The 54,636-nt window shown below is 34.0% G+C and overlaps 1 protein-coding gene across 8 annotated transcripts; it reads right to left on the bottom strand.

The window, feature by feature from the left end:
* Positions 1-8,857: 8,857 nt before the first annotated feature.
* LOC128222014 (coronin-2B-like) lies at positions 8,858-51,367 on the bottom strand. Of its 8 annotated transcripts, XM_052930749.1 has the most exons (20): positions 51,313-51,367; positions 49,964-50,004; positions 41,094-41,288; positions 39,599-39,715; positions 38,569-38,718; positions 37,575-37,739; positions 36,009-36,131; positions 33,187-33,291; positions 32,678-32,774; positions 32,130-32,242; positions 28,953-29,066; positions 28,477-28,495; positions 27,505-27,533; positions 25,920-26,116; positions 25,212-25,315; positions 24,251-24,369; positions 23,365-23,616; positions 21,336-21,425; positions 19,103-19,123; positions 8,858-16,234 (listed from the first exon to the last, which is right to left on the bottom strand). In XM_052930749.1, the coding sequence occupies exons 2-20, from the start codon at positions 49,976-49,978 to the stop codon at positions 16,088-16,090; spliced, it is 2,172 nt and encodes a 723-aa protein (XP_052786709.1). In that variant the 5' UTR covers positions 49,979-50,004; positions 51,313-51,367; the 3' UTR covers positions 8,858-16,087. The 8 variants fall into 8 exon arrangements, with proteins under 8 accessions (XP_052786709.1, XP_052786708.1, XP_052786711.1 ...); XM_052930748.1 differs by lacking the exon at positions 28,477-28,495 and having other exon boundaries at positions 27,505-27,561; XM_052930751.1 differs by lacking the exons at positions 19,103-19,123; positions 28,477-28,495 and having other exon boundaries at positions 27,505-27,561.
* Positions 51,368-54,636: the final 3,269 nt, after the last annotated feature.

Genomic DNA, 54,636 nt, shown 5'->3' with positions numbered 1-54,636 from the left:
GGAGCAGGAAACATTGGTCAAGGGGCAGGAAACCTTGGCCAAAGTGTGGGGAACTTTCGTGCAATCCAAATAGGACAAAGGACGGGGTTACGTCAAGGAGCTGGATTTGGCCAAGGCGCTGGAATTACCCAATCAACGTTAGAACAGCTAGAGCAGCCGCTTGCTGGGATTGGAAACCAGGTACACGATTTTGAAATTAAAAAAATACCAAAAAAATAAATAAAAAAATAATAAAATAAATAAATAATAATAATAATAATAAAAAAATCATGGTGATAATAATAATAATAATAATAATAATAATAATAATAATAATAATAATAATAATTATTATTATTTTTATTATTATTATTATTATTATTATTATTATGATAATAATGATAATAATAATAATGATAATAATAATAAAATAATAATAATAATAATAATAATAATAATAATAATAATAATAATAATAATCATAATAATAATCATAATAATAATAATAATGATGATGATGATGATGATGATGATGATGATATTATGATGATGATGATGATGATGATGATGATGATGATGATGATGATGGTGATTATGATGATGATGATGATGGTAATAATAATACGTTTGTTTTCAAATTACTTAATAAATGAGTTGAATCTTGAATCTTATAATTCTAATGCTAAGCGTTTTATTGTTTTCTTGTTTCTTTCGCATTGCAATGAGATACAAGTAAAAAAAACCCACACATTTAATAAATATTTGCCAATAAAATGCATATCACAATATCTTTAATTTTAATATGACTAGTACTTTACTTTACAGAATATATTAGATCACAATTCATGATACCTATTTCGTTGTGGGTTTTTTTCAGGTCCCTCTACCAACGTCACAGCCGCTTGTTCAAATAGTCCGCGCAGAGAGAGCTCGAAGATTAATGCGGCACGGTAGACTCACATTTGATCCACGTACGGGCAGATTAAGACGCGTTATGCCAGCCGGGAACCAGCAAAACATGCGTGCACAGGAAATCAATGTAGCGGGTGAAGTTCAAGGTCAGGTCATTGGCGGGAGAAATACACATCCGCCATTGATGCGAACGTGTGAGAGACCTAGAACTGTTAGATGTTTTACATGGCCTGCCAATAGACCCACAAGAGAAGCTTACAGGTCAGTGAAAAATGAACAATTGTTTGAATATTCAAATATCATATTCACTATCAATCTATAAATACATTTACAAAAAAAGTATTTGTTTAAACTTAAATATTTTACAAAGATTGTGAAACAAATTATTACAGCATTATATTAATCACTCTCGTTGGCAAAATGTTACGCGAGATTGAGGTCTTGTGCTGTGGGGAGAACCGGTGTTACCAGAGGAAACCCACTTGACCGGCTTGATGACCACAAACCACCAAACTCGCATGCGCCCAGGCCGGGTGACGAACCCGGGTCGCCTAGGTGATAAGCGAGTGCGCTAACCACTGCGCTAACAGGACAACCAAATAATTATTGTTCTACATGGTTTTAGGTGCACGGGTCAGTGTCCTACAGGAAATTGTGTCTTACCATGCCAGTGCTCGTGCGTGGATCCACGACTTCTTCCTCGTCTGTTGCAAGCTGGGAGAATCATACTTCCGGAACTTCGACCTGCTGACCAGCGACTAGTGCAGACCGTTGGTACCACAAATAACCGGGGACGTGGTACAGGATCAAATCTCGCGAGAGAGGGCACCTTGGGAGGTTCACGTGTGAACGACGTAAGATCTGCTGGCAGACAATTTTTACAAAACGGTACAGCGTCGAATTTAAATTTTGGACTTGCGGATGACGTTTTAGCGACACTAATTGCTCAGCCAGATTTGAATTTATTGGTTGGTCCACAGGGTATAAATGACATACTCGCCGGAGAGCCACCAATTCTACTACCCCCAGAAACTGGTCCCTTACTGCAACCCCAAACTTCACTACCACAACAACAAAGGCAAACAGGCGGGACTACTGCCCGTCGTATCAATAGAGATGGTGGGGGTATTCCAGTGCCTATGATTCTATTTGGACCAGACCCCGCAATAGGTGGTGACCCCAGTATTTCTAGTCTTCTATCAACTGCCGAACGTTTAGCCTCCAATACCCAACCCTCGAGAATGCAAGGATTAGGTAGGGTGTAATCTTTGATATAGTGTAGCTTGATTAAATTCGGACCACATTTAACATGAAAACAATTGAGCACTGTGGGCAAACACGATTTTTTTCAACTTCTTAAAAGTTAATTAAATCTAACACAATTTTTTAAATTAAGTTATATTGTTAAGATTGGGATCAGCGGTATTGAAAAGCATCGTCTCAAATTCATGTATTTGTAGATGACTTCCGGGAAATACAAAGGGAATTCGGACCAGTTCGAAGTGAAGCGAGGAACGTTGTTCCAGTGATACTTGACAGGCGGTTGTCTGCCTTGGATGTTCTAACGGAAAGTTTTCCAAGACCTGAGGGAGTTGTAACACGTCGCGTTTGAGAGTTTATAGAAAGCAGTACTGTGCTAATTGGTGTTCTTGGACAAGAAAAAAAACCTGCCTTAGTAGGACATACTCATTAAATGCATACCCTAAATAATGTTATACGGGTAGATTCCATCCATCAGAAGAACATACAAACTCGTGTGCATACGTAGATGTTTTGAGTGTGTTTTCTGGTAATGCGTTGTTTCTTATCAGCTTGTTAATTCGTTTTTATATGTTATGCAATTTTTGGAGTATGAAGTTCAAGTTAAAGAGACAGATGTTTCAAAAATCGGCAAATGCAGTGTTTCCTCAAATCAAGCCTAGTATTGTCAATGCGAACTAGTAGGAGGCCGATAATACATCATTGTACATGCATAAACGAATAAACGCATCAATCATGTTGCGGTATCATCTGATTTCAGAAAAAATACCGCATAATGGTTTCCTGGTTTAAATCATATCTGTTTATGGGTACAGATAAAAATACCGATGCTATTTTCAGACTCACTGGGAGTTACGTGGTAGACAACCCCAGTAAATTTCGAATTGAAACAAATGCGCAAAAACTCCGAAATACATAAAAGATATAGGGATAATAATAGAGTATACCTTTTCGGGTTGTTATAGCATGCAGAAACCAGATAAATTGTGTTATGTCGGATTAAACGAAATAGTACAAACAACACATTCGGTATATTACATGAAGGTTCCATAAATCTTCCTTGATTTATTCGAGTTACTTCCCTTTTTAAAATTATTTTGACTAAACTTTTGTGACTTTTATTATCATACGTGTTATTTTCACCATTTAATGTAGAATACGCTAATAACCTCATATACCTTGAAAAGTGTTGTTCCTTAAAAATGCACTCTTACTCCCAATTAAGAATTACCGCAATTGATACAATTCTTTTGATATACTGATAAGGATGAAAATATGTCGAAAACAATGGTTTTATGAAGGATACCGAGTTTAATTTAAAAGGGATGTGCAGAAAACATTGAATTTCTACCTTATGAGAATATAGTAGATCACAGGAAATCTTTTAGCACTCATCGAACATTTAAAAACAGATTGCGTTTTCAGCTATTAAATACACGGTTACAATCTTGTTATATGTAATTATAATTTCCCATAAATGCATTATTAAGTATGTAGTTAAGGTGTATCACTCAAAAATTATGTTTGTTATACATGAATATGTTTTGATTTTGAATAAGAGTGTCACATTAAATGGTATAAAAAATGGGTCTGTTTTGCCTAAAGGAGTACTTCGTTCTCTTTACGGACGAGTTCATATAGGTATCAATCAGAAAGCATAATGAAACAACTGACGGCTTTGTTGACAACTTTATCATGTGTTTATTCAACGTTCCCTCCACCTGTCAAGCAAATGGTTAATCACGCATGCATAGATGTATGCACATCCATTTTAATGTTTTAACATTTCCATGTTTCCTTATGTGTACCATTTTCTCTGCCTTTATATGGTTTGGATATTAAACGTGTAATTTTAAAAACATTTTTCCTAGAATACTGTCATACTAAATAATCTCAGTTACACACCTGCCATCGATTAAATAAGACTTGTTAATTCATTGGTTTGCTCACAGATAGTAAAAATGTTTATTTATTGGTCAATATACTTTTCCAATAATAACTCTTGCCCAATCAAATGTCTTACATATGAAAAAGACAACCTTTCTAATAACTTATCCAGCTTTATACAAAGTCAACACACACACACACACACACACACACACACACACACACACACCATAAAAAAATATGCATTATTATGTACTTGTGAAGAAAATATTGATGATATATTTTAGATGTTTAATCTGCATTCTATTTTGACATGTTTTGTACGTGTCTTGGAATGAGCCAATAATTGAGTAAAAGTATGGAACCAATGACATCAGACTGCTGACAAAAATATCAGATCGCAGTTTTAATATTTACGTTCAAAACTGATGTTTTATGACTAAATGTTTCACTAACGCTTTAAGAAAAATAGTTTTTCGGCAGTTGTCCAAATAATTTAGATCTGTTCTATTGTGAGTTATCTTACAGGGCTGAATTGAAGGCATTGATGCCAAACTAAGCAGATTCTGAGACAAACAAATAAAAGAACAGTCAAAACTGTCAATCTGTGAGAGTGGTGCTTTAAAATGTGTTTGCTGTTTATATATGTTTTAAGTGATTTATGTATTAAGATTAGGGCATATTCATTAATTTGTCACATGTATTTTATCATGCATTAGCAAGAGTTGTATTTAAATATTTCATTTTATCATTTTTGTGACTATACACACTGTCTTCCATTCCCTGTGTGATCAGTTATATAATAATACTGTTTTAATTATCCATGTTGTTGTTTTCTTGCTTTTGGTCACGCTTAACAAATATCCGATTGTGTCAATTTGAATTTGATTTTTTTATCATTCCCTAAGCATGAATCATGCAAAAACTAACCTTAATAGATAATAATTGAATAACCATTGAACAAGAAGTATTATGAATTATGCCATTCGTGGGAGAAATACGCATCCGCCATTGATGCATACGTGTGAGAGGCCTATTCGGAACACCTCGTCCATTTTCTATCGAAAACAAACTCGGATGTATATGGACTGTTTACAAAGTCAGAATTCTTTCATCTAACTACACTGCATGAAGATCGCGAAGTGTGAACATCAAAAAAATGAATGGATTACAATAGTTTTGCCCTAACCCATCCCCTGTTGATGACGACCGTTAAGGTTGGTTCTAATTCCACGATCCCACAGGATATCGCAGGGGTCAGCTGCATCCGTATAGCATTCAAAATTTTGACGATCCCGCATGGTGCCTTTTAAAGTTTTCTCAACTCGAATCGCGAGGCGTCCATGTACCGCACATGAATGAACACATCTTACATGAATGAACGTGATTTTACTGCATTTACTCCAATGTCCGCAATGAACCATTCGATAATCTAGTTTTTACGAGTGATTTTTTCTTCTGTTTCTTTTCCGAAATGCACAACCATTTGGTATATCAAATTTTCTTGGCATTAACGTTTTAAATAATTTAATTATTGCATAACTAGTCATATTTTTTGCGCGGTTTATATCATTAATGTCCTAAATAGGTTCATAAAGAGAAAAATAAGAATCACAAAGTTGATTGAAACAACTAGTCGGTGTTCCGTTTTGCAAAATTGCAAAAAAAACAGCAACAACATTTCGATGAAACCGCACAAGTATACCCATTGACAAAGCAAATATAGCTCGACCAGAACAAAAAAAATAAATCAAAACGCCTACAGTGCTGGAAGGATAGTAATATACGGCGAGGGAGGTTATCATACTTTTTTTTCTAAATGTTCAAAAGTAGCTTTTGGTTCCTTCGTTATAAGATTTAAATCCCAAAAACATGTTGATTTCTTATTAATTTCAACCTGTAATAGGCGGAAATAACGATTTTTTAACTTCGTTCGGCAAATTTATATTGTATTGAACAGTTTATTTTGTTTCATTCCTCTAAATTAAATAGCATAACACGCTTTAAATGAAGTACATTGGCGTATTGACTTATTTATTAATACCATTAATGCTAAGTAAATGTACCATACGATCTGTAACGAGTCTAGTCATATAATACATAGTTAGGGAATAGGTAAGTCAGGCAGCCTTTGTTATACACGAAAGAATTTAATACAAAATATACATCCTATCGTTTTAGTTCGTTTAATAAGTAAAATGACTATTTAAATGATATCCCGTAAGAATTTCAACATAAAAACTATATTTTATTTAGCTATTTTTTTTGTTGAATTAAAACGTCAAGGCCGGTTGGATGACGTTTTAAATTGTAATATGTTCGCGACGCCATTTCCTGTTTAAATACTGAAATTCAGAGTTTCTAATTTCTTTTATGTTTTGCATGAAATAAAAAAAATATATGACAGTTTTTCCTCTACGATTTAAATGGAAAAATAACTACGTGATTTAAAATAAATCTTAATCATAAAAACAAATAAGAATGTATTTATGAAATGCTGGAATATTTCTTATTTATGTAAGAAACACTTTCAAATTAATCTGTTTACAAACATGTGTAGTGATATATTTTCTGACCAATAGAAATCAATGTTATATAACACATGTGCTACACCAAAAATACGTGACCGTCATAATAAACCGAAAATGGTATAGCATGTGATACAATCTGAATCTAGCGTAATAGTTAAAGCTGCACCCTCAAAGATTTACCATTTTACAACTGTTTATTTTTTTGTCTTGGAAAGAGCAGATTTTTGCATAAATATCTGCAAACTAATGATATAAGATTGCTGACAAAAAATCAGATCGTAGATTTTCATATTTTCGTTCGAAAAACAATGTTTAGTGGCGTACTAACGGTTTAAGAAAAATGCATGAAACATCATTTTTTGAACTTAAATATAAAAATCTGCGTTCTAATTTTTTGTCAGCAGTCTTATATATATTTTCCATGGATTTTCGCAGAAATTGGGTTCCAAGACAAACAAGAGCTGTCACAGAGACAGCGCGCTCGACTATTCCGCCGCTTTTCAGTGTAAGGATTGAAAAGTTTTGGCGAAACATGCATGGATCACTGTAAGATTAGATTTCAATGCAATACATAATGTGCTGAGATATTAAAATAAATGTGGTTACATGCAAAATTTTAACCAGAATTTTTAAGTCTAATAATAAAGGGTCATTATTTGCAAAATACAGGTTTTGCAAAATACAGGTATCTTACTTGGTTATTCAATTAGATTGGGTGGTTGAATACCATTGTATAAAGTCTCAATGCAATACATCAAGTAGTTGCTGAGATATTATCCTATGTGTGCCAACATGCAAGACCTTAACCAGAATTTCTAAGTAACATGATAAAGGGGCAAAAATTATATAATATGAAAGATAGAGTTATCTTACTTGATTAAATAAGGTTAAATGGTTGGGAGCCTGTGTGTAAAGTTTCAATGCAATACATGATGTATTCGCTGAGGTATTGACTTAAAAGTAGTTACATGCAAAACCTTAACCAGAATTTTTATGTCGAATAAAAAAGGGGCCATTATTTGAATTTAATGCAAACTAGAGTTATCTTACTTGGTTATTTAAGTAGATTGGATGGTTGAGTAAAGTCTAAAGTCTCAATACAATACATAAAGTAGTTGCTGCGATATTAACCTATGTGTGCCAACATGCAAAACCTTAACCAGAATTTCTAAGTCAAATATTAAAGGCCCATAATTTGCATTATATTCAAAAAAATGTTATCTTACTTCATTTATTTAGTAGATTAGATAGTTGGGAATACATATCTAAAGTTTCAATGCAATACATGATATATTTGCTGAGATATTGACTTAAATGTGGTTACATGCAAAACCTTTACCAGAATATCTAAGTGGAATAATAAAGGACAATTGTTTTGCATTAAATGCAAACTAGAGTTATCTATCTTGGTTAATTAAGTAGGTTGGATGGTTAAGTACCATTGTATCAAGTCTCAATGCAATACCTCAAGTAGTTGCTGAGATATTAACCTATGTGTGCTTACACGCAAAACCTTAACCAGAATTTCTAAGTCAAATAATAAAGGGCAATTATTTGCATTAAATGCAAACTAGAGTTATCTTACTTGATTAATTAAGTAGGTTGGATGGTTGAGTACCATTGTATAAAGTCTCACTGCAATACCTCGAGTAGTTGCTGAGATATTAACCAATGTGTGCTTGCACGCAAAACCTTAACCAGGATTTCTAAGTAACATAATAAAGGGCAATAATTTGCATTAAATGCAAACTAGAATTATCTTACTTGGTTAATTAAGTAGGTTGGATGGTTGAGTACCATTGTATAAAGTCTCAATGCAATACCTCAAGTAGTTGCTGAGATATTAACCTATGTGTGCTTGCACACAAAACCTTAACCAGAATTTCTAAGTCTATTAATAAAGGCCTATTATTTGCATTAAATGCAAACTAACTAGAGTTATCTAACTTAGTTAATTAGGTAGGTTGAATGGTTGAGTACCATTGTATAAAGTCTCAATGCAATACCTCAAGTAGTTGCTGAGATATAAACCTATGTGTGCTTACACGCAAAACCTTAACCAAGGTGTGACGCCGACGCCGACGCTTGGGTGAGTAGTATAGCTCTCCTTATTCTTTGAATAGTCGAGCTAAAAATGAAAAAGTTGTCAAAATGTTCAATCTGTGAGAGTGCAGCTTTAAGATCCAATTATCCGCCAGAAAATCTTTAGGGCCAACGATCTTTTTATTCACATAAAAAATGGGTAATATTGCATTTTGAATCTTAACACAAACGCATTTTGAAACGATTCTACATTTATTTGTGACATTCAGTTCAGGTTAAGAATAATAAACATCTTAAAATTACAACAATACATTTTTTTTACAATGTTTGAAGATCAGAAATTAGAACACAGATAACATGAATATAAATAACGTTAGTCATAGAAGAGCACTGGTTTTGTCAGCTATAAAAGTATTGCAAATGTGACCTTTCAAAGAACGCCATGACAAGCATGATTAATGCTGAAACAACAGGTATCTTGTTTTGTAAAAAATAGCCATTCGTAAGATTTTTTGCTGAAGCTATTGTATATTCATGTTTATAAACCAAACATTTGTAACAAATCAAGTAATTCAAATATAAAAATACCTTTTGAAAAAAAGTATTCTTATCAGCAAATTGCTTAACTGTTTAATTAAAATTTATAATGGTTAAAAAGAGGGCATTGCTAAACTATTCAGGCAAGTCCCAACAGGTCTTACTTAAAACGGTCAAATCCAATTACAACAGTGTTGCAATTAATAAATGTTCAGTTGCTTCAAAAACGATAATGTTACATAAATATACACCTTGTGAAACTCTAAAATGCTATAAGCGTATAAATCTATAAAAAAGGATCTAATCAATCCTGATTACAATCAATTGAAACTAATCAAAACTACATACATATGCTGATATAGACTTTGGGGGGGGGGCACTTTAGGCTCCCAATGCGGGCCAGGCTCCCAATGCGGGCCAAAGGAGTGAAGCACACTGCTTAAGAAGCACTGGCTTTTTAGAAGCACTTTTGATGGCTCTCCTGACTTGAACCGAATCAAATTTGAACCGAACTGGAGTGTCATTATGAACATTAAACAAAAGCAACCATTTTTAGATATACATCTTTCGGTTCCTGGTGCCATAAGATCCGCAGAAATACGCCGACAATCTCATTTTACGTCAATTCCCTTATTTGCTGGTCTTTAATACAAGAACGCCGCGGAGCGAACATCTATGGTCGTCTGGATTTTTTTCAGTTTCACGAGGGGCATAACTTGATAATTATTGAAGTCAGATTTATGGGCCTTGATATACGAGTGAAACAAATTTACCAAGTTGCATGAGTACACCATGAACGTTTTTTTTGAGTTAAGGTTGAATGTTTTTAACTATGACGCGGCCGACGACACCAATGCTAAGAAATGCCATATATTTTTTTTTAAATTGAAAAGCTGATTTAAAAAGAAGTTTGCTGCAGATGTAACGCCGTTTAGATATCCATTATTTACTGTTTGAGATATCATTCATTTACTTTCTCGAACTGTGAGGTTTACAAGTTTCTCAAGCACGTTCACTTTATGAAGTAGCGTGAATGCCTTTGTTACAAATAGGTATTTAAACTGAATGTATGTAAACATAATATGTGAATAAAAGCAACGTATGGATTTCTTTGAAACAAAAAATATGAGAAAATAATGCAGTAGAAATAAAGATAAAAAGTATGGTAACATAATATTTAATATTATGTATTCATGATAAAACGAAATCTAAATAAAATCAATACAACCAAATAAGATCACAGTTTAGAGAAGGTGAATTAAAGAGAAAAAATGTTCAAGTATAACATAGATCACACAATGATATAACAACAAATTACCATCTAATTATCTAAACCCTGATATAAAACAAATATTATTTAATGTTTAACACAGGACAACATACATGTAATTATCAACTAAGTAGTAATGCAGTATACACAGTAAGAGGGAAAACAAAACTAGCACAGTGATTGCAAATTTCATTGCATATAGAGCATAAGTGTGCTGTATAATCACCTTTGATAGAACACCTGGGACCAGTTTCAATAAAATATTTTAATCGTAACTTTGAAAATTTAAAATCTGTATTAGCATCATAGATGGCATAAAGTCTTTTTTTTCGTTTCTTTCTGTTTTGTTTTTATCTTTAATACAGGCTAGAGTTTATTTAATATCAAAATCGGTGCCCAATAATGAAAATATGACACAAAGGAAATTAATTCCACTTAGCGAGAATTTATTTCATATTAAAGTTTTGCCAAATAATGAAAATATGACACAAAGATAATCATTCCACTTAACGACTAAGATATCTTTATTGAAACAGGCCCCTTAGCATGATAACACAGGCAATGCCAAATGAATACCAATTAAGCTATTAATTTTACATTGCACCCCAATTTACTGGTGTCACTTGGTATAAGTACACATTTTACTAACTAAATGATTGAAGGTTCGATTTACATTTCAGATCTTCACATAAGGGACGGACCTTTCCTGCATCAAATTGCTTAATGTAAACAATTTTAAATTAAAAACGAAAATTAATATAAGCATATTTGGTGTGATTACTTTATAACAATACAAATAATGCAATAATGGTATAGGCGTAAGTGATCAAAGCTACTATTTAAAGCTCAAAAAGATATCATGAAACCAAAAAGAAACACTGAAGCAACCCTGAAACACTAGCTATACAGTAACATTGAAACACTGTAAAAAGTGTACGTTCCGATGCCAATTTCTTCTATTATAAAAATGTACCTCATCTGACTTTGCCTTTATAAAATTCAATATTCTAGTCATCATTAGGTATTCTGTAATGAATCATGTGCTTATTACAGTCTAAACATTAATTTGTTACTTTCTCAAGCGCCTGAGCAGAATAGGCGTTTGTAAAATATAGTTAAAGTAGACTCTTAGCGCTTTAGTATACTCTAAGCGTTTCGCAGACGTAATCAGTATAAACAATATTTTTACGGTATAATAAATCGCTTAAAACCTTAATTGATAATAACTTTAAAATTATATGTAACCACCTCTATGATATTTAATATTTATATGACAACAAAATCATTCAACCAAATTAATAAAAAATGTGCAATAACTGTGACTGTGACCTCGACCTCCCAAACCAAAAGGGTCAACGATTGACGATACAAATTACATGCAAAATCTTGTGAAGTAAAACATTGTCTTATTAACTGTTGCTTTAAAAATTGATAAGGACCATCTATCAGTGTTTAGATTACATGCTCCAAGGTCATATTGTCATATTATGAAATTTTTCCTCAGACATTTCTTTAAAAAGTACCTGTGACCATGACCTTTGACCCCGATTCAAAACTCTAGCTAAAACAATTCATACTATCTAAAATAAGAAAGGTATTTTTAATCAGTATAAGGAAATAAAGAGGCCTGAATTTTAGAAATACACAACAATTATAAAATTGAGAATACTCTTGGAAGACAACAACAACAACAACAACAACAGAAACATGAACATAGGCACTGACTTTCTCCGTGTCTACACTGGCATGAAATATTGCATATAATAAATACACTTATCTTAATCAGTAATAAATACAAACCTTACAATAACATGCAGACACATAACAATATTTAGGTATTTCCAAACAACACAACTGCAGCTGATGCTACTTAACCAAGGTTAAAATAATTTATGTTTGTTTCATTTAATTTGTTTTGTCAAGACTGTATCACACTAAAAACCGTTGCAATTTTGTTTGTTTCAAATTTCATTTCCCCATTTGTTTTAGTACAAAGATAAAAGATAAAACTATATTGTCTGACTGAAATAAAGTATTTGGGTTAAGTGCAAAGGAATAGGGTTGGTCCGGAAACCGAAAAAAACTTTTTTTTTCTTCACATGCCTAAGACAAAGAAACAAACGTGAGGAACATGCATCGATACTTTATAAAGAAGCACTTAATTAATTACTAATGATCTTAGAATGATTGTAAATAATATTTTTTTAATGGATTAAGACTTAATGGCATCAGGTACATCTCATTCAAAGACGTAATGAAAAAAAACCAACAAAAATAAGTCTACATTACAATGAATTGCACTTATTATTTGATATATTTCCATTCGGCAAGACATTTAAAGACAACATAAGCTCTAATGACATTTTAACTCTAATGAGCTTTTAATTAACTAACTATAAGAGACAACATAAGCTCTAATGACATTTTAACTCTAATGAGCTTTTAATTAACTAACTATAAGACATTTTAAAGACAACAAAAACTCAAATGACATTTTAAATCTAATGAGCTTTTAATTAACTAACTATCATTTTTAAACGCTAAAACGTGACCATACAACTGCCCTTTTTACGAATCAAATATTGCAAATACTGATGAAAACAAGCTCCCCCCAAAATAACGATATGAACTATTTTTCCACATTTGCACTCAACAAAAATTGGTTACTTATTCAATTCTCAATATTAATATAAAACAACTGAATTTTGTTATAAGCCTCCTTACCAATATTCTACACAGTTATCTCCCTTGACAAGCACAAAAGCTACCCGCAAACAAGGAAAAATAGCTCGATTTCAGCTTAAAACATTTTTAAAGAAATAATTTCATTTAAATTCATTGTTGGATTGTTTTGTTAACATCTTAAGACTAAGTATGTTTCGTATTTGAAATTCAAAAAATAAATTTTAAGATTTTGAATGAGGTCATGTGATTCGGTTAAAAATATCCTGATATGCGTGATAGCAGTGATATTCGTACAGCAAAGGGAAGTAACCGCTGTGTGGAGTTTGCCTAATATGCATAACAAGTTTAAGGAGGAGAGGACCTAAAGATAGATGTGATTGTTTTGATGAAATCTGATTGTGAAAAGTCATTAGAGGTCAAAAGTGTTCCTTAAGGTACCAATCCATGTGAACGTTTTAATGAAATCTGATTGTAAAAAGTCATTAGAGGTCAAAAGTGTACCTTAAGGTACTAGTGCATGTGAACGTTTTAATGAAATCTGATTGTGAAAACAATTATTCGCCTTTGTAGATTTTGCTTAGTGTACATCAAATGAGGGTTTTCAGAGTCACATTAAGCAACAGTCAATGACTTTCAAACTAAATTCTGTAAGGCAAACACCCATAACCAGCACTTGTAAGCAGTGGGTCAAGCTTAATATCAACAGCGATAAAATATTAGCATCAGTTCGGTAATCCCAAACACAAGCCATTACCTTAAAATGGCATAATTATTCAAATTACACCCATTAAATTGCACAAAGAGATAACAGCATACTCACTACTATTCACACTAATCTTATTTGTTGTTCGTTTTACTTTCATAAGATGATACTGGTGATTGTACATTGTAAAATCCAGTCGAAAGTGAAACTATAATTTAAGGTATATCATACAATATGAAAAAAAAATCATATACTCATGAATTATGTTTAAACAGAATGTGTACATGGTCAAATTAATCTAATAGATCTATTATGAAATGCTTTTGTTAGAAATATTCTTCTACAAGATCAATTATGGAATGCCTTTGTAAGAAAGGATACTTCTATTAAATCAATTATGGAATGCCTTTGTTAGAATGTATGTTCCTACTAAATCAATCATGGAATGTCTTTGTTAGAATGTATACTCCAAATAAATTAATTATGGACTGCCTCTGTTAGAATGTATAATCCTACAAGAACAATTGTAGAATGCCTTTGTTAGATTGTATACTCGTACTTAATCAATCATGGAATGCCTTTGTTAGATTGTATACTCATACTTAATCAATCATGGAATGCCTTTGTTTGAATGTATACTCGTACTAAATTAATCATGGAATGCCTTTGTTTGAATGTATACTCGTACTAAATTAATCATGGAATGCCTTTGTTTGAATGTATACTCGTACTAAATTAATCATGGAATGCCTTTGTTTGAATGTATACTCGTACTAAATTAATCATGGAATGCCTTTGTTTGAATGTATACTCGTACTAAATTAATCATGGAATGCCTTTGTTTGAAGGTATATTCGTACTACATTAATCATGGAATGCCTTTGTTTGAAGGTATATTCGTACTACATTAATCATGGAATGCCTTTGTTAGAATGTATACTTCTTCTAGACCAATTTTGGAATGCCTTTGCTAGAATTTTCTATACTTAATACAATAGATATATTTGCTAGTTATAAAAATCTCTCAGAGGAATGTCCATGAAAACACGGTATTAATACAATTGCTTATCTTAAATTAATGGAATGTATGTTAATCTTACGAACAAAATAAAAACATCTTTAACTCATCATTTCAATAAACATAAAAAATGTATAACAAACAGCGTGGTAAAATTGGAGGGCACTGACCGAAAAAACATAATGGTCTTGTAATATAGCTGAATAAATATGGATAACATTAGAACGAGGTACACATAACTTAGAACAAGGGACACATCACTAAGAACAAGGTACACATAACTTAGAACAAAGTCCACATCGCTTAGGACAGGAAACACATAACTTAGATCAAGGTACACTTAACTTAGATAAAGGTACATGTAACTTAAAACAAGGTACACATAACTTAGAACAAGGTACACATCACTAAGAACAAGGTACACATAACTTAGAACAAAGTACACATCGCTTAGGACAAGGTACACATAACTTAGATCAAAGTACATGTAACTTAGAACAAGGTACACATAACTTAGATCAAGGTACACATAACTTACACATAACTTAGATCAAGGTACACATAACTTAGATCAAGGTACATGTAACTTAGAACAATGTACACGTAACTTAGAACAAGGTACTCGTCAATTATTTTCATTTTTGCAGTTTTATATAACTAACAATATACAAACAACAACAATTCCATTAAAAACTTCACAAGAAGTTGTTCAAAATGGGGCTTTTCTTAGAACTTATTAAAGCCAAAGCCACAGACCTAGCTGTTCATGCGTGTTTTGTCTCTGGCAAAATGTGCGCCATGTTTTATTAATCCGAATATCTCAAACAATTTTTTGAGTAATGACAGAGGTTTAAACATGACAACTACAACATTAAGGTTTTGACCATACATAGAACATATACCTAGACATAAACATGCTTGCTAAAACAGACCAGGCAAAAATCGTCCAAAATTGCTGAAAATAAATTGGAATTAAAATTTCTAGCATTCAACTTTTCGCAAATGTGTAACATTTTTCAGAATCATAAATGTCATGTTTTAATACTGGAAGTTTTTTTTAATATTGTCAAGATTTGTACATTCCATGTTTATTTTGCATATTAAAATTGCTTAACATCGTCAGGAATAGCACATTCCATGTTTCTTTGTCATGTTAGTTTTAACCTTATCAAGCTATCACTATCCAGCAAGCTGAATTGTAATATTTTACAGAAAAGGCAAAAATCATCTAAAATTACCTAAAACAAAATAAATTTCTACTCCTAGCATTCGCTTTCCCCATTTTGGTGACTCCCGCTGCGTAACTTGGTGACCTCGTCCTCAAGCTGCCGGATTCTCTTGTCTTTCAAAGCTAGTTGTTCCTTTAAAGCCTTGATCTCTTTCACTTGTTGAAAATACGCCTTCCTCAACTGAAATGGGAACAAGTAAAACTTTTAAGTACTGAGATAGGCGTACAATCAGATCTATTAAATGTTTGCTCTATCATAGAATGGTTTAACGAAGAGACAGGGTCTTTTCAGTAAAGATTAGGAAGATGTCTGGCATATTCATTTTTGTTGTAAATTTGAATGCAAACACTTCAAAATGGGAAAATTTAACAATTTTATGTTCATTGAATCTTTATATATAACTTTATATTAAACTTTATATAAGATTGACAAACAATTAGAAAACAAACTCAAGTATTCAAGCATTAGTACATAGAACGATCTCATGGTTAAACTCCCCTTCCCAAAAAAAACATTTTTTTTCGTAATAAATTTTGGAAAATAAGACAGTGTCTATAAATTGGAAAAACACAACAATTTCTTATCAATTAGGAAGTAGCCGTATTTGGCTGCTGCTAAAGAGGTTGAAAAGGCGCAGAGAGAAGGAATCTTATACAGTAAATGATCACATAAAAGCTTAATTATTAAATCATAGAAGAAAATTGAAGAAGCTCTGATTACTTAATCATTCTTGTGTTCATTCCTTAATAGACATTTTATAATATATTTATTTCATTGTTCTTTGACTACCTACAAAAGTGATAAATGTTCACATACAAGTATTACATTTTTTTCTTCACTTTTAAAGACATAATATGGTTTATTCTTTTCTACTCAGCCATGCCAGGTCTTAAATATTTCAAATTACTGTACTACAGAACACTATCTAGCAAATCTAGTCTAGTAAATGGCAATAAATGGGATTATCAATATACAAGTACATAAACATATATAACTTTTGTCTCTAATTAACTAATTATGGATAAAATAAGTAACGGTAGATTTGGTCTACAACACAGTCTGTGATTGTTTTCTAAATATGTTTCTATAATTAACAAAATATAAGAAATAGCTCTAAAATAAGTCACATACTGGTGCATACTTTGTTTATTTATAAACTAAAAATGTGTGACATTGTCTAGGAAAGTAAATGCTTTGATCATTTACGTATTTTAATAATTGTGTAACATTGTCCAGGATAATGCATGCTGTGATTATTTGGAAAGTTAAAGATGCACTTTTACTCCCAAATAAGATTTACCACAATTTATACAATTGTTTTAATTTGCTAAAAAAAGATGAAAAAATGTCGAAAACAATGGCTCTTATGAAATATACCGAGCTTAGTTTGAATGAAAGGTGCAGAAAACACAGTATTTCTACCTTAAGAGACGATTGTAAAACACAGTAAAATTTTAGCACTCACCAATCATTTAATATTTTTGGGTTTTCAGCTGTTAAATTCACGGCTACAATCTTGCTATCAGTTATTAATATTTTAATAAGTGCATATTTAATAAGTAGTAAAGATTTATCACTCAAAATTTATGTTGCAATACAAGCGTATGTATTGATTTTGAATATGAGTGTCACTTATGAGTGTCACTTAAAATTGCGTGACATTGTCCAGGATAATGCATGCTGTGATTATTTGAGAAGTTTAATTGCGTGACATTGTCCAGGATAATGCATGCTATGATCATATGAAACATTAAATTGTGTGACATTGTCCAGGATAATATATGCTTTGACCATATGACAAATTAAATTGTGTGACATTGTCCAGGATAATACATGCTTTGACCATATGACAAATTAAATTGTGTAACATTGTCCAGGATAATACATGCTTTCACCATATGACAAATTAAATTGTGTGACATTGTCCAGGATAATACATGCTTTGACCATATGACTAATTTAAATTAAATTGTGTGACATTGTCCAGGATAATACATGCTTTGACCATATGACAAATAAAATTGTGTGACATTGTCCAGGATAATGAATGATGATTATTAGGGAAATTCAATTGTTTAATTTTGTCCAGGATAATGAATACTTAGATCATATAAAAAATAAATTGTATAACATTGCCCAGGATTATGCATGCTTTGATCATTTAAAAAACACTTGCCATGTGTGTTGGGGAAGTTATGTGCAATTTTGTCCAGAAAAGTAGAATTATGTAAATGTTTCTAAAATAGTTTATGTCATGTCCAAAATAGAACATGCCAAGTTTATTAGGCCAGTCATGTTTAGATTAGTTTAAAATTATTATTTTTACAACAATTGTGAAAGAAGATTATAACAATAAACCTCTTTGGTACGAGTTTACAGGAGAGTGTGATCTTCTGTTTGAGTGAAACTGGAGTATCTGGAGGAAATCAACTTGTCCAGCTTGGTGACCACAAACCAAAATCACATGCCCCCAGACCAGGAAAAAAACTCTGCACTTACCGGATAACCTATAACCTATTAGTTTACCTTTGTCCAGTACAGTACATGCCATATTCAATTTTCATTTAAAAACGTGTTGAGTGATTCAAACATTTGCAAACTCAGGCGCCAACATCACAAAAACATTCAAGTCAAATCTAAATCCCAACTCATTTTACCACATAAAAGCATACTATGATTCAAAATCTTTATTTTTACTCTTTTTAAAATCATTTTCCTCATAGGTGTTGATTAAAAGCTTTGTCAATATTGTAAATAAATATCATACCAGTGAAAATAATGTACATGAAAAATTGTTAAAAAGACCAATGAAATGTACTCAATTACATCTTATGCTACATCTTATGCTGCATTTTTTTCTCATTGGAATCTTGACCGAAGGTTTTAATCACAATAATCGCTGAAAAAAAATATTTTGAAAAAACAAACAAAAAAACATTTTGTGATATTGCGGCCCGGAACTCTGTGGGGTATGAAAACACCAAGGGAGTTTATCTAGCAACAAAATCCACATTACTCATTCCAAACACAGAGTGTGCAAACACTTACTTTCTCATTTCTATCAAATAACTGTTGAAAAAATATAGTAAATTGTATACAGCATAAAGATTGCGAACATTTGTAAACAAGAGATGTTTGTCAAACATTATGCCCCCCCTGAGCGCCATGTTGTCAGGATTATATGGACAATTGAATGAAATATGCATGGACCGAAATGACAGCTGATTTGTTGCTGTTTTAAGATTATGACCATTAAAGTGTGAGGATAAAGTGTATTATGACCGTCATGACCTTTGACTCTATGAACTCAAAATCCAGAGTCATCAGCTGGTCACCAGAAACCTAAATATCAAGTTTGAGGGCCATGGGTGCAGGCATTGTCAAGTTATCACAAGACAAGTTTTTTTCGTTCAAGGTCACTGTGACCTTGACCTTTGACCTGATGGCCACTTAAATCATAAGGGGTCATCTACAAGTCAGATGCAACTCCAAGTTAAGTTTGAAGGCCATGTGTTCAGGCATTGTTGAGTTATCACTCGGACAACCTTTTACCATTCAAGATCACTGTGACCTTGACCTTTGGCTCTATGAATCCTAAATCAATAAGGGTTATCTACTGGTCAGGCTTAACATCCATATCAAGTTTAATGATCATAGGTTCAGGCATTGTTGAGATATCAGTGGGGGAAGATTTGTTAACTCTTTTGCGTTAAAGGTTACTGTGACATTGACCTTGGCCTGATGACCCCCAAAGTCGATTGGGGTCATCTACTGGGCAGGCCCAACCTTCATGTCAAGTTTGATGACCATAGGTCCAAGAATTGTCGAGTTTGCTTTCAAGGTCACTGTGACCTTGACCTTTGACCCCTAAAATCAATAGGGGTCATCTACTGGTCAGGCCCAACATCCATGTCAAGTTTGAGGGCCATGGGTGCAGGCATTGTTGAGTTATCAATCGGACAACCTTTTACCATTCAAGGTCACTGTGACCTTGACCTTTGGCCCAATGACCCCCAAAAACAATAGGGGTCATCTACTGGTCAGGCCCAACCTCCAAGTCAAGTTTGAGGGCCATGGGTGTAGGCATTGTCACGTTATCACTCGGACAACCTTTTACCATTCAAGGTCACTGTGACCTTGACCTTTGGTCTGATGACCCCCAAAAACAATAGGGGTCATCTCCTGGTCAGGCCCAACCTCCATGTCAAGTTTGAGGGCCATGGGTGCAGGCATTGTTGAGTTATCACTCGGCCAGCTTTAAAATTATTTTACCATTAAAGGTCACTGTGACCTTGACCTTTGACCCGATGACCCCCAAAATCAATAGGGGTCATCTACTGGTCAGGCCCACCTTCATGTGAAGTTTGATGACCATACGTCTAGGAATTGTTGAGTTATCACTCGGACAAGCTTTGGTCTACCGACGGACCGACCGACCGACTGACCGACATACCGACATGCCTGTGCAAAGCAATATACCCCTCTTCTTCGAAGGGGGGCATAAATATGTTTTAAAAAATGTATATAAAGCAAAATATTTACATTTGCTCAGCCCTTAGTATAGATGAAACTTGTTTCTGTAGTTATTACAAAAATATTGGCCTTTATATTGTAAAACACGCAAGGAGTTGTAACATCATTGTTTGTTTCAATATTGCCCTCCGATTGGATTAGCGCTACGTCATTTGATCAATGATATACGACGTTACAAAAATCAGATTTTTTTTATATACATATGTAAGTTGTTGGTTACATTTCTTTCAAAACAAATACTCAATTGCAGGAGATACTGCTATTTTTATAATAATGAATAATTATTTAAAATGTAAATTTATATAAGTATTTTTTCCTTGCTGGCACACTTCAGGAAATTTGCTCGCGTGCCCTACTGGGTTCATACAGCATAAAAGCAAGAAAAATGTGATAAATCCTTAAATATTTACACTCAATAAAAATATAAGAAAACTTAATCATTGTGTTTTTGAAATCAAAAACATACAAGACTGAAAGGCTGAATATGTATCCCCTTAACCCACCTTGAGCGAGAGTGTAGGGAGAACTGATAATAAATTGATAAGACCTATGGCTATGGCAATCCTTGTAAGTAAAAAATCAAATATTAAAAATTTAACCAAAGCCACATCACCCGTTAATAACAAAATCGTACATCTTTCGTACCTTTATTTCTTTAACTCTAACCCATTCTGAACACAAAAACCTCTATGGTATGCATTTTAAAGTTTAGAGGGACAAAACAAGAGTTCACATCACACCAACTTACTTCTGGGTCAGTATCAGGGGACATTACTCCGTCTTCCAACGTGCGCTCTGGCTGTGTAATAGGTGACCATGTCTTCTTTACATGTACAGTCTACAAGCAGGTATGAGAGGATAGTGTACATCATTTGCATGTAGCAGTAGATTGGTAGAACAGGGGCCGTTTTCATAAAACTTCGTAAGTCATTTCCTTACTTAAGTCACTTTCCTAATTTTAATATCTCTTTAGTTTAAAATTAAAAAAATCCAAAGTTGCTATTAACCTTATTGAAAAAACAACATACTTTTATATAAAAAACACTTACAATTCCTTTTATTTCACTATGAAAAAGTTAAGAAATCCACTAAAGAGGCTTTTTGAAAACCGGCCCAAGGATTATAAAAGATATTGTAGAAAAGATTAACAGCAATATGGATTAGGAATCTAAAGAATCTAAAATCTTTTAGACAGAGTTTGAGGAATTTCTTTCTGTGACCTTAATATTAAATTGAGTGGGCGCCTTTCAGAGTTTCACCAAAATTAATAACAATTCAATCAGATAGGTTAAATGTCATTTTGAGAAAAGCCAGGCCCATTTGCCAAAGCAAATATTTGAATTTGTCAAAGATAAATTATTTGATAACACAAACATATTTTCTATACAAATAAATAAATTTATAATAATATAAATTATTTTATAATTATTACAAAAGTCAACTTATTATTTTGGAAACGTTGACTGGTGACCTTTATGACCATTACCTTCCAGCGTGTGCCTTATGAAAACAAGGGGAACCACCAAGTAAAAGCCAACGCTTGTGTGTGTTGCTTTTTCTCATGAAAAACAAGGGGCATAACTTGATAATTATAAAAGCCAGAGTCATGGGCCTTTCTATACATGTGCCTAATGTATTTGGCAACATGTGTCTTCAGTTATGTTTATTACTATCTTGAACAGTTTTTAAGTTATGGCCAAGGTTAAAAATTTTGTACAAGGACGCAGATGACAACGATGTAACCGCAATACCTGTCTGTTTATCAAAAAACAAAAAACAATTAGAAGGTTGATGACTGATAAGCTGGTTTGGAAAGTAAGGGGCAATTGAATTGTTAAAGAACAGAGTCTCTTGCACAATGGATGTCTTGTTAAAAACTTATGTTTTTCATATTCCGTTAGGGTAGTTATAGAAGTCAGAAAGAATTAAAATAGGAGAATGAATTCTACATTTATATTACATATATATATGTTTATCAATGAAAAGGGGCTCATTAAGAAGCCATGGAAAATCTTAATTTAATCAAAACTGGTCACAGAAATATTCCTTCGCTTAAATTTCAGTCACTGCAATTAAACTCTTTTTTAATGACTAAATACAAGAGATTTAAGAAAGAAATGAAGAGATATAAGTAGCAATCTATTTTCTTTATAATATAAAGATATGTGAGAAAATATTACATATAAATTATATGAGATAAATGTACATGTATCAGAAACTACACATGTATTTTAGCCTTTAATTCATTAAAAAAACTGATAAAAAAACCCAAAGTATTCTATAAATGTTATACATACATATGTAACTACAAATATATTTTTAATTAGTTAGAACATTTACTTAGTGCATTAATATTACTTTGAATGTTAATAATACATATTCTTACATAGAACAAACCAATCCCATTTCTGTCAAACTTTTACCCATCTCCAGAGTATGCAAAAAGTTGTGGATTTCTTTTAGATTTTTGCATTGTCCAGAAGTATTGGAGCTCCAGGAGCCACGATTTAAATCAGTTTCAGTCTTGTAATAATTCAAGATCAAGATTCAAATCAAGATAATCCACAACCTCTTACAATATATGTTGTGAGCATAAAACACATGCCAAATTCCTCCACCTTCAAATTACCCGAAAACTGAATGTAAAAAAATATGTTTTTCCATTTTGCAATATTTTTGGGTTGATGATCATTTTAGACTGACACAAAAGTAGAGACTTGGAGGTCATTTGGCATGCTACAAGATAACACTAACTAGCAGAATAAAAAGCCACTCACATTAGCTTTGCTCTGATCATCATTTTTAATCTCCCCTAGTATCAACCTCCCTTGCGGAGAGTTGTTACTTTTATTAATAGGTGATGAATTGTCTCCCTTGGGATTTGAGTGATCTCCCTTGGATACTGATGAATTAGAGTGGTCTCCCTTGCCTTGGCTGCTGCTACTTTCAACATGTTTAATGTCAATAATTTCAATTTCACGATGTTCGAAGAATTTTGCAGCATTTTGGACACTTAAGCTGTGTGACGGCTAAAAAGAGATCACAATGCGTTGAGAAATAGAAAAATTGTGAGTAACACAGCATTAGAACATGAAAATAGTCTAGATATTATATCAGTTTGAGTTCATTAAAGAAAGAAAACAAGCATAAAACAATACACTGCAATCTGACATATTATCGTAACATATTGTTATTCTAATCCTTACCTCCAAAACAACATTTAGTTATAATACTTTTCAAACAAGCAGGCATTGAATCTATCTTTTTAAATTACAAAAATAAAGCACCCATTTCTTAGAACACATTGCATTTAGAAAACACCAAGCATTTACACAGACCGGTTTTTCAAAGGAATTGTCTGGAAAAGTATGCATTTTTCTCATACATAAAAGCTGGTAATTTTAAGACAATACTCAAATTCCATTTAATTCCAAAATAAACAATTCCACTTTTTTTAAATAGACTCTGTTTGATAAAAAAAAATCATTTATAGGATGCACTATATCTTATAAGCAGTCAAGTTAAGAGAAAGAAATAGCAGCCTAGCAAAACCATGCAATCTTTAAACCAAATATACTTTCTCAAACATACATGTCATCCATAAACCATCAAGAACTTGGTAATACTAGAATATGATGTCATTTTCCAAATATAGCATCTTACTTCATTGCTTCCTTTAATCCCATTGGCTATTACATCTGGTGGAGGTTCTTGATTGGCTGACCATGACCTATTGACTGTTCTTCTGGTTGGTGAGGTCACTTCAGTGCTTTCTGATGACCCTGAGGAAAAACAGTAAGCATATGCACATTCATTTTTCGCCAATCCAAGGGGTATAACTCCACTAATGTTCTGTCAAGATGATGGGACATTCAGGGGCGAATAAAGGCACACCCCAGTAAGTCCTGGCGTATAAATCAATTTTGGTTCCTTCGAAAAGACAAGTGCTTATATCTCGAAATCAGCAATAACATTTGATGGCTAAGGGGTATATACATGCATCATTTAATTGGTGACAGATAATTGTAAGTTCAGTCTGATTGTTGTCATATAGAATGCTTGAACAGGGTTTTTAAGCAGTGGGTTTTTAGAGCCAAAATTCCGCCTCATTCCACTCCTATAAAATCTAATATTTTTCCTTTACCCAGCTAAAAAATTCCCTTTATCTCTCTCTTTTTGGAGGGGGGGGGGCATTGACCCCTTTACATTAAGCAATGCATCAAAAGCAAAGAAGTTGAAGAACATAATCTAAATTGTTACTAAATTTAAGTAACGAGTTGTCTTCAAATTTGGTACTAATTTGTCACCAAATTTTAATACTAAACTTTCACCAAATTTTGGTACTTAATTGTCACCATACTTAAGTACTAATTTGTCACCAAATTTTGTTACATAATTATTGCCAAATTTTAGCACTAAATTGTCACCAATTTTTTTTCCTAAATTGTCACCAAATTTAAGTACTAAATTGTCACCAAATTTTGGAAATAAATTGTCACTTAAGTTTGGTACTAATTTGTCAAAAAAATTTGTGTACTAAATTGTCCCCAAATTTTGGTCCTACTTTGTCACCAAATTCTGGTACTAAATTGTGACCAAATTTTCTCCAGATTTTGGCACTTACCTTTATTTTCGAAAGCTGCAATCTTACTGTTGACAAAGGCTTTATCCTTCTGAACATCCACAACATCAGGTGTCTGGTTTTCCTTGCTTTTTGTTTCATTTTGACTGCAAAGTTAATAGTACAAAATAATGTCATTTATCATATATTTTTTATATATTACTAGTGTTATTACTTTGAATGTGGTGTCATAAATCAATAACAATCATATTTAGAGATGTTTTATATATTAAGGACAATTACTCATAAAATAACTGTTTATGATATAAATAAAATATCATACACATGAGCATTCAATATAAATTTATTAGTTTCTTGCTAGGAATCTACTTGGATTTACCTGTTAACATCAGTGCGAAATATCCCTCAAAATACATATACCCATGAATGCATTTTATATACGGAAATGATGTTAACATTATTGTTTGTGGGTTTTGTATAAGTTCAATTATTTTTTCTGGCATGGTCTAAAATTGACAATTTCTTGACTTCAATAATACAGCAATGAAACCTATAGAGACTAGCCCATTAGCTTAAAATTTCACATTTAACTCTTTAGCACATATGCATAAACATGTTTCACACTCATTCACATAAAACCATCATTTATGGTTTTAGCTTGAGAGTAATGGAAGGGTTCTTTTTTGGTAGCACCCTTCTGCTCTCATAGCGACCAACCTGTACTCAAGTTAAAACCCTATCATACTTTACCTAGGAGTAGGATTCAATGTCACAATATCCTCACAAGTGCTCAGCCTCTTGATGTTCTTCAACGACGCTGGCATCTTCTGCATCTCTGGTCTTGAATTGGTTGTCTCCCCATGGCTGCCTCGTTGCTGTGAGGAGGCTGTCGAGGAGGGCACAACCTTATAGGTGGTGATGGTTGGGGTGTGGTTAATCGTTTCATCCTGTTGGAATAAAAATTGGCTTCATATACAAATGAATCAAATATAAAGTTCATAAGAAATGAAATATTTATTTAACGATATTTTTGAAAACCATACTATTAGGAACTTATGGAGGTTTAAGAAGGAAGTTTTAACTTTCTTTGCTCATGGTTTAAGCTAGAAAAAAACCTTTATAAAAGTGACTGAAGTATTATTATTATTATTATCATTATTATATTACATTGAAATATAAAGTAAATTCAAACAGATAAATCTTGTGCATCAACTTTTATGATGAAATATATTCATTTAAAAAACAGAAAAGAATTTCCTGTTATAATTTCAAAGCAATTTTTCAACCTGTATTTCAACAAATCTCAATGAAATTTAAACATATGGTTATAAATTTGAAATAATTATTGAGAAAGTTTGCTTTCTGTAAGATTTTTTTACATAATAATGTGTAACTGGTTTTGAATGCATGCAATGCAAATGCAAAAAGCTTATAACAGTGTATAAATACATTTGTTACACTCTATAAAATGGGAAATTCTACAGCGGAAAATGTGTACTTTTTTCATAACAAAGACTGTCATAATCACCAACATGATGCACCATTGAGCAAAAGCCGTTGTATTTTGGTAAAAAATGGTTATAACTTTAACAAGTATTGAATACATAGTTATGGGCCTTGCTTTGCATGTGTGTTTTGCCTTTGTCAACATATGTACCAAGTTTCATTTGCATATCAAGAATAGGTATTAGAGTAATGTCCAATGTTTAAAGGTCTAGTTTAAAGCTGCACTCTCACAGATTGAACGTTTTGACAACTTTTTTATTTTTTGTCTTGGAACAAGCCAACTTTCGCAAACATCCATGGAATGCAGTAAGATAAGACTGCTGACAAAAAATAAGATTGCAGATTTTTATATTTAAGTTTAAAAAATGATGTTTTATGCATTTTTCATAAACCGTTAGTAACAGTTCAGGCCATAAAACATTAATTTTCGAATGGAAATATGACGATCTATGATCTGATTTTTTGTCAGCAATCTTATATCATTGGTTTGCAGATATTTACGCAAAAATTTGCCCTTTCCAAGGCAAAAAATAAAAAAGTTGTAAAAATGGTAAATCTGTGAGAGTGCAGCTGCTTTAAGGCATGTTTGGCATGGCAATCCCCTGCTGTGCATCTCCTGTTAATTGCACTGATGTCACAGTAAGGGCCAATTGCCTGTTTATTTGTTTATTGGCTCAGGGCCATTTTGGGTCCATGTAAGTTCTTGTATGTTGCATAGCCGCAACCGCCACTGGCAATGACAACAAGGCTAAAAACCAAACTACCGGTAGCTATAAACCAAATCAATTTTTTTTGGTGAAAAAAAAATCCCACAAAATAATCAGCTTACATTTGGTCTGTTGGCCTTGGATGGAAGCACTGAAGGGTCATTGACAACTCTTTGGTCCTGCGGTAACCATGGAAACACAACATTGCATCACAACATACCGTGAAACTGCGACATAACTTAGTGTAACCATACCTGCATCTATACCATATCATTATTATTTTCCCGCCCTGACTCCATTCCCTGCCCATTATTTTTTTCATCCCTTTTTCTGGCACATACTGCTAGTGTTTTTTATTGGCCCTTTTTTGGGGCCAAAATTTAGAGTTTCATGGGCAGACAAAGAAAACAAAAAAAAAAAAATTGAAAAAAGTATAAATAAAAGCTTAATTGGCAAAAAGGGTTATTTCTAGGTCTAATTTCAGTTGAAGTTGGAAAAAAAATACAAACACAAATATCTTGATGTATAATGCAGTTTTGGTCATTAATTTTCATATTAATAACTGCAAATAATATCCTTTCAACTGACTGTTACAATATATAAGTATCAGGTATCAGAATTTAACATCATGGTTAATGGAGCTTTCAGTCATTGAAAACTGGTCAGTATAATAATCAACCTAAATGTTTAATGCAGGTATGGTTGGCTTGCAAATAAAAAAGCATAACATACTTAGAAATCTGACAACAATGTAGGGGGAATCTGAAACATTTATAGAGTTGTATTACATTTAACTTATAAAGAATAAAGTATGCTGTTTTTAAAACGTGATAAGAATAGACAACATTCAGAGATGCAAGAGCAGTATTGAAACTGATTTTTAAGTGAACATGTAAGATACTGTTAAAGAGAAACAGAATAACTTTCAAACAAATTAAAGTGTAAAGCTCAATAATGATTATAGGTCAAACACAAAATGCATATATTATACCTGCAATGAAACAGAATAAAGGTCCCTGAAGGGTGACTGTTTTAAAGAGACTAGACACCAATTGATACAATTGAAAAGAAACAGAATATTGTCAAAAACTTACATAAAATTGACATCATTGCCTACAACATTATTATGACACTTGCATCTTTTGCAGTTTTTGAGCATTTTTTTTCCAATTAGATGTTACTGGGTTTGTCTATCACCTAAATCCCAGTAAGTTTAAAAACCTTAATGCCTTTATATATTTATGCCTTGATATATTTATCTGTACTCATAAACAAATATGATTTAAACTGGGAAACCATAATGCGCTATTTTTAAACAGGGAAACACAAATGAGACAGCTACTTCATTGTTATGTTAATTATTTCAATAATGTAAAATGATGTATGATCGGCCTCCTACCAGCTCACATTGACAGTTCTAGGCTTGTTCTGAGGAAAAACTGTATTTAACTATTTTTGACCATCTGGTGTATAGTCCCTTTAAACGCACATTAATAGGCCAATAGTAGTCTCAAAAACATCAAAAGCAGTAAAAGGAGGCATGATTTTCTTTCCTGTCAATTCTACCTACCTGCATTGAGATCAGTATTGGGTCCCTGTTTTGCCCACTTATCCATTCATCAGCATTAAGAGATGGGATGGCACTAACAGTTGGTGGGTAGATGTCTTCTTGGAAGATGTTCGACTGTGAAATATGGGATGAAAAATTAATTTATATACAGAACACATTGAAAGAGTACAACATAAAGTCGTTTCAAGGAGTGACAGAAGAGAGATATTGCATATTAAGGTTTTAGCTTTCTTCTTAATTCTGTCAATTTTATTTCTTATTTAATAATTCAATCAGACTATATATACTGTCTCATTGCAATTGCTATATTGTAGTTATTTAGTATTATATGATATTAAAATAGATATTGTTTAAACCAAGAAGTCCCTGTTTTTGACGCTTATCTATTCATCAGCAGTTTTAAGAAAGGAGTTGGCCCAGGCAGTTGGATATGTCTTCTTGCAATGTCTTCAGCATTTAAATGTAGGGGGGTTGTTATAAATTGACTGTATACAAAACACATTGAAAGAACATATTTTTTGGCCTGTTATCTTTTCATATACGTTAAGAGGTGCAATGACCAAGCTGTTGGTGGATAGATGTATTTTTGTATAGTATCAGGCTGTTAGATATGGAGGTTGTAAATAATATTGCATACAGTATACATTTAAAGACTAAATTATTAACTCCATTCATCTGCACAAAGGGAGGGAATGGCACTTGGAAGATACTAAACAGTGAAATATGGGTTGTTTAGACGGATTAAATATGGTACACATTGAAAGGTTCAACATAAAGTCTCTGTTTTTGTCCACTATTAATAATCAGTGTTTGAGAGGGGACCTGCACTAGTTGCGTTGAGTGAATGTGACCAAAGGTGTTTGAGAGTAAAATATGGGTTGATCAGATTATATATGGCACACATTGAAAGATTCAACTTGAAGTCTCTGTTTTCAGTCAGTTATCTGAATAATCAGTGATTGATAGGGGACCTGCACTAGTCATGGCGGGTTGATGTGGCAATATAATGCATTCCAGTATGAAACAGAAGTTGTAGAAATAGATATAACTATTGAAACGTTCAACATGGGATATATATCAACAAATTATGTGAAATCATAAGCAGTAAAAAAATAGATATATGTCTTCTTAAAAGTTTTTTGACTGTTAAACATAGCCTTATAGGACAAAGAAAACTAGAGCTGTCACAGGAGTGACGAATACCCCCAAATGCCGCCTGGACACAGGAATGGCAAACCATTCCTATGAAAAGAGGCCATAACTCCAAGGTTACTGCACATTGCATCTTCTTTTATCATGCATGTATTGTTTGTCCGGAAAACGTTTTTCTATTTTCGTAACAGTGCACAAAAACCTTTACTCCACTGGCCCCATTTTCAATCACAAGCATTGTCTTCACAGAGGCTGCCTATACAGCAAGTTTCATCACAATATCTCATGCCCAATTAAAGTTATGAAGCAGAAACCATTTTTCTATTTTTAGTAACAGTGACTTTGACCTTGGCCCCACCAGCCCCAATATCGAACTTGACCTGTATCTTCTGATGTTAAACCTGTGTACCAAAAAATGTTCAAATCTGTCAAGCCTTTCATGAGTTATCGTCCGGAAACCATTTTTCTATTTTTAGTAACAGTGACCTTGACCCCACCAGCCCCAATATCGAACTTGATCTGTATCTTCTGATGTTACACCTGTGTACCAAAAATTGTTCAAATCCGTTTAGCCTTTCATGAGTTATCGTCCAGAAACCGTTTTTCTTTTTTTAGTAACAGTGACCTTGACCCCACCAGCCCCAATATCGAACTTGATCTGTATCTTCTGATGTTACACATGTGTACCAAAAATTGTTCAAATCCATTTAGCCTTTCATGAGTTATCGTCCAGAAACCGTTTTTCTTTTTTTAGTAACAGTGACCTTGACCTTGGCCCCACCAGCCCCAATATCGAACTTGACCTGTATCTTCTGATATTACACCTGTGTACCAAAATTTTTTCAAATCTGTCAAGCCTTTCATGTGTTATCGTCCAGAAACCGTTTTTCTATTTTTAGTAACAGTGACCTTGACCTTGGCCCCACCGGCCCCAATATCGAACTTGACCTGTATCTTCTGATGTTACACCTGTGTACCAAAAAATTTTCAAATCTGTCAAGCCTTTCATGAGTTATCGTCCGGAAACCGTTTTTCTATTTTTAGTAACAGTGACCTTGACCTTGGCTTTCTATTTTTAGTAACAGTGACCTTGACCTTGGCCCCACCAGCCCCAATATCGAACTTGACCTGTATCTTCTGATGTTACACCTGTGTACCAAAATTTTTTCAAATCTGTCAAGCCTTTCATGAGTTATCGTCCGGAAACCATTTTTCTATTTTTAGTAACAGTGACCTTGACCTTGGCCCCACCAGCTCCAATATCGAACTTGACCTGTATCTTCTGATGTTACACCTGTGTACCAAAATTTTTTCAAATCTGTCAAGCCTTTCATGAGTTATCATCCGGAAACCGTTTTTCTATTTTTAGTAACAGTGACCTTGACCTTGGCCCCACCAGCCTCAATATCGAACTTAACCTGTATCTTCTGATGTTACACCTGTGTACCAAATATTTTTCAAATCTGTCAAGCCTTTCATGAGTTATCGTCCGGAAACCGTTTTTCTATTTTTAGTAACAGTGACCTTGACCTTGGCCCCACCAGCCCCAATATCGAACTTGACCTGTATCTTCTGATGTTACACCTGTGTACCAAAAATTTTTCAAATCTGTCAAGCCTTTCATGAGTTATCGTCCGGAAACCATGAAAACCGACAGACCGACCGACAGACAGACCGACCGACCGACAAGCTCACTCCTATATACCCCCTCAAACTTCGTTTGTGGGGGTATAAAAAACATTACAAAAAAAGAGTATATTTTGGAGAGTTCAAAAATGGGTTTACTGATTTGGTCATTGTATGCCATTTTCAGTGCATTGTGGGAGTTCAGCTCAGATGGCATTCACTGGCATATGGAAGGGTTAATGTCTTCTTAGCACACATTTGAATGAGAAATATGAAATAAAGTATTTATGCCTAAATAACATCCCCAACGGAGACAACTATGTTGACAAATGTAATTATCAGGATTTACGTCCATCAAGCAATAGAACAGAATAAGGAAATAACACAAGCCAGGCTTACTTTTCTAGGCACAATCATTGAGATTGGTTCCACAAAGTTTTTGGCGGCATGAAGTTTGTAAAATCTCATTATTTCACACCTGTTGATATCACACCCTCGCTTGGGCATCACACCTGAAATAAAACAATTGTAGAACATCATTACGACACACTGTCCTGCTTGAGTCACACCTTTCGCTTGAACATCAAATCTGAAATAGAACAATTTCTACTCCATTTTGGATTTGCAATTTATTAACATCACAGAAGCTAATGGCATTCATATAAATAAACCAATACCCTAGGCTATAAAAAGTGAGGCGAATATGGCCCTAATCCAAGATTGAGCAACTCTGTTCTTTCAAATTTATAGCACTGTCAATGTTTAATATCCCTCAAAAGAAGGGTTAGTAATTTAAACTAATTTTAGTGATGAGATGGGTGATCAAACCTGCGTCCCCTGGGTTGACAGTCAATTGTCTTTCTACAAGAGCCACATTCACAACACTATTATAGAGTAGGGCATTAATTTATAAAATTATAAATATTTCACACATACGAGGTACTTACCCAAGCCTCTCTGTGGTTCTGATGAGACATAATTGTTCAGGTCATGAAGGTACGGGTCTTTGTTGGTTATTTCAAAATACCGGATATTTCCATCGCCCTGAAAAAAAGGAGCATATTTCTGAGATAAGTTCCTCAGGCAAGTCATGTTCAGGCTGTTGGTAAAATTTTGTGGGTTAGTGACACTTATTAAGGTATAAACACCAACGATAAATGTGGTTATCACAATACCAGGATTTTTTTTCTCAAAAACAGAAAAGATAAAAATGATGATTATCAGAGCACTGATGGCCATGGGCTGGAATGGCAACAGAAGAGCTAGATATGCAACTCTGGATGCTAAATAGCTGGAATGGCAATAGAGGACATTCAACTATGGCTGATGATAAGCTGAAAGAGCAAAAAATGACATGAAACTCTGGGCTCTGATTTGCTGGAATGACAATCTATGACATGCAACTATGGTCGCTGATTGGCTTGATAGACTATATATAATTTATGCCAATACATACCTTTCCTGCTACATAGACCATCTTTGTGTCATGGTCGTAATACGTCATCAGGATACCATTGGAGCTATCCACCTTCCGCCTGTTTAACTCTTTGGACAGGTTTCGCTGAAAAGGATAGTTACAATAATAAATATTCATGCCAGACTGTTGTTATCACCTTTAAAGAAGCTAGACATCAAATGATCCATAAATGTGCAAATACATTACTTCCACAAAACAATCCTAGAAGATTCAATACGAGCTAGAATGAGGCTGATAACGTCATTTTACATGATTATAAGAATATTTTGTCGCTGTCTCAGCTGAGTTTTTAAAAAAAAACATGCATGGATCTGTATTATTAAATTAAATGCAAAACCATAACCAGAATGTCTAAGTCAAATGAAAAAGGGACAAAATCTGCATTAAATGCATGATCAAGTCTGGGTTGTCTAAAGTTTCAATGAAATATGTCATGTAGTTGCTGAGTTATTGACTTATATGTGCTAACATGCAAAACCTTAACCATATTATCTCAGTGGTCGAAATTAACACAAGCCTGCAAGCCCTGCACTGGTAAAATGTCTTGCGGGCTTGCTCAAATTCTGAATTTTATATAGCAGGGCTTGTTCAAAATTTTGATGCCAAGCTGTAGTATTTGAATTCGGGCTTGTTCATCCAAAAGTCTAATTTCAATGATTGTTATCTATGTCAAATAGTAAAGGGCAATAATTTGCATTATATTCAAGATACGGTAATCTAAATTGTTTTCAAACTTAATTAATTAAAGTAAGTCGGATAGTTGGGAAGACATGTCTTACAGGCCTTGTTTAAGGAATGTTTGGCATGATAATCCCCTGCTGTGCATCTCCTGCTAATTGCACTGTTGTCACACTAGGGGGCAATCTCCTGTGTATTCGTTTATTAGATCAGGGCCATTTAGGGTCCATTTCTGTAATAAAACCTCAGAAACTGCACAGCAGGATACTCAGATCAGAGATCTGATAAGAGGGATCAAGGCAAAGAGATTAAGATCAATACACAGAGGCTGTGTACTGTACACAGATTATGGGGGTCACTTATAGAAAGCTTCATGGCCTTTAAGTTTTAATGCAATACATGATGTATTTGCTGAGATATTGACTTAAATGTGGTTACATGAAAACCTTAACCAAGGTGTGACGCCTATGCTAGGGTGAGTAGTATAGGTCGTCTTATTCTTCAAATAGGCATGCTAAAAATGAGGCAAAAGAAGGTGGGGGTGCGTCCTTTCACCCCTAGCTTGTTTGTAGTATGTTGTTTCGCCTAGCTATGCCTATGATCTTGTGAACTATTTGTGGAGAAGTAGGGAAAAGGTCTTCAACTCCAGAAAAATACTAACATCTTTTTTGACTGAGCTACGTCCATGATCATGAAAACTATTTGAGGGCAAGTGGGGAGGAGGCCTTCAACTCCCGAGCAATACTGTAACATCTTGTTTGGCTTAGCTACGCCCCTGTTCATGTAAACTATTTTAGGGAAAGTGGGGAAGAGGTCTGCAACTCCCAGGCAATACTGTAACATATTGTTTGGCCTAGCTACGCCCCTGTTCATGTGATGTATTTCAGGGCAAGAAGGTTAGGTCTTGACCCCAAGCTTCTGAGTAACATCTTTTTGGCCAAGCTACACCCCTGCTCATGTGATATATTTGAGGACAAGGGGATAAGGTCTTGACGCCAAGCTTCAGTGTACCATCTTTTTGGCCTAGCTACACCTCTGCTCATGTGATATATTTGAGGACAAGGGGATAAGGTCTTGACGCCAAGCTTCAGTGTAACATCTTTTTGGCCAAGCTACACCCCTGCTCATGTGATATATTTGAGGACAAGGGGGTAAGGTCTTGACGCCTAGCTTCTGTGTAACATCTTTTTGGCCAAGCTACAACCCTGCTCATGTGATATATTTGAGGACAAGGGGGTAAGGTCTTGACGCCTAGCTTCTGTGTAACATCTTTTTGGCCAAGCTACAACCCTGCTCATGTGATATATTTCAGGGCAAGAAGGTTAGGTCTTGACCCCTAGCTTCTGTGTAACATCTTTTTGGCCAAGCTACAACCCTGCTCATGTGATATATTTGAGGACAAGGGGGTAAGGTCTTGACGCCTAGCTTCTGTGTAACATCTTTTTGGCCTAGCTACAACCCTGCTCATGTGATATATTTGAGGACAAGGGGGTAAGGTCTTGACGCCTAGCTTCTGTGTAACATCTTTTTGGCCTAGCTACACCCCTGCTCATGTGATATATTTGAGGACAAGGGGGTAAGGTCTTGACCCCAAGCTTCTGTGTAACATCTTTTTGGCCTAGCTACAACCCTGCTCATGTGATATATTTGGGGACAAGGGGGTAAGGTCTTGACGCCTAGCTTCTGTGTAACATCTTTTTGGCCTAGCTACACCCCTGCTCATGTGATATATTTGGGGACAAGGGGGTAAGGTCTTGACGCCTAGCTTCTGTGTAACATCTTTTTGGCCTAGCTACAACCCTGCTCATGTGATATATTTGGGGACAAGGGGATAAGGTCTTGACCCCAAGCTTCTGTGTAACATCTTTTTGGCCTAGCTACGCCCCTGCCCATGTGATATATTTGGGGACAAGGGGGTAAGGTCTTGACCCCAAGCTTCTGTGTAACATCTTTTTGGCCTAGCTACGCCCCTGCTCAAGTGATATATTTGAGGACAAGGGGATAAGTTCTTGACGCCTATCTTCAGTGTAACATCTTTTTGGCCCAGCTACGCCCTTGATATACTTTGTAGGCAATGAAAACTTACAGAAAGGAGAAGAAATATTATAATAAATTACACTTACTATATCCCAGATACCAATCTCCCGTTCCCCATGCCGTGTAAACCCGGTACAACACACTTGACCAGTATCCCCTACGAACACACTTTTGGAGGGTCGGATACCTTCAAATATGCACTTCTTTTGCTGAAATTTAAATTGAGAACATACTTCAGGCTTATGCTTTGATTATAATTGATAACATAGGTTTAAGCTTAGATTACATTGATAACATAGGTTTATGCTTAGATTACATTGATAACATAGGTTTATGCTTCAATTACATTGATAACATTGGTTTATACTTAGATTGTATTGATAACATAGGTTTATGATTAGATTACATTGATAACATAGGTTTATGCTTAGATTACATTTATAACATAGGTTTATGCTTAGATTATAATTGAGAACATAGGTTTATGCTTAGATTACATTGCTAACATAGGTTTATGCTTAGATTACATTGATAACATAGGTTTATGCTTAGATTAGATTGAGAACATAGGTTTATGCTTAGATTATAATTGAGAACATAGGTTTATGCTTAGATTACATTGAGAACATAGGTTTATGCTTAGATTACAGGCTTACACCTAGAATACTTTGAAAACATTGAGAACATAAGACTTACGTTTAGATCACACTGAGATTACAAGCTTACGCTTAAGACTACTTTGAGACCATAGACTTATGCTTAAATAACATTGAGAACGTAGACTTATGGTTAAATTACATTTAAAACATAGACTTATGTTTAGATTACATAAATAACAGTGACAAACGTTTATGCTTAGATTACATTGAGAACATAGGTTTATGCTTAGATTACATTGATAACATAGGTTTATGCTTAGATTACATTGATAACATAGGTTTGTGCTTAGATTACATTGAGAACATAGGTTTATGCTTAGATTACATTGAGAACATAGGTTTATGCTTAGATTATAATTGATAACATTGGTTTATACTTAGATTGTATTGATAGCATAGGTTTATGCTTAGATTACATTGAGAACATAGGTTTATGCTTAGATTACAGGCTTACACCTAGAATACTTTGATAACATTGAGAACATAAGACTTACGTTTAGATCACACTGAGATTACAAGCTTACGCTTAAGACTACCTTGAGACCATAGACTTATGCTTAAATAACATTGAGAACATAGACTTATGCTTAAATTACATTCAGAACATAGACTTATGTTTAGATTACATAAATAACAGTGACAAACGTTTATGCTTAGATTACATTGAGATAACAGGCTTATGCTTAGATCACATTGAGAACATAGACGTTTGCTTAGGTTACAATTAGAACATAGAATTATGCTGAAAAAAACCCATTGATTACACAAATTGTGTTTTATATTTATAACAGAACAATAGTATTTCAAATATACTTCATTGGTTTGCATACAGCTGGCCAAATATGTATCGAATGGTCAATATCTATCCGACCCAAGTTGAAATTAAATCAAGCACTTTAACCATATATGACATACAATAAAGTGCCCTTTCCTGTTATGGAATTCCTTATCATTGAAAAATGAACATCAAATTTTGTAAACAAGTCAACTCACCGAGACACAGTCGCCGACCCTGGGATCTATGACGCGGAACACCTTGTCCTTGCAGGTTGTACAAAATAGCGAACCATCGCGATTCCAGGATATAGACTGGACAAGGTCTGTGTGACAGTTTACAACGTTGACTGGTTCTGCTTGCTCTACATTCCAGATAATGCACTGAAAAAAAGAGAAACAATATTGTATATTCTTTGAGTCAGTCATACTTCAGCTAAAATCCAGTTCTGGGCTATTTATATTTTATACTTTTAGTAGCCCAAACATCAATTCCTATAAATTGTTATAAAAATGATTTATAACTGCCTTGAAGTCCAGCCCTACTCTGACTAATAAATAAATATAATCGCAGCCATTTGATGCCATCCTGTATTAACTACCTTACTTTTTACTTATATCCAACCCCAAAATGAGTACATTATTTCAGTTATTGGGTGCCAGCCTATAAATGTAAAGTACAGTTTATACAAAAACTTAATCCAGAGCTTACCTAAAAATCACCTTTAAAACAGACTCCACTAAATATGGTAATTGTGGCCATGGGGCGCCTTACTTTACATACAACACCTTTTTTGTTAAATCTAACAATTAAATCCACCTTTCACTTAACACGTGTGAGTCTACATACAAAACTTTGATCTGATATATTGAGTATGATATTTACCCTCATTTGTGCCAGTCTACACAACCCCCACCTTAAAATCCAGCCCAGCACTAAGTATGATATTTTCTGCAGTTGGGTGCCAGTCTATGTCTGACCAAACCTCACCTTAAAATCCATCCAAGCACTAAGTTTGATATTTTCAGCAGTTGGGTGCCAGTCTATGTCTGACCAAACCTCACCTTAAAATCCATCCAAGCACTAATTTTGATATTTTCAGCAGTTGGGTGCCAGTCTATGTCTGACCAAACCTCACCTTAAAATCCATCCAAGCACTAAGTTTGTTATTTTAAGCAGTTGGGTGCCAGTCTATGTCTGACCAAACCTCACCTTAAAATCCAGCCCAGCACTAAGTATGATATTTTCAGCAGTTGGGTGCCAGTCTATGTATGCGACCCTTCGACCATGTCCATGGAGATCAACCTGCCACTCTGTGAGGTTAGCTAACAACCCGGTCTCAGGAATCTGCCACACTTTAACCTATAATATGAAGTTATTTTATTTTCAGATTTAACATTTGCTAGAACTTTTTTTGAGTGTAAATTTGTGTACTATCATCTTAAAATTCGCAAAATTGTAATCAAAAACTATCACTGGCCAAGCAGTCAATATTGCCATATAAGTCCACAAGCTCCATTTGCAAAATTGTTGGGATTAAACACTATTTTTACTTAACAAATCCACACTAATATACTATAAGTTCTAAATTCTATTTATGTGTATGCATCTTTCTCCTACCACACAATTGACAAGTCGCATATGGGAACCTAACTCCTGCTGTTCACTTGTTGGATGTTGGGAAATAACCTGACAGTTATCAATGCCAGAGTTATGGGCCTTACAATACAATAGGGTTATTAGTACTGCGTTTTGATCCGGGAGGTCTTATTCGACTCCAGTGGATTTTTGCAGATTCGGATTTCACGAGGCACAAGCCGAGTAAAATCAAAATCTGCAAAAATCCATGAGAGTCGAATACGACATTCCGGATCAAAATGCAGTACTAATAGCCCTATATTATATACATTACTGGTTAGATCACTTAAAAGCCACATGTTTTCATAATAAATGTCATTTTAACAACGCGCAACAATACTTGTTATGACGTGATGTAACAAGAGTGGAATACAGACTACCGTATTTTATGATATGTATTTCGTGTGGATTTATGATGGGTATATAGTCTCTGGCAAACATGTACATGTATACCAAGTTTCATTTGAATATCTTAAGCGTTTTTTGAATTATGGCCAAGGTTAATTAAGCTTATGCATGCAGACAACACTGCCCCGACGACACCTTAACAGAAAAAAAACACCAATGGCATTTCTATGAGAATACTTGAAAAATATCAACTTACAGTGTTATCCTCGGATCCTGATGCAATGATATTGTCCCTGAACGGGCTCCACTTAATGTCAAGGACATTCCCAGCATGGCCGCAAACCTTCGGGGCATTTATGTCCACACGACCAGTCTGAAAATACAGCTATCTTGTCAATAAACAAAATTTGAAATTTAGTTTAGTAAAGCCACTACTTATGAATTTTAAATTTCATCATGATGGCTAACAATATAGTGAATTTTACTGTAAAATATACAGTTATTCTCCCCTGAATATGATTAAAATGATTGCCGGCATACTGAAGATCCTTTTGACTTAAAAAATTGACACAAGTTGGGTAGGAAGCAGTGTGCGAAATAAACGGAAGCCCGATTCCTCGAGGCGACAAAAAAAAACAGGCTACAAAAAAATTCTTTAAGATGATTAAAAAATTGTTGAGTCAATGTTTACCGACACGGTTTTCCGACTTTCGGATAATTTCTCATCCGTATCAGTGATCGATATGGATAATTTCTAAAGCAGTGATCTCCCTTGTAAAGCAATACTAAGAGCTTGCAAATAGCTCTTTTGACGGAAATTATACTTCAGACTGACAATTCTCTTTTTGATACAGGAAGATTTTGATACGGGAAGATACTGAAGCTTTGTTGTTGTCAACTCAGGTTATTATGAAAACACAGCATAATACATAAGTTTACAATGTTTTTACAAGCAATTCTTTGTATTTATAATACAGTCCACTGCACTCGTAATCGCAACCTAATTCCTTGGTAACGATGAGGGCTTTATATCTGCCAATTTTCACAGAGTTGCTGGATTCTGCGAAGGTTTAAATAAACATCGGTGATTGCCAATATAAATTGTTTAGATTTATTGATCACATAGCAGAACTCCACATCTGACGATATGCATTGCTTCTGTGCATATTACAGAATGAGTTTTAAAATGCACTAAAACTAACTGATAATGAAAAGTAATAGGCCGATAAAAAAAACTTCTGGTTCGGGCTACCTGACCACTACCTAACATAAAGGAGCCGAACCTACTATTTTTATAGTCGTAAATAATTTTTATAGTACTAAAAAGAATAAGATAAAAAATCGTGTGTTTTAATATGTAGTTTTAAAGCTTTATATACTGAAGACTTTTACACCATTCCTCAATGTTGACAATAATGTTCTAAACATAAAACATAATGAACTAGGGACCCCAAACGCAATCCCATGAAAGGCATCCATACACTCTTCCTATAGACCAAGTTTGGTTAAGATATATCAACCCTTACTGAAATGATTCAGTTTCATAGGTGAGTTTAACGCTGCCCGGCCGCCCGCCGAACAACGACGTTCGTCATTCTTATAACTCAGTAATCGTAACCACACATCTTCTTCTTTGGCCTTAGTAGAAACAATGACCACAGTATTCGCCCTTCATGACCCCTTAACCCTTTAACCCGTTTTTGACACAGGCCTACCAGTACGCTATTTATAGCATTTCTAGTTGCACTCACCCTGTTAACAGGCAAGACCACAAAAGAGCCACCTCCTGAAGATTCTGTAACAACAGCGAGGAATTTGGGGTTCACCGCACAAAAGTTACTGTCATGGGCATTCCTCGTTAGCCGAATATTCTCAAAACATTTATCTTTCCTTGGTGAGACGCCATAAACATGGCGAAACTTTGAAGATCGTATTCGAAATGCCATCTGAAAAGGAAAACGTCCTTGAGTTATTCATATGTACATTTCACCAAATGTAGGCTAAAACATTCCAACCAATGAAAATGATCCAACAGCTTGAAAAGGCATGTTCTAAAAATAATGCTTGCATAAGGCAAAAATCTAGTAGATACATTTGCAATTCTGATCATATATTTCACTTATTGAAAGCAGAACTTAGAAATATGAAAATATTTCATTTTCACAGATTTTAACTTTTAGCCATTTAGAAAAAAATGAATCGCCGCAATTTCTTATAGAGAATGAAAACTGCAATATTTATTTTTCCTCTTCATTGGACATCATACTGTTTTTGAACCTCACAAAGTACTTTACTTAAATCACTAATTATTTAGTGTTCACAATTATATTTTGTCCAATGGAATTGTAACGTAGTATTTTCCATATCTGTCGTTTTTTTGTTTTTTTTTGTATTTGGTATATCAATAGTCATGCAGCATCAATGAGTGATTTTAAACAGTTGAATCAGTAGACTTCAACAGAAGCTGGACCAGTAGACAAAATATAATCTCAAACACTAAGCTGGTTTAAGAGTTATATAAGTATGTGATTACCCAAATCAAATGTTTATGCAACTGTGTCACATCAACTTGGGTAAATACAGACAAGTACTAAAAAACTTTATATAAGATCCTGCACTATATTTTATAGCAATTAATATTTGAATTATGAACAGCACTTCAAACAAAAGATGCAAATACTTTCCTTTTTTAACACAATACCATTTATAATTCCCTGTAAATTAAAGCGTAAAACATCACTTAACTTATCACTATCTATTCTCAATTGATCTTAAGAATTCTTCCACCATTGACAAACATTACAAAGCATACATTAAACATAAACGTAAAATGAAAATGTACAAGAATGCACTGTAAAGAAATTGCTATAAAAATCGCAATTTAATCAATAATTTCTCAACAAGGATGTTCTGTATGCACATTTATGAATTTACACTTTTAACTGTCAAATTATGGGAGTCACCCAACTGCAAAATTATATACGACTATTAAACATCTGATCAAATGTTCAACAAAATCGACTTAACAATTCAACTTGAAAAGAAACACTCATACAACATTTACAAAAACAAACGCTACTGTTTACCTGTTTATATAAAAGTCGCAATTTATATCCTTCAAAGAAAACTACGGTGTTAAAATTTTTAAGTTTAACATCTTAACCTGTCAGAGAAGTTTGATAAAACAAAAAGATTTCATTTTAAACATCACCAAATTTACACATAATTGAAGTCCTGTATATCTTGAGTAAATATTTGTAATGACAGGTTAAAGATAGGGTTTCCATTGCTTATAAGGTAGCCTGAATAGTTAGCCTAATGTACCGCACTTGTCCACTGTGATGATAGCAGAGGGCATGTTTAAGGGGTCTTTTCTTTGAAGGCATAATTTCTCAGGGTTCTCCTTAACTTTGGGCTGAACGTATTTCAATGATATTTAAGATTGCGGGAAGTTTGCGAACAACACTTATCTGCAACCTTAATTTCCATGCAAGCGCACACGCTCGCATACACAACCATAATATCTAAGAAATGCGATCATGTTTAGATTGCAATAAGCTGGTGCAAACTTGTGGCAGATTTGTGACAACCATGCCGCAAACTAGCATTTTGGTTTGGGAATAAAAAACGTTACAAATTGTACCATCAAGTTTTCTTATCTTGCGATAATATTATTTTTAAGTGTTTAGTCATGAGTGCAAAATAAGTTGATTCAAAGAATAAACAAGAGCATCACAGGATGATACACTTGTCTGTTGTATTTCAGTTGAGAAAAGGGAATTATAAATTAACTCAACAATTATACAAGCCAGAGTTATGGGTCTTGCTGTACATGTATGTGCGTATTGTCTCAGGCAACATCAGCATTGTACAAAGTTTTGTTTGAATATCTTGAACGGTTTTTGAGTATTATGTCCAAGGTTATAGTTTTTGCATGCCGACCAAGCCAACAAAAAAGATGCTTAGAGGCTTGAAGACAATACCTCAACTTCATTTACCAATTATTTTTTTTTTACAGGGAATTTCTGGAAGGGTAGGTCTTAAACAGGACAAATATATGGTAGAAAGACAATTCTAGCAGGACGGGTCTATTAGGACAAATATGGTAGAAAGACCATTCCAGCAAGGTGGGTTTATTCGGCCAAATATGGTAGAAAGACAATACTAGAAGGGTGGGTTTATTTGGCTAAATATGGTAGAAAGACAATACTAGAAGGGTGGGTTTATTCGGCCAAATATGGTAGAAAGACAATACTAGAAGGGTGGGTTTATTTGGCTAAATATGGTAGAAAGACAATACTAGAAGGGTGGGTTTATTCGGCCAAATATGGTAGAAAGACAATACTAGAAGGGTGGGTTTATTTGGCTAAATATGGTAGAAAGACAATTCAAACAGGGTGGGTCGTTAAGGACATGTATGGTAAAAAGACAATTTTAACAGGGTGGGTCTAGATCTATTAGGACAAATATGGTAGAAAGACAACTAGGCCAATATTGCTTCTCAAGCCACAATAAACAATTTTTTGAACAACAAATTATTTTTCATTAAATTTCACTGAGATTTAAGTACCCAATTGAAACTTGCCAAAATTATTTAAAGGAGATGCATTTCTATTCAAATATTTTTTGTTTATATAAAAATACTACAATTTGTATGCTTGTATATTATCATATTTGCAAAGTCAACTATGACTCTCTTATTTCGTAGCCACAAATGATGCACTTGACAGAGACCACATTATAAATCTCGACTCTAGGGCCTGCACATAATATCAAGAACATTTTCATTATTATCGTGAACTAACAAACACAGCAAAACAAATTTATGCATAATATTCAATGGATCAACTCAGACTAAGGGCGGGGTGCTGCAGAATAACAGCACACTGTATCCAAGTTTCCAAGTTTATTTCGTATAACTCATGTCACAAAACATGACAAAAAGATATCAGCCAGTGATTAGATCATGCATATTTTAAATCATTATGAATTTGTAAGGAAATACAGGAGTTTGTGTTTGAATGAAATGTTTTCAGCTTTCTAATATGTAAGGTTTATACAAATATGTAATTACTAACATTTTAATAAAACAAAATATTTCTTTTATTAACATCAATAGGACTAATGTGTGACACTGCTGAAAAAAAACGCTGATCCCAATGAGATCAGAAAGGCTACAAAAAAGGGTGGGGCATCATTATCTCCCTTCTAAAACTGGCTCGATTTAAAGCTCAAGCAAAATTAAAATTGATGTTGTCACCCATATAATTGAAGAATTTGTAGGAGTTTTTGATGTCTATTTTTTTTCTGTTAATATTCCAGAGGATATGGGGGGGGGGGGGGGTAGAGGGGGGGATGAATTTGGGGGATTTTTCCCCCTGCCCCCCATCGGGGAATTAAGGTATGTTTGTTAATACCCTGTAACTATACATGTTCTAAACACAAAAATATATTTGACTGTGTTTCTTATTTTATATGACAATTTAACAAATGATATATCATGGAAAAGCTTAATCTCAGAGACATATATAAATAATATTGGAGTGACCAAATAAGGCACTTCAGCGAGTTAAACTAGACAATTTCAGGTCAAGTGGTACCCCCACATAACAAAGATATGAATAATATGCTATTTTCTTATCTAAAATAACCTGTTGAAATTTCAGTTAAATTTACAACTCCTTGTGAAAATAAAATGTTTAAGATGCACCTTTACTCCCAAATAAGATGTACCTAAATTAATACAATTGTTTTAATAAACTGAAAAGGATGTAAATATTGTGTTTAATTTGAATGAAAGGTGCAGAAAACGTGGTATTTCTTCCTTATGAGACTAAAGTTGATTACAGTAAATCTTTTAGCACTCACCAGTCATTTAATATTTGTGCGTTTTCAACTATTTAAAATGCACGGTTGCCATCTTGTTATCAATTATAAATATGTTCAACAAATGCATTTTTAGTAAGTAGTTAAAGGTTTATCAGTCAAAATTTATGTTTGTTATAATATACATGTGTATGCATTGATTTTCAATACAAGTGTCACTTTAAATATTCGGCCTTTAACACTTTTAAACAGTGTGGTCTTAATTTCTTGAGGCATCTTAAGTCTATTAAACAGAATTAATTAAGTTATGCTGAATGGTTTTTGTTTTTGTATAATTTGTGTAATAATTAAATTTCTTAAAGGGTAACTTGCTCGTGTTTTTGGACCAAAAATTATTTTTCCTGATAATGCATCTGAAAACACTCATTTTATCATTATTTTGATCTAAGGTATCCAAATTGCACAAAAATAAAATTTGAAATATATCTTTTGGTTTTACTGGGTTGCGAACTCACACTGATTATATGTATATTAAATGACTGTCAAGAAAATATTTGGAAACCGATGCCTAGCTTAACCATTAAGCCATTACAACTTTATACAACAGTCATGGATAGTTGAACCTTTTAACAATACATTGATAACATCACATGATAATGTTGATTATTCAACCTTGCAACATTACAATCGCTCAAAACTGTTAGTAACGCTTATGAAAATAATGTGATCTTTAAAGAGCATATTTGATCAAATACCAACATTTGCTGAAGAATTCCAGCTGTCAGTTAATATTTCTTAGCTTATAACAAGTCCAAATCATTTAATTGCCACACTTTATTTCATAATAATTGTCACAATTTACTATAAATTTGAATTTAGTAAAATCCAGATTAAGTCAAGAGTTTGAATTAATAATAAAATTTATAAGGTACTTAAGCCATTTATGCTTCAGAACTTTTGAGAAATTGGGGCCAGAATTCCCCTTCACTGACCCGTTGGTAAAATACCATAGTGTTAATGTTTTGCGGCTGAATATCTGCTGTGGTTTGAATTTGATGTTTTCTTTGATTTTTCTTAAAGTAACACTCTTATTTAAAATCAGTACATACTAATATCTAACAAACATATATTTTGAGTGATAAACCTTTAACTTCTTACTTAATAATGCATTTATAGAAAATATCAAATATACTGATTACACGCTGAAAACACACAAATATTAAATGACTGGTGAGTGCTAAAAGATTTACAGTGATCAACTATCGTCTCATAAGGTAGAGATACCGTGTTTGCTGCACCTTTCATTCAAATTATAAACACAGTATCCTTCATAAGAACCAGTGTTTTCGATATTTATTCCTCCTTTTGGGTAAATTAAAACAATAGTTTTAATCGTGGTTAATCTTAATTGGGATTAAGAGTACATCTTTAAATAAATGCCTGCATCATCACAGTGCTTCATTTTTAACTATAACATCATTTTCTTGTAATTTAAAGCTGCACTCTCACAGACTGAACGTTTTGACAACTTTTTTCTTTTTTGTCTTGGAACGAGCCAATTTTTGCGAAAATCCATGGAAACCAGTTTTACAAGACTGCTGACAAAAAATTAGATTTCAAGAGGATTTTTATATTTAAGTTCAAAATATGATCTTTTAAGCATTTTTCTTAAACCGTTAGAAACGGTTTAAGCCATAAAACATTAATTTCAATTGGAAATATGAAAATCTACGATCTGATTTTCTGCCAGCAATCTTATATCATTGGTTTGCAGATATTTATGCAAAAATTTGCTCTTTCCAAGACAAAAAATAAAAAAAGTTGTAAAAATGGTATCTGTGAGAGTCCAGCTTTAATAGAATAGAAAAAAGGATCATAATTTTCAAAAATCAATTGATTGGCAGGTTCATTTATATAAATTGACTTGATGATCAACCTATTTTTCATCAGTGATTGTACATAAGTACAGAAAAAAAATTGTATCTCAATTAATTAAAAATATTTTTATAAAATTTTTATAGAGTACAAAAAAATAAAAAATAATTCTTATGGATAAACAACAAAATCTCGGAACAGCTAGTCTAGAAAACTTGGAAATTCTGCAAATCTTTGGATCAATCATTCGGATCAATCGCCATAGATATTATTGGAGATGAGTCAACCTATAACTGCAGTCTATTGATCCATTTTGAGACATGAAGCAACTTCCAAATAAAACAAAGAGTGATGATTAAACAAAGAGTGATGATTAAACAAAGAGTGATGATTAAACAAAGAGTGATGATTTATATGAGTGCAGAATCATTTGTATATAATTTGCTTGAAATTGGCTGTTCCTTAGTTTCTTATTGAAAACTATGCAATTTTGACTATATTCGATTGCCAATACAATACTATTATAAATGAAAATGTGCCTGGGTACGTCTGTGTTAAAATAATCATCTACAATGCATCCTGGTGTATTATTATAAATCTTGGTATCATTAATTAGTTAATTACAAAACGATGTCGATGGTGTCAAGTTACATGTAGTTAGTAAATAACGAGAGCGCTAACTGTCACAAAATACCTCATCCTTATTAGGACACCAAGTTAAGTGATAAGTGGTTGTATGATAAGCCAAGTTTAGAGAGCAATACACTGTAAATACAGTGTTTGGCAATTCAAGTGTCATAACTCCAGAGTGACTGAGGTGACATGGCTAGTTAACGAAACTGACTGAAAAATTATGCCAATTCTGACCAAATTTGTTGATGATTGGACTAATGCTTCTAAAGTTATTGATTGGACATGACCAATTCTCGGGCACTTATATAATTAAAGGGTGATAACACTTGGGCTGAATCAAACAAATACATGTATGGCTGGTTATCGAAAATGTCCAAGATATTTAACAATACCAATACACATTAAATTTTAGCAAATTTAGTGATGATTGGATGATTGAAGGCTTCTAAACTTATTTAGAGGACAAAACAAATTTTAGGTAATTCCTATAATCAAAGGGCAATAACTCTCTAGTGGCAATGGCGATATGGCTGATTATCGAAATTGTCCAAGATATAATGCTAGTAAAATTCTTAAAAAATTTGGGTTTGATTTGGAAAAGGCTTCTTAAGAAATAAGTTTTATTGTATGTAATATTATTAGTCATGTACATATACAGTAAAACATTTTGATAAACCGACATAAAAGTCATCAATGTCACATTTCCTCTCCTTCCAGTATTACAAGTTTGTTTAAAATCTTGAAGTTTTATCTTTTCAGTTACATTTGAAAGGTTATGACATTTTTAAAACAAACTAAGAATCAAGTAGAGTTTCACTAGTCACAAGTCACTTGAAATGCTGAATAGAGTGAGGAAGTTTTTTTGCATGTATACTGATGTGTCAGCATTCCATTGTGATCAAAGGAGATCAAGTAGTTTAATGCGAAAAAAGAAAAACATGTAGTTACATTTGTAATTCAGTCGTAAACAATGTATTTTAAACATATCAGTCTTTATATGACATATATTTTTGAAAAAATATTTAATAAAATAAACAATTACCATATGTTTTTAAAACCATTATGATTTTCTTCCAAAAAAAAATAAAATGTTTCAATCTTTCCAAAATTGTACAATTTCTGCCAGTGTCCATAATGGGCATGTTGGAAGTTTTAGCCAGTCCAAAAAATATTTGCCTGTCCGAACATACATAGAGTGTTGACTCATGTTTACTCATATAGCTATATCCATCAGTTTACGTCATGATTGCATATTGGAAATGGCAGACTTCTGTTGATATTTCGTGCCATCAACCAGGAGAAATTGATTAATTACAGCTAAGGCAAATAAACAACGAAAAAATCACGTAAGTTCACATATAGTTCATTTTTAGGTCTTTTTCGCTTTTAATTCATCTCAAATTTCAAAAAATGCCTGTCAACTAGGCCATTTTTTACAAAAGAGCTGCGGGCCCATACAAAATTCGCCGAACATGTTTCACAGACTTGCACATTATATCATTAAGACTGATATATACTGGAAAAAAACTATCCTGACAATTGTCATACTTAATACAGAAGGCTTGAAATTAATCACTCCTGTGAAAATTTATCCTGATCAGGCCAAAATTTATGATGAAACATGATCTTTATGTACACAATAGGAACAAAAGGGCCATAACTCTGTAATCAATCTTCTGAGAATTTCCTGCTAATGGCATGCCCCAAAAGGCTTGGTATAAATCACTCCTTTAAAGATATGTATTTTTTATATCATAGTTCAATGTTAGACAATTATACTACAGGGTAATTGGTTAGAGTTTCAGCTGTAGAGTTAAATGGAGGAGTGCTGCCCCCTGTCCTACATGTATGTTGGAAACACCCTTCTGCCCTCATGGAGACCAGCATACATGAGCACCCTCCAATGACAAATCCTTTACTTTTTTTCTTCAGCAAAACATACTTATAAGCCTAAATAACAGGCCAAACACAATCATGCTAGCCATAACACAGCATTGAAAAAAAATAATTGATCCTAACATAATTTTTACACTACTTAAGATTTCACGGACTTTGAAACACTTCATGCACAGTGCTATTTAAATGCATTTCTAGCATTCTTGAAGTCATTTATATTGATAAGTATTATACTGACAATAAGAGAAAGAAACATTCGTTATTAACGAAACAAGCAGCCATGCAGGGCCCTTACTCAATTTAAATTGAGTATCATTGGGTCTCTTAAACAAAACAAGCAACAGTTAAAAAACATTGAAATCAAATCAATCAAATTCAAAAGCTGAAAAACCTCTTGTTGATTCATGGCTGAGAGATTTGTGCCTTCTGTATCTGAAACCATTTAAATAACCAATATGAACAACAAGTGAAATTAGAAAAGACTCTGAATGAACAAGCCCAGATTCAGATATCATTGCTTGGCATAAAAAAATTGAACAAGCCTTGCTATATAAAATTCAGAACTTGAGCAGGCCCGGAAGACATTTTACCAGTGCAGGGCTAGCTTGTGTTGATTTCGACCACTGAACAAGTCGGAAAAAGAATTTTTTTTTTTAAATTATGCTTATGAAAAAGATTAAGGGTTTTAAGTTAAATTCAAACTTTGAACATTTAGCCCGGTATGTTTCATAATCCATATAAACAGCCACTTCAGAATTTTCAGACAATGTTTTTGTTTTGGTGACTTTACGTGCCTATAGTGCCCTTGATCTTTTCGTAGCCAAAATTGAGGCGCTAAGAATGTTTTGCAGAAAGATAAAACACCCAATAAATATCAAATAGAAAATGTCACTATCACCCTAAAACAGCGATAAAAGTTGACAGAAGCTGATCTGTATAAGTTCTTCAGGTAATTACTACATTAGTAAAAAGTAATAGCAGTCTGCAAAATAAGTCATATGCTGAATGTCTGTGATAAATAAAAACTTGTTGGGCCTCTAAAATCGTCAGACCAGCTCAGCTGGCATTTAAACAAATTTTAGCCAATACCTCAATGCTATATTTCACAAAAAATCTTTTTTGTGTCCAAAATTTTTTATACTGTACCTGAATCCTACTATATTAGAATGCATCACAATATATAGTTATGTTTTTTATCAAACAATTCAGTTCAGTGTTATTCGTGAGTCACATTCAATGGATATATTTTACATTGGTATGATTCAATGTACCCATAGAGCATGAAAGGGAATAAAAATTCAAATGCTCAAAAAATTTGTCTAACCCGCATTATTGTGGCTAGTTTTACCTCTTTACCAGAACAGGGTTTGCGAGCATACTAATAGTAATATAGAGAACTACAGTTCTATATACTAATATTTAGCACTGTCAATCGCAAATTTTAATAACAACACTGTCTGGAAAGAAGAGTGTTTTAAAATTAAGTTGCTCAACACAATGCTCAATGCCTTTACACCAATCAGAATAAGTAAACACTAGTGGTCCATAGGACCAATTGTTAGGGCGTACATACACGTAAACACCGGTTGCGTTGGATATTAGAGAACTTATCGAGTTTACTGCAGAATATTTATAAAAAAATTATAATGCGTATGATTTGATCAACTACCACGACTAGTTAAACTATTAAATCACATGCAATCCAATGAGAACTATAAAATAATGTAACAAGATAAATACCTGTCAATATTTTCCCTATCGATTTTTGTTGATATCATTCGGAATAATATTGCCGTCGGCGTTTATCGTTAGGCTATATGCTGGTAGCACACAATAGTTTTCCAAACGCTATCGGTGCAACACATTCTTTTAGTCTGGAGTTCCTTCCCCTAACTCAATCGTTATCGGTACTGTTCGGAGAATATAAGAACGCAGGGAACGCACTCTTGGTGCTGCTCTAACGGAGCAACGCAGGGTAATCCAGCTTGATACAGCCTGCATAACTGCGCGTTCACATTTCTTAATCCGCATGACTAAATGCAGCAAACAATAAGTGCGGAATCCTGAGCTTCGTTAATTTTACGTTATGATACGCTTCGTACCGTTACATTCCAAAAGGTTATGATTTTACGTGTTCGAGCCAAATAAATATGTGTATGTTGTATATTTAAACCGTCTCCGTGGCCTAGTGGATAAGCGTCCGCCTACGGAGCGGGAGGTCGTGGGTTCGATCCCTGGCCGCGTCATACCAAAAGACGTTAAAAGTTGGTACAAGTAGCTCCCTTGCCTGGCGCTTGGCATTTAAAGGGTAGTGCTTGGAAAAGTGGTGTACTCAGTACTGGTTTAACCCAGGAAAGTTGTACCCCGTGTATCGGTGCTTTACACCGAGCACGTAAAAGAACCAAGGGGTCTCTTCGAAAAAGAGCTAGGGTCTCGCACCCGGACTTCCTTGTATCCCACCACTGTCTCTTCAGCGTGCTGTCCCTTCAGCAAAAACAAAGGACCCCGTTGGAAATAAGTGCTTGCACTTTCACGGGTTATCCTTGATCGCAAGGTCTAAAGAAATACATACATACATATGACGTATGCTGGGCAACGTTTAAACCGATAAAAGACTTCGTAACATTACGGCCCAAAAAATAGTTGACGTTTTAGAGCCTCATAAATGTGTGTATCCCATATTTTAGAACATCAATCCTCGTCCTATTTTTGCCAATGGACAACATCACGGACCTATAACTGGTTTATAGGTCCGTGACAATATGTGGTATTCAAAAGTCAGAGAGAGTTCAGCCGGCATTTTAAAAATTAATTATCAATTTTAAATTTTAAGGGCTAATGCCATGGTTATATTTTTGTTTCAAATTTCTATATCATAAATATCTTTCGAGTGTCATACAACAACTTTTGTGTTTTTACGGCAAGTTTGTGAGATGTAACGATTTCAGTGTGTGTATACCACGTGATAAATTTCATCATATATGCTACATCGGAAGGCAACATTTTGCTTAAAATAAAGACTTAAATCACTTTCTTTTACTACAGCATTTTAAATAAAACAAAGGGCAGTCTATGCCGCTTAAAGAGCCCCGCCTTCGTTTTATTACCGAAGTTTGATAAGGTGATTAGTGTCAATAAACACTTCGACAAACCTTTTCCCTAAATTACGTTTTGACAGTGCTCCGTCAGACGGCCGTACTGTGAAAAGTTTTGTCGAAGTGTTTTAAGAAACTAAACTCTCAATCAAACTCTGGTAAAAGACCGCATGCCGGGTTCCATAAGCGGCGTAGACTGTGCTATGTTTCATTTAAAATGGCGAAGAAATATTGAAGTTATCTTTGTTTAAAGTCTTCATTCAGAGCAAAATATTGCCTTCCGACGTAGCATTTATGACGCAATTTATCACGTGGTATACACACACTGGATTTTGGCATATATTTAATTAACATTTCTACACAGTGGTTGATGCTGATAAGTGATGTAACGGTCCGCTGTAGGCGGCGGATCAGTGTAACGGTCCGCTGTAGGCGGCGGATCAGTGTAACGGTCCGCTGTAGGCGGCGGATCAGTGTAACGGTCCGCTGTAGGCGGCGGATCAGTGTAACGGTCCGCTGTAGGCGGCGGATCAGTGTAACGGTCCGCTGTAGGCGGCGGATCAGTGTAACGGTCCGCTGTAGGCGTCGGATGTGCGTTCATAAAATCATTCCGATAGTACATATGTTAACTTGGTTGGTAATATGCAAATTAGCAAAGCCCGGGCTCTGCGTGTATTGAGAATTTACTGTATATAAAGACCAGCGGGCCTCTTCAGGGTTGAGCATGCTTTTCTCTGAAGGGATCTGTTGGTGTTTATCGATGCTCCTTACAGTGATATTGTCAGGAGAGTAGCCTAGTCCAAATACTTGTTCGTTGACGGATTTTTTTTAGATTTTTGATATGGCAAATCCTTAGGGATTGGAAGAATCCCGTATAACACGTCTATTATTTTAGACTAGAGAGTAGCCCGGCAGAGATTAAGATGGTTACATGTAGGTATAGAATGACCCAATAAAAGGAGCAACTATATACCTTGATAAAGGAATCTGACACGCGTCATCATAAAATACACAGTTTTATTCAAATCGTCCAGGAAATATGTTAGTAGACTCGCGTAAGGCTCGCTAACTAGCAATTTCCTGAACTCGTTGAAAAAATATACGTGCAATATATTAAGACTCGTTACATATCCTCCACATAACAACAGACAAATCTCGCATGTTTTCCAAACGTTTAAAACCGGGGTTTGCATTATTTTGAAGGACGTGGAACAATTTAAAGCGTGTGAACTGCAAATAGGTACGTTATAACTAGTGACAAGAACCCTTATGTGGTCCATGCACTCTCCATATTCATAAATGCCATATCCCCCGGCGGGGGGGGGGGGGTCCCCCGGAATTCCGACCAACTTGCTTAAGGTTGACAGTGGAAAGCATCCATAATATTATGAGTGTGAAATTCCATGAAGGTCCATGGTGACTAATTCCAGTGTATTTATGTATTTATTCTTCTTTGTAAATGTTGATATTGCGCAAAATTTCGCCGCGTAAAAATCCCCTGGTGTAATATCAAAATCACCTGGAATTCAGACCAAAATCCACTGGGAAGGCTCTCAGAAACATGGCATATGATATTTAAGATATTCAATGCTACTTCAGACTGATATTTTGTTTAATTCTGAGTAATGCACATAATTTAAAGTCGTTATTGTTTGAATTCAGTTCAATACATGCAATCAGACAGAAATAAAAATCATGAATATCTCGGAGATAAAATATTTTCTGTTGGACTAGAACTGTGCTTACTTACGGCCTGATGCAACATGGATTCCGGTATTAAAATAACTGCTATTAACTTCAAAGAGAGTGAATTTGCTTAGGGTAAACGCGACACGTATACCTACCTTTGTATTGTTTAAATCAATTAGTTTTAAACTGAATTTAAAGAAAATGATAGATTGTCATAAACATGGAATGCTAGAAATGGGATTTCTTTCCAATCTGAAGTGCTGCCTATGAGGCTATGTAC

This window comes from Mya arenaria, chromosome 16, assembly GCF_026914265.1.
Source record: "Mya arenaria isolate MELC-2E11 chromosome 16, ASM2691426v1".
NCBI classification, from domain to species: Eukaryota; Metazoa; Mollusca; class Bivalvia; order Myida; family Myidae; genus Mya; species Mya arenaria.
The sequence above is the reverse complement of the archived record's forward strand: the minus strand, read 5'-3'. Positions and strand labels throughout refer to the sequence as shown.

Coding starts and splice junctions, on each gene's coding strand:
- LOC128222014 (XM_052930748.1), bottom strand. Junction 29,067..32,129: donor CAATGATTGTGCCTAGAAAA/GTAAGCCTGGCT, acceptor CATATTTCACAG/TCGAACATCTTCCAAGAAGA. Junction 21,426..23,364: donor ATGATCAGAGCAAAGCTAAT/GTGAGTGGCTTT, acceptor ACCTGCTTGTAG/ACTGTACATGTAAAGAAGAC.